We start from the raw sequence: 60,948 nt of genomic DNA, 5'->3' as shown, positions 1-60,948 counted from the left end.
GCGATTTGCCCTCTGGGCGGAGCGCGGCTATGCCTGCTCAGCCTATAATCCTGGGTCGGCCTCCAGCCGCACTGCACAAAGAGCCGGGCACTCCCATGGACCTGTAATGGACCATTTCGGAAAGTTGCGCGCGCCCCCTACGCGACCGCCGCAAAGCAGGCTGGGAATTGTGAGCGTGGCTTGCCGGGCAGGATTCGGCGCAGGAGTGGTTCGACATGGACGTCGCGCAAAAGCAGGTAAACAAAACTTTTTTTTGGGATGCTAGCAATGCTTTTGTAGCATGCTTGCGCCGCGCAAGTGATCTTTGCATTGCCGTACAACTTTTTTTGTGGTTTTGCAGCCGACGCTACGAGCGCGAAGCGAGTATTTTCGCACGTGAGCGCTCGTGAAGCGCGCACATGTGCCAGTGTATAGTTTTAGCTATGCTTCAGAAGGCACGAGCGCGATCCTACGGCTAGCAGGCGTGTTTTGCTGGTAAGCGCGCGCTAACAGTGCATTTATTTACTGGTCGCCCGTCGCGAACCTTCAAAGTTTCTGCGGCTGTCCCGGCGGCAGGCGTAGTACGTAGCGTACGCATTCATGTTTGTTGCAACAGTGCGACATAGTCTTGTGAGAATGTACGCGCTATATTTTAGCAAAATACGTCGTTATCGCGCACTGCCCATTCAATCTTTTGGTTATAGCGTGCTATTTAGTCTACGGACGAGTCTGAAACAAGTATATCGTCGAAAGAAACAGACAGCGCATTCGTTCAATGAGTACATCTTGGAAGAAAGTAGTAGTTGAGTTGGTGCTTAGCTTGTGCGAGCGCATTTTCTTGCCTATAGTGTTGTTCGAATAGCACGCAGCAAGTGCGAAGCAGAACCAACAAGCACTGTTACATTGTGTGTAGCTGAGCATATTTTTGCGATACAAATAGTAGTTGCCCCCGCAGGGGGCACCTGTTAAAGCAGGTGTTTGTGTGTTTTGTGCGACACCACGGACCCCGAGCACCCACGCTTAGCCGTGCGTGGCATCGTCGTGTCTGGGGAAAAGGGGATCCTGGTGGTTGAGCCGATGCCGAGTGTTTGGACCTTTAAGGCCCCTCGGCGGAGGCAACACACCACTTTGGCCCACGCTTCCCATAGACGGCACCTCCGGGCTGACCCACCCGGGGGAAATCGGCAGTCGCCTTTTCCTGTCCTCCTCTCCATCTTTCACTTTCCTGTCATCTATCCTACAACTCTCCTGTCCTCTACTCTCTTCTTGGTTTTTTCCTTACTTCCCGGCGGCGAGGGTTAACCTTGTGTGGCTGACTACCCTGAGTTGAGCCATATTAGGTTATAGTTAAGGTATACAGCTGGCGTGGGCAGGGCTTTTTTTTAGGCACCTGTCCCGTCCCCTTGTTGGACTCCATGGTGGGTGGCTGGTACCATAACCGAACAATAAAATAAATTTTATGGCTTCTTCCCTTTCCGCAACTGATCGCCCTCCCGCCAAGAGAGGGCGCACCGATGTGACGAACAAGTTTTTCACTAAAAATGTAAACAGCTTCCCCCGCTTTCATGTCATTCACTCCGAACAAGCAGAAAAAACTGCCCGTCAAGTCTCACCGTTCCTTGTGACAAAGACTCTCACAGACACAATAGGTCCAGGCTACAAAGTCAAAAAGCTACCAAATGGTGATCTCCTCTTAGAAGTGCTGTACAACCACCAGTGCGAAAAGCTAGCAGCTGTTACATCATTCGGTGATGTCCCTGTCACAATCTCACCACACCGCTCACTCAATACAGTTCGTGGGGTCATTTCAGATAATGACCTCAAGTTTCTGACCGAAGAAGAATTGCTCGAAGGACTCAAGGACCAAAATGTCATCAACGTTTACCGAATCAAGATCAGGCGAGACAACAAAGAGATCCAAACTAAGCACATCGTCTTGACATTTGCGCTGAGCACCCTTCCAGACTCCGTTGAAGTAGGATACACAAAGCTGCAACTCAGACTGTACATACCTAACCCACGTCGCTGTTATAACTGCCAGAGATATGGCCACAGCTCCCAGAGCTGCCGAGGCCGACTCACCTGCGCAAAATGTGCTTCAAATGAACATGCCACTGACAACTGCCAAACTGAACCAAACCTTTGCGTAAACTGTGAGGGCAACCACCCAGCATACTCAAGATCCTGCCCAACATGGAAGAAAGAAAAAGAAATTGTAACCTTAAAAGTCACTGAGAACATTACATTCGGAGAGGCGAGAAAGCGGCTTTCATTGGTCCAAAGCCCAACTTACTCCGTTGTGACGCAACAGGGCGCAGCGTCACAGCGTGCTTCGGCACCCGCCCAGGTCACGGGTAGTGACCCTGGTGTGGAGCCATCCGCGCCCACGGTGGCTGCAGCTGGCGCTGCTCCACCACCCCCAAAGCAGGCTTCGCGACCTTCCAGGTCTGCGGGGCCCAAGGCCTCTTCTCACACGGGGAGGCCTACTTCAAGCGTTCCGGTGTGTTGTCCGCGGTCATCCAGCGTGTCTGAAGACGCGATGGACACGACAACACAGGGTAGTCCTGTGCCGTCAAGACGGCGGGACTCCTTAGAGCGTGCAAAAAAGGACAAGCCCCGAATCACGGGGCCAAAAACAACGTAGTCTCTATTTTACTCATATAGCTTAAGATGGCTTTTGTAATAAACTGGAATTGCAGGGGACTGCTTAATAACTTAAGCGACATAAAAGACATTTTAGCAACATATTCACCTGTGGCCTTATGTCTGCAGGAAACAAACCTGAGTCCTCTACATGTGAATATTCTTAAAAAATACAAAGTCTTCCGCCGTGATCGAGAGCAGGCATGCAGGCTCTCGGGCGGTGTTGCCATCATAGTTAAAAACAATATTGCATCTCGTGAACATAGGCTCAAAACTCGGCTAGAAGCAGTAGCTGCCACACTTATCACGTATAAAACAATCACAATTTGCAGTATTTATATAGAGCCACACTTAAAAATAACACTCCATGATATCGAAGACCTTTTCAGCCAACTGCCAGATCCATGCGTAGTAGTTGGCGATTTTAACGCCCACTCTTCTTTCTGGGGCAGTGAAAAAACTGACACGAGGGGCCAAATTTTAGAAGACTTTATTCTGTGCAATAATATCTGCTTACTTAACACCGGAAAACCCACTTACTGCTCCCCGAGCTCCGGTAAACTGAGTTTTATTGATTTATCTTTCTGCTCATCATCGGTTCTTAGCGATTTTAAATGGGATGTCTTAGATAATCCGCATGGAAGTGATCACCTACCTACAACAATCAGTCTAACATCATCACCATCTATAATTCAAACCAAACCAAGATGTTGGAAGCTGCATTTAGCAGACTGGAAGCTTTTTAAAGAGAAAGCCGACTTGAGAAAACTATTTGCCGAAGATTTTAATGTCGACGAGTTAAATGAAAGATTTACCTCTTGTATTTTAGCCGCCGCACGCCAAGCCATCCCTCAATCATCTGGAGTTGTGAGACAGAACTGTAAAGTGTGGTGGACAAAAGACTGCAGGGAGGCAAAGAAAAAACAAAATAAGGCGTGGAGTATATTTCGCAGGTACCCCACACAAGAAAATCTCCTAATTTTCAAAAAGGCTAGAGCTAAAGCCCGCTATGTGCGTCGTACTGCTGAAAAAGCTTCATGGCAGCATTACATCTCTTCTATAAACAGTCATATAACATCCAAGGATATGTGGGCACAAGTAAATAAATTAAATGGCAAGTACTCCCCGTTTACAGTTCCTCTCCTTACAGACCCAAATACCCAGACAAGCATTCAAGAGCAAGCGGACATTTTAGGTGAACATTTTTTCATGGTATCTAGCTCATCACATTATTCAGAATCATTTTTAAAGTATAAAAGCCAAGCAGAAAGACAGAAATTACCTACTACTGGCAGCGTTCACGAATCATACAACAGTCCCCTTACACTACAAGAAATAAACACAGTTCTCTCTTCCGGCAAACGTACAGCACCAGGCCCAGATGAAATACACTATCAAATGCTAGCCCATCTTTCTGAATCCTCAGTTGAAGCACTCTTAAAATTTTTTAACAAGGTATGGATGTCAGGAGAAATACCGCAGGCCTGGAAGAAAGCCATTATTGTTCCGTTACTGAAACATGGAAAGCCACCAACATCCCCAAGCAGTTATAGGCCCATAGCACTAACGAGTTGTATCGCTAAATCGTTTGAAAGTGTTCTAAATATCAGGCTCATGTTTACACTTGAATCTCGCAAACTTCTCGACACACGCCAATGTGGATTTAGAAAAGGATGTTCGACAACTGATCATCTTGTGCGCTTGGAAAATACGGTACGAGAAGCATTTATACGCAGACAACACTGCCTTGCCGTATTTTTTGATTTAGAAAAAGCTTATGACACGACGTGGAGGTATGAAATCCTACGTGACCTGGGAGACCTTGGCATCCGCGGCAGAATGTTAAAATGCTTGAAAGAGTTTTTGTCCGACCGTTCTTTCCAAGTTCGTCTCGGTGCTACTCTGTCAAAACGTTTCACTCAGGAGAATGGTGTCCCTCAGGGGTGCATCTTGAGTACCACGCTGTTTATAGTAAAAATGAACTCCATAGTAAAAATAATCCCAACGACCATCATGCATTCAGTCTATGTCGATGACCTACAAATAGCATGTACATCCTCTAATGTATCAACGTGTGAGAGACAAATTCAATTAACAGTGAATAAACTAGCGACATGGGCAGATAGAAATGGTTTCAGGTTCTCTGCACAGAAATCAATAGCCGTTTTATTCTCACTTAGACGAGGTTTGCAAGTGGACCCTACAGTTTACCTCAATGACATTGCTCTCCCAGTAAAACACGAACATAATTTTCTAGGCATTACTTTCGACAGAAAGCTTACTTTCCTCCCCCACATAAACACCCTTAAAAAGAAAGCCTCCCAATCTTTAAATATACTCAAAGTGCTGTCACGTAAACGCTGGGGAGCCGACAGGACATGCCTTCTGCAGATTTATCGTTCAGTTGTACGTTCGAGCTTGGACTACGGTTGCATAGTCTACGGTTCCGCAAGACCCTCATACCTAAAACGACTAGACCCAGTCCACAACCTAGGTCTGCGTCTTTCGACCGGGGCATACAGGACGTCGCCTGTGCGAAGTCTGTATGTAGAAACCAACGAACCATCTCTTGAGGACAGAAGAACCATGCTAACTTGTTCATACATTCTTAAGATCCGTTCGCTACCAACACACCTCTGCTACCCCATAGTAACAAAGTGCCCGTCCAGAACCCTGTTCAACAACAAACCGCAAGCAGTCAGACCCCTCCTCCTCCGCTTCGAACAGATGTGCGAAGAAATAAAAATACTCGATACACTCCCCGACATTGCACAATGCCCTGATCCATTACCCCCTTGGTATAAATTTCCTTGTGTATGCGACCTTACTTTAACACAGTTTGACAAACAACAAACTCCACACGAACACATATTACAAGAATTCCTGACATTAGAGGAAAAATACAAAGACCACAATACATTTTATACCGACGGTTCTAAAACTACCTCATATGTTGGTAGTGGTGTCGTAGAAAACAATCGCCAGAAAACAGTTAGGTTGCCCAATTGTGCATCAGTGTTCACTGCAGAAAGTTATGCCATATCCATAGCTGTGGAAAAAATAATAAAATGCAATATTGAAAAGAGTATAATCTACACTGACTCCCTCAGCTTAATCACAGCATTACACTCTAAAAATGCAACAGAACCTGTAGTGGGAAAAATAATACATTGTATAACATCAGCCGAAACACGAGGTTACAAAATTAAATTCTGCTGGGTACCTAGCCATGTCGGAATCGTAGGTAACGAGACAGCTGACGAATGTGCAGCAGCTGCCCGAAAAGCAAAAATAGAAAAAGTAAATGTACCACGCAAAGATGTTTTGAAATTCATACAAAAAAAGCTCAGGGAAAAATGGCAAGCCTCATGGAAAAATGAAATAAACAACAAACTACACGTCGTGAAACCAGTTGTCGAAGAATGGAAGTCATGCAGTCACCAGAAACGCTTCATGGAGGTAATATTATGTCGCCTTCGAATAGGACACACGCATCTTACTCATAGTTACATTCTCAAAAAAGAAGATGAACCCATATGTGAAGACTGTGGACATGGACTGACGATAAACCACATTTTAATTTCATGTAAAAAACTCGAAAAGCTACGGAAAAAGCATTTCACTCTATTTTACACCAAACAGATACCATTCCATCCATCACTTCTCCTAGGAGAGAATGCAATTGTAGACATTTCATGTGTTTTTAGTTTCTTGGAAGAAACATCCTTCCTGAACAAACTATGATATCTTAACACTTCATTCCTTTTAAAAAAAACCATAATATACCTTGTGCTTGGCGCATGATAGCCTGAGTTGCTTATGCGCCATAAAACACAACACAACAACAACAACAAATAGTAGTTGCTGTCTGTGCCATATTCAACGAGTTTGACGGCTCGTACTATCTCGGTCGCGGTGTCCATTTGTTACTACCGTGGAGTGCAGATAGGCGCAGCCAAAATATGAACGTGCCTCGGTGGCTACAAGTAACGCGAACGCGGTCGAAAAAAACTGCGGCGGATATTTTGCTAACGTGAAAAACATGGACGCGCCAGTACCTTGTACTTGGGCGGCCTCGGAGTTTTAGTTAGCTGGTGGTTTACCGAGGCCGTCCTTGTGCAACATTCTTCACGACCGCGCGTAGTAAATGAAATGGGTTCAGCGTTGCTTTTCAAGCATGCTTGCCACAAGTAACCAAGACACAATGAATGAATACTTTATTTCAAGATCGCATTGGTGATGCCATGATCAGCTGTGTATGCTTCCATGCTCTGTTTATATGTGGAGTGCCAAAGAAAACATTTTGACACTTGCTTATACCCATGTTGCAGGTACCACTGCAAGCCATTCATAATGCACTTCCTCTCCAAGCAAGGCTACCGAAAGGGCCATGGACAAAACAGTTAAAAGACGTTCCAGATGGGTTCTCAGAGCAAGGAATCTTGGCACATCAGAATTCACGTGGTGCTCAGAAGCATACTGTAAGCGGATACAGGATGTTCAAAGCAGAGAAGGTGCACAATGTTCTTATTTGCAAGGCTGACAGATCCACTTTTCTTAAAGCAACAGTGGAGGCATCATTCTCTTTGGCAAAATTATATAACACTGCTGCTGTGCTCTCGTCAAATGGAACTGTGGACGAAGGAACCTGCAACTGCCGGGCTGGAGCTGCAGGTGTTTGTAAACATGTAGTAGCAATTCTATGGTTTGTATTAGACCTGAAGCGCTCTGGGGCAGCCTACGTGCAAGACACACAGTCGTGTACAGACAAACCCAGAGCATGGGGTACTGGGGCAAAGAAGGCCAACGTGCACACACGCGAGTTCTCAAAACTGCGTTTTGTGAAACATATGCCAATGAAAGCTGGCAGGTATGCAACTCAAGAAACCACAGTTTCTCTGACAGTAACAGAAGACCATATTAAGAGAATGTATCAGACACAGAAAAATATTCCAAACGCCATGCTATGCAAGACGCTGGAGGACAACCACTTTCAGCCCGTACAAGTGAAAAGAACACGTCAGGAGGAGGCTCTCAGCCAGATGCCAATCAGGTTGCCGGTGCAAGCCCTGTGGGTTGAGCATGTGCCAGCTGGGTACACGTTCGGCTCCTGTGAGCTTACTTTAGAAGACTCATGGGCCCTTGAGCAAGCGACTAGGATGCAGAGCGGCTCTACAACATGGAGCTTCGAGAGATCCAAGCGCCTGACTGCTTCACACTTTGGAGATGTGGTGTCACGGAAGAAGCCAGCTGATGAGAAGTTTTTTAAGAGGTTGTTCGGGTCTAGCCAGATGCAGACCAAATACATGGCTGATGGTTTAAGGAATGAAGATGCAGCCGTGCAGCGTTACATAGACAAGAAAAAGGTCCCAGTTAGGATTTACTGTTGTGGGTTGTGCGTCAACCCTGGTGTCCCTGTTCTTGGTGCAACGCCTGACCGTGTTGTAGAGCAGGGAGGAGATTTTGGTCTCCTTGAAGTTAAGACCCTCTCAGCTGCCAAGGAACGGGGTGAGGAATTAGAAAATGCTGTGAATACGGCACCCTACCTGAAGAATGGAGTTCTTAAACCAACGCACAAGTACTTTTACCAGGTCCAGGGGCAAATGGCTTTGACTGGACTCTCCTGGTGTGATTTTGTGGTTGATAATGGCACAGACTGCACTCTTCAGAGGATCACTTTTGACAGCTCGCTTTGGATTTCCAAAATGCTGCCACGTCTCCTGGAATGTCACAAGAACTACCAAGAGCACTGTGCTTGTGTGTGAATTTCAATGACTTATTTTATGTTACATTGGTCTGCAGGACAAAGATGCTCGGACTCGTAACATGCTTTGGCATGTGTTCATACTTATGTATATTTGTTTCTTAAATATCTTGTATTGCATTTTTTTCCATGAAGAAAGTGTTTTTCTGCGTAATATCGTTATGGCGATGTGCACGTTGTGCCACAACCCATTTAAATGTGTGTGCCACTAATCTGTGTGTAAAAAGTAAATGTCAAGCACCACACGTCTTGCTGCCTTGTCCTCCAAGTTCCTGTCTCTACATTTGTCGGCTACCTTCCTTGTGATTTTTCCCTTGTCCTTTGCCTGAATTTTTTTTTTTGAACCAACTTTTTTTCTCGTGTTGCTTGTCGATAAGAAAGTCGTGCTCTCTTGGCAGACAGAGGAAAGGTATTTTTTGGATTCCTTGTCCACTGTCGTTTCCTGCCACTTGATTTTCCCACCTCCATTTGCTAACCTAACCTAACTATGAAGGAGCATTTTCACATTTCAAATGTGTTTTGAATACCAGAGCATCACTCCTCATCGATAATTTTGTAATAAAAAGAAAGCGCTTAGGTTTAGCCAATAGGAGCAGTGCGACCTTTAAAGTTGAAAGTCAGGTTTGATGAAGGAGAAACACTGTGCAGCCTGATGAGGTTAAGGTTTGTGTTCATCTGTTTTGTCTTGGTATCAATGCTCATTAAGTCTGTTGGTCTGTCGGGTAAACTCCTAAGAAAAGAATGTAGCCACTGCGTAGCAACATCACGCACCTTCCTTACAGTCGTTGTAGCTTCTCCATCTGTTTTGCCAAGGTTTCATGCGACATCTGGAATTTAATTCATTTTCACTGCACGCAATTTTCTCTTGTAGCTTGACAGTTTGGTAATTGTTTTATCAACCTCACTTGTAAGGGTAAGGAGAAGCTGAACTCAGCATTGTCTGAAATGCCTTCAAGTAGTAGTGAGTTAAATTCTAAATGCTCTATTTTTTACTTCATCCAGTCATCACATTGTGAAAGCTGATTTGGTTCGACACACATCATTGCTATGTTTTGAGTCGAGCCTACGTTTTTCTGGTTTAACATCCTGTAGGCAACGAGGGACATGGGGATGGAGGGCTCCCAAACAGCTTTGACCATCGTGGATTTTTAATGTGCACATTATATTTTGCCTCCACCAAAATGGGACTTTCATGTCTGTGATTTCATCCCATGACATTGGGTCAAGCAGCCAAATTCCATAGTCGCAGAGCCATCGTGGTGGATGCTTAACTCTTTGCGGACGGAGATGACATTCCTTGGTGGTCTCGTGTCATGCCTAATAAAGACAAAACGGCAACTTCTAATGAACAGATCGGCCACTTTGATTCGGAAGATGTGGGGTCCTTCTGCTGAAGACAGATCAATTGATTTGGTACACAGGCGCTTTGATACATCTTGATCAAGGCAAGGTGCAGAAATGCTTGTATGTAAAAAGTTTTGTGCGTGATAATAGGCTTCACATGGTTTCATCTGGTCTGGAGCCCTTGACAACTGTGTGCCCATAGCGGAAGTATGGAATGTAAAAATCGTTTCTCACTTTGTGTGCTGCTGTGTCTAAAGAAAGGAGGACTGAGATTTGGACTGCTGAACCATGTTTACACTGACCCTGTGCTTCCTTTACCTTTTTTTTTTGTTACTTTCTATTGGCGGCATCCTTCTCCCCTTGTACTGAAAACCTAAATAGAAAGAAGGGAAAGCTGTCGAGGCTTTGGATTTAACGTCTAGAAATGCGAGTGTCAAAACCACTGCCAAACAATGTGCCCCTCTACTGTGGAGGTAGACGCATCTTGTCTGTCTGCGTTTTGGTGCGAGTCGTCCTATGCTTCATTTGTTTTGGTGTCCCCGACGCTTTTTTTCTTGTCATTTGTACGAGCTAGAATTCATGAGTGTGACTCTGTATAGGTTCTGCTACCTGATCCTATGAAGTTCATGTGCCTGCATGTTAAATCCTTCCTGCTACACTTTCTGGATGTCAGGACACACGCACTGATTGATGTGTTGCTGTCTAGCAGGTTCGCGTGTGGTTAATTTGGGCAAACTACCGACTTGATGATAGTCATTTATATTTGAAATATGATGTTTAATTCTGTTCACACCATGTTTTCTCATGGTTACTTTCATCTTCTATATAAAATCAAAGAAGAATTTGCAAATGCGGCGGTTAGTTGCTAGTTGGCATACACAGGTTCAGTATGTCTACTTGCTGTGTAGCTGTGATTGAGAGTTGTGTGCAAGTTCTTGCTTGTGTACTGCAATCATTGCTGTGCAAGCGAAATCTGTGAACATTTTGATTTTGTGTCTGGCGTAGTATTTGTACTTTTTAGGATGACTTGTTGCCGTAAGAAAGGTAATTCTTGTGCAAGGTTTTACTATGTACTTGCAAGCTGATGTATATGCTTCGATGCAAAATGAGTGTATTGAGATCATTAATTTAACAGTTTGTTTTTGCTTCATCATTATTGCTCATTTGGAACCAGCACTTCATTCGATGCAAAATGAGTGTATTGAGATCATTAATTTAACAGTTTGTTTTTGCTTCATCATTATTGCTCATTTGGAACCAGCACTTCAGAAACATATGAAAGTCCTTCTTTCTTCCTTGCAGAAATATGTTCTTTGGGAGGTGCACAGTTTATATGCTCATATTGGTTGCTTGGCTTTCTTCATTTCTGCACTTAAGGCGTCAAGACAGTTTTGCGTACTTCTTTTTTGTTATTGTATTTTGTAAGACTGCCACATTACATACTATATATTCTTGATTCAAAGCAACATTTTGTTTTTTAAACGTAATAGGTAGGAAAAAAACTCCCATGTGCGCATAAAAGTAGCCAAATTACAAGCGAGTGCTCGGTAGGTGCTGCATCTAAAATTTTACATTCAAAATGGAAGCAGTATCCTGGAAGATGCATGCACTCTTGTTCTCCAAACTGTCATTTAGCTGTGCATCCTCTTCTGTGATTAATGGACTCCACTACACTTTTGAACCAATTTCATTGACCCACCATCTAATTGTAGGGAATTCAAAGCACCAAAAAGAATGATCATGGCATAACCCAATAACCTCTCAAACCAAACCAGAGCTCAGCACCGTAGTGAGGCTAGTAGGAAAGCCTAACTACTAATTGTTAAGAACACAAATACCTCTTGCATAATGTCACGCATTGCAATGTTTTGTTCATTTTTTCACACCAACGGAGTTGCTTGAGATTTTGATAATTGAAGTTATTTATTTCGTTACACTTATGTTTGAACAAGACTGTATTAAAAAAATTTTTCTGCAACGTGCTTATACATAGAGATGCATTGCTTAGCATGCTTTTGTGTTATGCTCTTAAAATATATTGGCACAAGATGTTTAAGTGAGCTGTGCAATACAAGAGCCTTTCTTTGTAAGAAAGCCTTTTATTTATTTATTTATTTATTCATATACCCTCAGGGCCCGAAGGCATTAAAGAGGGGAGTGGGAAAGATACATTGGTACAGGGTACAGTGCAGCATAAAGCATCATAGGAGAAACAATAACACGGCGAAAAGTGATCAAAAAAAAAAAAAGTATTGGCGGAAAAAAAAAGAGAAAAGCAGGTGAGACAAAAAAAAATCATTTCCGACAGTCAACAATGTCACCGAAAACGAACAAAAACATTTGACTACCATTTATAAATATAGATTACATACGGCAGTCTTAAAAGAATTTGGGTCCGTAATATCAGCAATGTGCCTAGGAAGGTGGTTCCAACTGACAGAAGTGTTTGGAACGAAAGAACAAGAGGTATGTTTAGTACGACATGACGGAACACCTACTTTGTGAAGATGATCAATGCGACCTGAAACATATGTGGGGGTAGTTAGTAGCCGGCTCTTAAGGGCAGGATTGTGGTAATAGATTTTGTGAAATAGACATAAGCGGGAAATATTTCTGCGTAGTGAAAGCGGTGGCAATGATAATGTTGTTTTCATAACGGTAACACTGGAGTTACGGTTATAGTTGGAAAGTATAAAACGTGACGCGCGGTTTTGAACAGATTCGATTTCAGATTCTAGAGATGCAAGGCCAGGGGACGAACAAGGGTTTTATAAAGAAGCAGTTTTATTGAACTAAAAGAAAGGTTAAAGTTTCGGCGCAGGTACCCCAACATGCGGTTAGCATTGTTAGTAATAGATTCCACATGCAGATTCCAAGAAAGATTAGAAGTTATGTGCACACCAAGGTATCTATACGAAGACACAGTTTCAAGAGGAGTATTATTGAGGTTGTAATTAGCTACTTCATTGTTACGACGAGAAATACGCATATGTTTGCACTTGTTAATGTTAAGCTTCATGTGCCATAATTTACACCACTCTGAAACTTGGTTAATATCAGACTGAAGAACAGAAATGTCAGAGTCACTGTTAATTTCACGGTAAATTACACAATCGTCAGCAAAGAGACACACAGAAGAAGCAATGGTGTTAGGCAAATCATTAATATAAATTAGAAAAAGTAGGGGCCCTGGTACGGAGCCCTGGGGAATGCCTGCGCCCACTGGAGAGGAACGAGAGTTCCATTTATTTGCTGTCACGTATTGAGAACGGTTAGTGAGGAAAGACTCAAGCCACGAAACGATGCTAGGGTCGAGTTTGAGGTTACTTAATTTGAAAAGTAGTAATTGGTGAGAAACTTTATCGAAAGCTTTGGAGAAATCGAGGAATATACAGCCTGCTATGGAACCCCGGTCAAGAATGAAATGAAGGTCTTGTGACAAGCATAGAAGCTGAGTCTCGCATGAGAATGTTTTACGAAACCCGTGGTGGGAATGACTGAAGAACGAATTTGATTCAAGAAAATTGGCGAGATGAGAGCAGATGACATGTTCCATGATCTTACATGGGATGCTAGTAAGTGAAATGGGTCGGTAGTTATTAGGAGAATGTTTGTCCCCAGACTTGTGCAGGGGAACCACCTTGCCCACCTTCCAGTCACTAGGAACACAGCTACAGTCACAAGCACATGGGCAGCTACATACTTCACATTGGTCTCTGTAAGGAAACCGCAATGAAAGTTGCAAGCAAAATCTTTGCAAAGTGACAAGTGTGTTGTCCGTATTGTAGATACTCTTGCACTCGGTACGACTTGTAACATATGTGAAGTGAACCAATGAAGGCTTATGCTTTACAGTAAATCAATGTGCCGTCATAGACAGTGCCCAAGGTGCAGATTCAGCATACTTAATCTCTGCTTTGAGGGGTTAATGCACAAGTTTCGAGTAGCACTGAGCTCGCACTTCTTTGACGACAAGCTCAAATCTGTCGCATCTCGGGTATTGTAGCTGATATAAGTTCTTTCTGAAGGATTCCATGCAAGACATTACATGAGAGTTGGTAATAAAGCTTTCAAATTTCAGTGCCATGAAATACTCGCATACATGTACAAATTTTTTACATATACAGTACACATATATACAATACATATCACTTTTTTTTAAAATGAGTACATCACTAACACATGTAAAAATGACAAAGTGAAATTCACTTTACAGATTTCATTCCAAAAAGTTAGGAAAGACAATCTGTCGTAGAAAAGACAATGGCTGCAAACACCAACTTTCCATCTTGTCTGTGTAGATCAGCAATGAGACTGGTGATTTCGTTTCCAGTCATGACTTGGATATAGTACTGCCACAATCTATGCTCAAATCATTTGCACAACACCGACAGAGAAATAAGGCGTTGCAGCTCTATATAGCCTGTACATTGACTTCAGATTTACTTCAGCAGAGAAAGAAAGGCTCCTCTAGTCTGCTGTACATGAAATAGTGTAATTCAGTGCAAGTTCGATGCCTTGCACTGCAGCAGGGATTCTCAAACTGCATTTTGGGGAACTCTAGGGGTTCTTGGAACAGTTCCTAGAATCCCCAAGCACCTATGTTCATGCATGTCTTCATCCACTTTAGCCAGTTATTTTGGGACTAATGCTGTAGCTGCTTACAGCTATCTCACTATACAGTCAGTCATAACAGAATTTAAGTACTTGTTCATGTGCTGCGCAGCTTGCATACCCCTTTTACATATGTCGGCCAGCACCTTTTCAAGCCTCAGCCGCAGCGGTCGAATTTCGATGGAGGCAAAATTTTAGAGGCCAGTGTACAGTGCGATGTCAGTGCACGTTAAAGAACCTCAGGTGATCGAAATTTCCTGAGCCCTTCACTACGGCGTCTCTCATAGCCTGAGTCGCTTTCGGACGTTAATCCCCCATAAAACAAATATTTTCAAGACAGGCTCCGTGACCAAAGCTGGCCAGAACACAAATGAAACATGTTAGAAGCCGACTGCATTTTAGCGAAATGATTTGGTCTTCAAATGAGAAGGCTAAAGAGTTTGAGCACCCCTGCATTACAGTAGATCATGCATAACATACAAAACATTAAGAACACTACCATCGCTCATCGGTTTAGAATGGGCTCATGCATGAAATTATTGAGATAACAACAAATTTTCCATATCTTGTTCAGCTTCTCTGCCATAACATTAGGAAAGACAGCACGGAGTATTCTGAAGTTTTTAACTTCCCTGATGACACGCTCAACATGAATTCGCAAACTCGCTATCTGCCGTGTTGCTATCTCATCTGCCAGTGACAACTGCGAGCGGCCATTCAACATAGGTGGCATGTTTAATTCGACTCCAAGCTGACGGAGGTCATCTTCAATGAGGAATCCTCTATCCGCCATTACGCTGTCCCCTTCCTCGAGCAACTCATAGAGGCCACTGTGTCTCGTGATTTCTCGATCGGAAAGTCTCCCAGGTGCAAGATTTGACACGAAAGAAACGAAGCCGTTTGGAGTGATGCCAATGAGTCCTTTTGCAGTGTTGTGTCCTTTGTACGAGCTGAAAGTGTCGCTTTGCGTACTGTAATCAGACGGGTTCTCGATAAAAATTTCTGTGCAGTCCAGTACAATGCGTGTCGATGGGTACAATTCTTTAAAATTGTCTGGCATGAACATGTCCACTGTGTTACGGGATGGCCACATTGGTATCTGGATTAACATTTCAAACAAAAAATTTACCCAAAATGTGAACATTGCACTCACGGTTGACACAGACACTTTCAGGCGATATGCCAAATCCTGCTCCAGTAACCCAACCCGGAGCCTGCAAAGCACTGCAATGACCTGTTCTTTCATTTTCAGTGCTGGTGGCCTGCCAGCACCTGTTTTCAGTGTCTGGTACATGCCTTCAACATGTTCCAGAAACGCATCAAATTTTTCAAAGGAGTTAAACCCTGTATAAAACACTAGTCGCTTTTGATCTGAAACAAAACCGTGAACTTTTGAGACAAGGTTTTTTGTTTTTATGTGTTGTGTTGTGTTGGGTTTTATGGCGCATAAGCAACTAAGGCTATCATGCGCCAAGAGCGAGGTTAATGTATGTTCTGGTTGCAAAAGAGGAAATGGATATGTTTAATCTATAGTTTATTTAAAAAGCTTCCTTCTTCTAGGAAACTGAGAACAGATGCTAGGTTTACAAGTGCTCTTTCTCCTAAAAGCAAGGTGGGATGGAATGGGATGGTATGATTGTAAAATATAGTAAAATGTTTTCTCCGTAGTGCCTCAAGTTTTGAGCATGTAATTAGAATGTGGTTTACAGTGAGTATCTCGTCGCATTCTTCACAGGTCGGTTTGTTATGTTTCATTAGCAGAAAGTTATGTGTTAGATGTGTATGTCCAATACGAAGACGGCATACTATCACTTCCATAAAACGTTGTTGATGTGTGCTCGATTGCCATTCTCCTAGTACAGGCTTTATGACACGCAACTTATTATTTTCTTGGTTGTTCCATCTGGACTGCCATTTATTCATCTGTTTATGTTTTATTAATTTCAAGCAATCAATATGTGGTATGTTTACTTTCTGAATCAATTTGTTGTGGGCAAGTGCAGCACATTTGTCTGCTCTTTCATTGCCGTCAATGCCTACGTGACTAGGGACCCAACAGAACACTATGTTATGTCCTTGTGTCGTGATCATTTTTACATTATGTATTATGTCACCGATTAGAGGCATGGCAGCATTTCTGTGATTTAAAGCCATCAGTACACTCAACGAATCGGTGTAGATGACACTGTTCCCAATGCCTTCATTCACTATTTTTTCTACAGCTGTCAGGATAGCATAGGATTCAGCTGTAAAGATTGATGCGCACTGAGGAAGCCTAATTATTTGTTCCCACTTCTCTTCAACTACGGCACAGCCAACATAAGTAGAAGTTTTTGATCCATCTGTATAAAACTCTGTATAATTACTGTACTTTTCTTTTATTGTGCGAAATTCTTGTATTATATGCTCTTTAGGAGTTTGGCTTTTGTTGAAGTGTGTTAGAGTGAGATCGCAGACATTTGGAAGTTTGTACCATGGGGGTAGGGGGCTGTTTTTTGGTGCAGTGTCGGGCAAGGTGTCCAGAATTTCTAACTCACTGCAAATGTTTTCGAAACGCATTATCAGTGGCCTCGTCGCTTGTGGTTTATTTGTGAAAATTACTCGTGAGCGGCATGTTGAGACTATTGGATAGCAGAGGTGTTTTTTCTGTGACCTTATTCTAAGGACCTAAGCACATGTAAGTGAAGCCCTTCTATCTTTCAGCGGAGGCTCGTTCGTCTCTGCATATAGACTATCAACAGGGGATGTTCTGTAAGCGCCACAAGAAAGGCGTAAACCTAAGTTATGTACCGGGTCCAATTTCCTTAGGTATGATGGTCTAGCTGACCCGTAGACTATGGACCCGTAGTCCAAGCTAGACCGCACAACAGATCGATATATATGTAGAAGACACGCCCTATCAGACCCCCAGTGTTTCCGAGAGAGAACCTTCAGTATGTTTAGAGATTTTATGGCTTTCCTCTTTAGGATGTTTATGTGAGGCAGGAATGTTAGTTTTCTGTCGAACGTTACACCCAAAAACTTATGTTCGCTCTTTACTGGCAACTCAATCCCATTTAAGCGTAACTTGGGATTGATCTGTACACCTCGTTTCAGCGAGAACATTACTGCCACGGTTTTCTGTGGGGAAAATTTGAACCCATTTTTAAAAGCCCATGAGTCTAGTTTATTTAGTGTTAATTGTACTTGTCTTTCACAAATTGATATGTTTGAGGATGTGCAGGCTATTTGAAGGTCGTCGACATACAGCGAGAACATAATGGATTTTGGGATTACCTTGCTGATAGAATTCATTTTTACAATAAACAAAGTTGTACTTAAAATGCACCCCTGAGGTACCCCATTCTCTTGAATAAAGTTCCTCGAGAAGGTGGTACCGAGACGTACTTGAAATGAACGACCTGATAGAAAGTCCTTCAGAACATTTAGCATCCGGCCTCGGATGCCCAAATCTGCTATATCGCGTAGGATCCCGAACCTCCAAGTCGTATCGTATGCCTTTTCCATGTCAAAGAAAACGGCGAGGCAATTTTGTTTATGTATGAACGCTTCCCTGACAGTATTTTCAAGACGCACTAAGTGGTCGGTCGTTGCACACCCTTTTTTAAAACCACACTGATGAACATTAAGAAGTTTATGAGATTCTAAGATGAAAGTTAGTCGGATGTTTAAAACACTTTCAAAACATTTTGCTAAACAGCTGGTCAGAGCTATGGGTCTGTAACTGCCCGCTGAGGTCGGCGGCTTTCCTGGTTTCAGAAACGGAACAATAACGGCTTGTTTCCAAGCCTCCGGGAGTTTACCCAGAGTCCAAATTTTGTTAAAGAATTTCACAAGTGCCTCTACAGAGGATTCGGATAAATGAGCCAGCATTTCGTAATGAATTTCGTCAGGACCAGGCGCAGTCTGTTTTCCAGCAGCAAGGACGTTCTTTACTTCTTGGAGTGTAATGAAACTATTATATGATTCATTTCTGCCACCACTTGTTGGGAGTTTTTGTTTCTCCGCTATGTTTTTGTATTTTAGGAATGTTTCTGTGTAGTGTGATGAACTTGAAACGTGTGTGAAATGTTCGCCTAGTATATTGGCCTGTTCTTCTATGCTAGTCTGAACACCAGGGGCTGTGAGGATGGGAATTGTAAACGGGGAAAAGTTTCCACTGAGTTTACGAACTTGTTCCCACATTTTCTTAGACGTCATTGAGCTATTTATTGACGTTACATACCTCTGCCACGATTCTTTTTCAGCCTTTCGACGAATAAATCGTGCTTCTGCTCTTGCCTTTTTAAATGCTATAAGGTTTCCTTGGGTTGGGTACCTGCGGAAAGTTCCCCAGGCCTTATTTTGTTTCTTTTTTGCATCCCGGCATTCTTGCGTGTACCAGGCTTTGTTACTGCTATGTACAACTCCCGAAGACTGTGGAATAGCTAGTTTTGCTGCACGTATTATGCAATTAGTAAACCTTTCATTCAATTCATCTACAGTGAGCTCCTCTGAGAAAACTTCTTCCAGATTGGCTTTGGACTCGAAAAGTGGCCAGTCGGCTAAATGGAGCTTCCATCGTCGCGGTTTGCTTGGGGTGACTTTTGGTGATGATGACATGCGGATTAGTACTGGTAGGTGATCACTCCCATATGGATTCTCTAAAACTTCCCATTTAAAATCATTAAAGAGAGAAGGTGAACAAAATGACAGGTCTAAAACACTCATCTTTCCCGTGCTCGGAGAGCAGTAGGTCGGTTTACCCGCGTTTAGTAAGCAAATGTTGTTAGATAGAATAAAATCTTCAATAATTAGGCCTCGCGCATCAATTTTTTCGCTTCCCCAGAAAGGAGAATGTGCATTAAAATCACCAACTACCACATAAGGTTCCGGTAGTTGATTTATAAGGTTTTCTAAGTCATTGAGAGCTATTTTTCGATGTGGCTCAACATACACGCAGCACACCGTGATTCTTTTAAATGTAAGCAAGGTGGCTGCCACTGCTTCAAACTGAGTGTCAAGTTTGTATTCACTAGCTGCAATATCATTCCTTACAATGATAGCAACACCACCCGAGAGCCTGCTAACGTGCTCTCGGTCGCGGCGAAAAACTTTATATTTTTTTAGTATGTTTTTATGCTGCGCACCGAGATTCGTTTCCTGAACGCACAGTGCTGCGGGTAAGAATGAAGCAAGAATGTCTTTTATATCGCTGTAGTTTCTTAAAAGTCCTCTACAGTTCCAATGAACTAAGAACGCCATTTTATATGAGGAAGGTAGAGAGACTAAGTTTTTTCTGGCCCGGTGATTCGGGCCTTTTCTTTTCTAGTTCGCTCCAAGGAGCTCCGTCGCCTGTCAGATGTTGACGGCCCCGGACGGTCGTCGTTTGTTGTGTCCATTGCGTCCTCGGACGTGCTGGACGATTGTGCAGACTGCACAGACACATTTGTGGTAGATCTCGCCGTTACTGGAGAGACCTTGGGGCCAGCTGACCTAGAGGCCCGCGCAGCCTGCTTTGGGGGTGGTGGAGCAGCCCCAGCTACTTCCACCGGGGACGTAGAGGTCCCTGCCTTAGGTGCACCGTGTGTCACCTGGGCAGGTTCCAAAGACTGTTGTGACGCCGCCCCCTTTTGCGTCACAACAGAATAAGTTGGGGTGTGAGTGGACGTGAGTTTCTTACGTGCTTCCCTGTAAGTGAGGTTTTCTTTGACTTTTAGTGTGATGATATCTTTCTCTTGTTTCCATGTTGGACAGGTTCGTGAGTAAGCAGCGTGGCTGCCCTCACAGTTGATGCAAAGATGCGTTTCGGATTCACAGTTCTCAGTGGGATGCTCGTGGGAGGCACACTTCGCACATGTAAGTTGGCCTCGGCAAGTCTGTGAGCCGTGGCCATACCTTTGGCATTTGAAACAGCGACGCGGGTTAGGTATGTACGGTTTCAGTTTTATCTTCGTGTACCCTACCTCCACAGCCTCGGGCAGTGTGCTCGATTCGAAGGTAAGGACTAAGTGCCTGGTCGGTATCTCCTTGTTATCCCGTCTGATTTTAATTCTGAACACATTGATGACATTTTGTTCTCTTAGTCCTTCTAGGAGTTCTTCTTCACTTAGGTACTTTAGGTCGTCATCTGAAATGACTCCCCTCACCATGTTTAGAGAGCGGTGTTTGGTGACATTAACTGGGCATTCCCCAAAGCTGGTTACTGTAGGAAGTTTTTCATTTTGATGATGGTACATAATTTCCAAGAGTAGGTCGCCATTTGGAAGTTTTTTGACATTGTATCCTTGGCCTATTGCTTCAGTCAATGTCTTGGTCACGACAAAAGGAGATATTTGCCTAGCTGTTTTTTGAGGGTCTTCACTGTGCACCACGTGGAAGCGTGGGAATCTGTTTGCATTCTTTAGAAAGAAGTTTGCAGTTTCATCGGTCCGTCCCCTTTTTCGGGAACGATCATTGGAGAGCAAAGAAGAAGCCATGCAGTAAGTTTTTGTTCAGCCGGGGTGGCGGCCACCCACCATGGAGCCCAACGAGGGGACGGGACAGGAACTCGCAAAGCAGACCTGCCCGCGCCAGCCGTACACCCCGACTATAACCAAATATGGCATAACGCAGGGTGGTTAGCCACACAAGGTTAACCCTCGCCGCCTGGAAGTAGGAAGAAACGAAGAAGGTAGGAGAAGACAGGACAGTTGTAAGAGAGAGGATAGGAAAGTGAAAGATGGAGGGGAGGACAGGAAAAGGCGACTGCCGATTTCCCCCGGGTGGGTCAGCCCGGAGGTGCCGTCTGTGGGAAGCGTGGGCCAAAGTGGTGTGTTGCCTCCGCCGAGGGGCCTTAAAGGTCCAAACACTCGGCATCGGCTCAACCACCAGGATCCCCTTTTCCCCAGACACGGCGATGCCACGCACGGCTAAGCGTGGGTGCTCGGGGTCCGTGGTGTCGCACAGTACACGCAAACATCTGCTTTAACAGATGCCCCCTGCGGGGTTTTTTTTTTTTTTTTTTTGTTTTTAGCTTCTCTTTAAGCGCCTCAACTTTCACATGGTGCAACTGAGCCTCCAGATCCTCAACCGTTTTCTGGAGCACAGATTTCTCTTTTCGAAGCAAGTTATTTTCATGCTCCAGTTTTCCACATACTTCGAGAAGGTGGTTGACTTTCCTTAGTGCGGCAGCAGATGCTGTGTCTGGAGGCCCCATGGAGTATGAATGCTCGGCACCTAGAAAATAAAAACTGTTTATTGATTTGCGAACAGTTAGGCCGTGCTTTAATACAGATTTCAGGGCTTGAAATAGTCACTTCAGCCCACAATGTGTGTTCTGAACCCTTGCTCTCAGCTTACACTGATATACAGACAACAAAGAACTAGGATGACAAAGCCATAGAGCCCAACTCTCTTTCACTCCACTGATCCACCTGTGCAAGCAGCTTACCAACCAGCATGGAACCATAGGTTTCATGCACCCAGCACATCAGCCAAATCTACACTGTATATGCATTTGGATAGCCTGACTTTTGTGTCATTTTTACAAGCTGTGGTGAAGGGAATAATGTCGCGGTGAAAGAAATGAAATGGGTAAGTTTCACAATGCGTGCACTGGTGGAAGAGGTACCGCGTTTATCAGAAAACTCGCTGAAGTAATAACACATGCACGGTACAAATCACTGATGACATGTCACAGAATACATGAGGTTATGCAACTCATAACATGTAGACTTCCCATGGCTAGCTGCAAAAGCTTGCGAAAAACTGGCTTCGCGGGAAAAAAGTTTGGTCCATTTATTAATATACCGGTCGCCACAGCACCCGTGGACCTCACAATGAGTGGGCGCGATAGGGGTCCGTTAAATGCGAAAAATAAGTTTTCATAGTGGAATGGAGAAAGTGAGAATTTTGAACCATCACTAACCTGTTTCCGTGCGAGACGAAGCCGGTGCACCGAAGGTCAGCTGGGTGGGCTCCTGGGAAACTACGTCGCTCTCTGCGTACAAACGCTTTGATGAAAATGCGAACACACAAAATCGAAGCCTCAGAAAAAAGATGGCACAGTTAAAGCGTCTCTTACGTTGATCGCATTGGGGCACGTCAACTACGTAGCCGATCTCCAACTCGTTCAGGACGAGCACAGGGCTGGCAGAGGCAGTTTGGGAGCTCGTCTTCTTGCGTTTCGCGACTGGAAGAGATTTGGCAGTAATGATAATATGCGATAACCGCCTGAATATATATATTTACCGGTATTAAAGGAAGGAGATAGTTGACTGATGACTTTATGAGGGAAAATTGTCGGCAACCGGTCCATATAGCCACGGCGTCCACTTGCGTTGAAGTGAGCTCCGCAGATCCGGTGGTGCTTAGAAGGTTGCCACAAAGAGAAGCGACCAGCACTTCCCTGGCGGTTGATTCTTCTCACCCACTCCTTTTTTTCTTTTTCATTTGCAGGGAACGCGTGAAATGAAACGTTCTTGTCTTTCAGCGTGTTGTTGTCGCAGCCAGGCACACAACAAGTCTGACCACCGCCTCGGCACTTCGACGACATCGCGCGCAGTAGTGGCAGCGGCCACTAAGTAACCCACAGGCACGTAACACTTTATATAACGCACCTGCAACCGCCCACCACCAAAAAATACACGAAATCTTAAAGCAATCGAAGCACGTACACACACACACCGCAGCTATGCGAACGCAGGAGGCAGGAAAGACGGGCGGTCGGTCGGCGTTCGCTCACTTTTCCCATAATGCGTCGCGCGCCTGCTAGGTTTTTTCGCGGCGCTGCGATTTCCGAAATGGTGCATTGGCTCCGCTATCCGTGTCGCCGGGTGTTCGTGCATCTCAAAAGCGTCCTTCGGCTGACGCTGCATCGGGTTCCTGTTCTGCCAGCGGCGGCTCTCAAGGCAAGCGTTCCTGCTTAACGATTGACCATGCTGATCTGGCTACCTCAAACTCAGCGAGCTACAAAGTAACAATAAAATCTCTGGTAACCAAGAGCCTCACAGATATACCAAACAGGATTGTACAGGCGAATCTGGATGCATGTCTTGGAATGAAAGGCTTTCGTGGCTTTACGGCCAGAAAGAAATCCAACACCATTGCTGTGTGGCTTTCGACTTTGGCTGCTGTAGAACGTCTGCAAATGCTGTGGTGTATTACAGTTACCAGTGAGATATCGGTGCCAGTACAGGTGTACTTGGTTGAGGGGTCAGACTTACAACGTTGCGTTGTCTACAATGTTGACATTAATGAAGATCAGGCCGCCCTTCAGCGTGAATTAGTGTCCCACACACCGAGTGATTCGATGATGATGGATTTTAATGGCGCAAGGGCGACTCAGGCCAAAAAGCGCCAAACTCAAGTTTAACGGTGTACTCAAGTTTATGTAATGGGATAGTTGTGATGCTTCATGAAGGGATAAAAAACGGTGATGTATAGGGCCTAAAAATGTATTTCCTCTGTAGTATCGCTAAAAACAATGATGTATAGGGCCTAAGATTCATTTGCAATGTATAATGGATGTACGATGTATATGTAGATGCTTTAAAAGATCTCATCCATCCTCTCAAGGAGGAGCGGGCTGAGACCCACGTCGATAAGAAATTCCATTAAAAAGCCTACTTGTGATAAAAATTTAAGCACCTGTTTAAAAGGAAACATTGGGTTGTCGCCAATAAAAATGGATGGGTGTGCAGGTATTTGATGAGTGCACAAGGAGGAAAAATGATGTCTCCTTTCTTGTTCCAGTTGTGCACATATAATTAAAACATGAATGACAGTAAGCCGATCACCACATCTCGAGCAGTGTGGTGCAGGAGAGTTAGTTGAAAGATATGTATGTGTTGTGCATGTGTGACCAATTCTCAGCCTGCACAGAGCTACTTCTTTAAATCTGTCTTGTTTTTCTGTGGTGTATCTGCCTATCCTTGGCTTTATTGTGTGTAGTTTATTTTCTGTTGCTGCGTCCCATTCCTCTTGCCATTGTTGTCGAATCATGTTTTTGATGCGTGGCATGAGGTCCTGATATGATATGTTGTCAATGTCTGTAGTGTATCGAAGGGCAGCTGATGCAGCAAGCCTATCAGCTGCCTCGTTACCTGATATACAGCGGTGGCCTGGCACCCAACACAGTGTAACTAGTTTATGGGCAGACATAAGGGTGTTATAGAGAGAATTCAGTACTGGGTTCTTACTATGCCACTTCCAAAAGGATGAAATGTTAAAACACTGAGGAAGTCTGTATAGATGATCGATGCCTGTATTTTATTTTCTATAATATGTCTCGCAGCTAGCAGGATTCCATGGCATTCGCCTGTAAATATACTTGTGTGTCTGTTCAGTGTTTTTGAAAGTGAAAATTGCAGTCCATGTGCTGCACAGGACACTTGAGCAGACTTTGAAGCATCGCTGTAATATTCATCACAAGTGTACTTCGCCTGAAGTGACATGAAGTGCTGCTGTATGGCAATAGGGGATGCATGCTTCCCCACTTCAAGTAACGACAGGTCACAATTAACACCGTGCATTTCTCAAGGAGCAATTAGGTCTTTTATGGAAGTTGTATGAAGACTGGTAACCGGAACATCCAGATATTCAATATGCATGACAACTCTGATTGGATATGGTGGTGTTAGAGATGGTTTTTTTAGAGATGGTAGAGATGGTTAGAGATGGTAGAGAGAGGCAATGAGCTCATCAGCTGTTGACCGCCCAGCTCTAAAACCAGCTTGGTTTTGATGAAGAAGACCATTGTATTCAAGGAAATGGAGAAGGCGACGATTTACCATTTTCTCAAAAAGCTTGCATAGACAGCTGGTTAGTGCGATAGCAGCAAGTGCGGGTTCTTTTCCGGGTTTTAATATTGGGATGATGATTGCTTCTTTCCATGCTTTAGGAAAGCGTCCTGTGGCCCATACTTTATTATACAGGCAGAGTAGGGTTTCAAGAGTGTTCACATGCAGATGCGTAAGCATTCTATATGTGATCCTGTCAGGACCTGGTGCTGTGTTACCACATGTGTCTAGTGCAATCTTCAGCTCCTGCATGGTGAATGGGCTATTGTATCCTCCTGAGGATGGTCTTTTATCATGTATGTGCTTCCTCTCCTCTATTGCCTTGTGCCGCAAAAAGGAATCTGTATAGTGTGCTGAGCTGAATATGTATTCAAAGTGTTGCCCTAGTGTGTCTGCTTGATGTTCAAGAGAGTCACCACTGGTGCAGACAAGGGGCGTTGGGATTGTGCTATATCCTTTGAGTGCTCTTATCCTGTTGTGAACTTTGTGTGCATCAGAATAAGAGTTCACAGAAGAAAGGAATGATGACCAGCTTTCTCGCTTGGAGATGCGTCGAACACGCTTGCCATTTGCCTTTGCACGCTTAAAGGCTGTTAGATTTTCGGCTGTGGGGTATAGGCATAGTTTCGACCATGCCCTGTTTTGAGTTTCACGGGCAGTCTTACATTCGGCATTCCACCAGGGTCTTTGTTTATTTCATGGCTTACTTGAAGTCTGTGGAATGTATTTTTCTGCTGCCTCTATAATGTGCAGCGTGATCAAGCGTTGAGTTTCATCAACGCCTAAGTCAGTAACTGATGAACAAGCCAATGATGAGTGTTCCCTGAACATCTCCCAGTTGGCTACATATTCTTTAAACTTTCTAGGATTAGACACATTTTCATTTTTATTACCTGCATACTTTACAGAGACCGGAAAATGGTCACTTCCATATAGATTGTTAATTACAACCCACTCTGTAGCTGCTAAGAGCACTGGGGAGCCAATAGCTAAATCTATGGATGTGTATGTGTTATGTAATATGTTGTAGTATGTTGGCTCTTTTGTGTTAAGTAGGCATGATCCAGAGGACAATAAGAATTTTTCGATTAGCACACCTCGGGAGTTCGTTCTTGTACATCCCCATAATGGATGGTGTGCATTAAAGTCTCCGACCAGCAGCCATGGTTCCGGAAGTTGATCAATTAGCTTTTCAAAACTTTCGCTACATAACCTATAATCTGGAGGAATGTATAGAGAACACACTGTTGTTATTTTACCAAAAATTAAGGCTCGTATTGCCACTGCCTCTAGGTCTGTATTAAGTAAGATGCTTTGGCATGGGATTGATTTTTGAGTTACAAATGCAACACCGCCTTCCTGAATACGAGGTAGTGCTTGAGGAAACTTGTGTCTGCTGGTTTTAAGTGGGTTTCTTGCAGACAAAATATGTTTGGTTGGTGCTCGGCAAGGATTTCATATACATCATCCAGATTATTTAGTAGTCCCCGACAGTTCCAATAAACGATACTCTCAGTAGCCAGTTTTGTAAGTGCGGGATGTGGATGAGACAGTGGGTTTAAGACTCGCCGCCTTTATCAGGTTGCTTGACTGGCGTATGTTTTTTCAATTTGGAGCGGTCCGGCAGGCACCGCCTCTCATTGGCGGACTCCCTAGGCACCATTGACGCTGCGGAGTCCACGCTAACCTCCATCGCCTCTGGTGAAGGCATGGAGGCAGGAGGTTTTTCCAGAGGAACCAAGTTCCTCTCAGATGTCTTTGGTGTCCCGAACGTCTGGGAGAAAGTGACCTCCGGGATTGCAAAGATTGGGGCAGCCGGTGGCTGCTTAGTGAGGAGCCGTGGTGGGAGCACGTCAGCAGCATTGCACTGCGTGCCCACTGTTACTAGACGCGGCCTGGCCCCTCTAGGGGCTGCGTCAGCATAGGGAGCAGAAGAGAGAACTTTATCTTTCTTCCGCGCCTCACCTATGATATATTCTCGGTTACTTTCAGATTGATCACTTCCTTTTCGGCCTGAAAGGTCACACAGGACCGTGAGTATGCAGGGTGTGTGCCCTTACAGTTCACACATTTGAAGTCAGTTGCATTGCAATTATCAGTTGCATGGTCATGTGCGGTGCATTTTGCACAGGTAAGGCGTCCTCGGCATGTCTGGCTACCATGCCCGTACCGCTGACACTTGAAGCACCTGCGGGGGCTTGGTATGTACGGGCTAACTTTGCATCGGATGAATTCAGGAAGCGTGCTCCGGTTGAAAGTGAGGACAATATGCTTCGTTTTTATTTCTTCATTCTTTCGCCCGATTGTTATTCTTCGTACTGCTGTTACACCTTGGTTCTGTAGGCCCTGAAGGAGATCTGATTCTGTTTCATTTAAGAGGTCTCGCTCAGAAACCACTCCCTGGCAGCTGTCGAGACTGCGGTGGGGCGATACCTAAACGTCAAGGTGAGCAAATGTATTTGCTATGAGGAGTTTGTCAGACTGGCTTTTGTCTGACACCTCTATTAGAAAGTCACCAGATCCTAGTTTTTTCGCTTTATAGTTAGCCCCAATGATGGCCTTCAGCGAGCTGGCTATCAGAAAAACTGATAGCTCATTTACAGGTTTAGACTCTGATAATGAGCGCAGGACAAAAAACTGAGAAGTTCTCAGTTTGTGCCGTGATTTTTTGTGTCACTTCGGTGCGACTCCTTTTCGGAGGTCGATCAAGTTTTTTTGATAAATATTTTTCCATGTATTATGGGTGGTCTAAGGGTTCCTAATATTCTGTCGCCTCTGTATCACCCTTATATGCAGAGGAAGGTCGTGGTGCCCCTCACCTGGTAGACCGGTGGGGAGCCCGTCGGCAGAGGCTTGACCACGACCTCGACCGCCACTGTTCACGGTTTCTTCCCCCAACCTTTCAACCTATCGCCATGGTACGAATTACAGCTTCGGTATGGGAGCTCAGGGTCTGTGGTGGCGCCAAGCACCAACACCTCATTACACAAGGTGCCCCTGCGGGGCACACCGAGTGATTCAAGCATGTTACATAGGAAAGGGGCGCTCTTGCGTTGTCACCCTGCAAGGCCCACCAACGCTACCAGCCTGCTTGTACTATTATGGCTGCATTTTACGGTCTTGCTCATACAAGCCCAGTGCAGTCTACTGCTACAGTTGCCTCTGCCCTGGCCACATGCGTAGATCCTGCCCTTTCCCATCTCAACAAGAAGCAGCCCCTGGAGGCCCACCAGTCTACCGATGTTGCCTCTGCAAGGCTGACGACCATGATATAACTTTTCCAACCTGCCCAACAAAACAGAATGCAACACAAATGATTCGGCGTGCCAATTCTAAGAAATAGTCTCAGAATGTAAATATGGCACCTGTGCCCATTTACAATCGTTTTGACGCTCTCCAATGGGATGATGACGAGTGGCCAGAACTTGGAGAGCCGCATGAAATCGCTGAGCAGCAGACATATAGCGACAAACTGCGTAAGGACCGCCGATGCCAGCAGCCTAAAAAACAGCGTAGCATGCTGGAGCCTCCCAACGACGACATGACAGAAGTTACAGAATTTCAGCGAGAGGTGCTTGCACGTCTAAGTGTACTAAGGATCATACAGCAGCAGCAGCAGGGGGAAATATTAACTGCATTAGCGTGCAGAGTCAGCAAGCAGAACAACACTGAAACCTGTGAAAATGTTATCTCTGAGCAGTTTGATGACTTAAATGACCTGCAGTGCTTTGACAGCAGCCTAACCAAAGCCAGCAGAGAAGCCCTTGTAAGTTGGTCTTTATTTTTATTTTTTTGTAATCATGTATCTTTGCTCTGCCATGTGCAGTTATCTTTATAAAAAATTCACATAAACACTGAAGCTTATATACCTTTCAGATTTTTGTACCAGGCCTCCAAAGTGCCTGTTGTGAATTGTTTTTTATATGCATTAGCTCTTTTCAAAGCCATTGACCAGTTTAGCTTGGCCACAGTTTCTAGTAAAAAAGTACTGATACTTCATCCGGTCTTTCTTGTAGGATAACTGTGTTTTCATTTTCAGTTTGAGTTCTTGTTGATGATATACTTCATAGCACTTTATTAAGTTTAGGGCGGACGTACAGCCTCATTTGCCTTAAAGGTAGATATATATTGTGATGGTTCTTTTGTCTGTGTGAACTGTATCTGCAGTGCTACAGTACCAGAAGTTCTGATGTTGCTAAAATTCTCGACTGCTGTGGTGCTGTAGTTATGATGCTTAGTTGCCGATCCTAAGGTCACTGGGCAAAATCCAGCCTTGATGACAGAATCTTTTGCACAAAATTTCTTGTCCTTAACTATGAATGAGAACGGTTTCACCATGCATTAACTAGTAATTCACGTTGAGGCTATCTACTGTTGGGTACTTTTTTTTCAGGTAAAGTTACAACTGATTTTCATCCAAATGTTAAGGTGTTTTTTCTTTTTTGCGTGCCCTTTGCTCCTAACAAAATTGCTTTTTTTGTTCAAAACATTTTTTATTCAAACTTCATAGGTCCACTAGTTCTCCAGCATAGGAGGAATAAATGCGGAATCATGCACGCGGAGAATCCTGCAAACCATTATGACTGACAAGCTAGCGGCATCATTTTCCTGGCATGGAAAGAAGGGCAAGCAGTCCTTCAGCTGCCTCACTGTGTCCAAGTGCATTGCTGGTAAGTCAAGCCAAGAATCTCAATGTCAAACCAGAATTTTATAGATCTCCTTCACTCCGGATATGTCGTAAAGATGCGGTGGCACTGTCATCGTCAGTGACTTTCGCGTGGTAGGCAAAACAACATTTCAGTCGGTTTTGTCTACTGTGACTGCAGTGCGGTTTGCTGGTTCGCTGCTGCCGAAAAAAACAAAACAAAAAATAAACAGCACCATGCCGACTAGTTGCCTCGCCGTGGCATGCGCTGCAAGGTACAGAAAGGGAAGTTTAGTAAGCTTGCATAGGTTTCTTGCCAACGAAGGTCACCGTAAACAACGGGTTGCATTCACAGCGGCTAATTTTGAATGTGAGTCATGGGTTTCAGCACCACCGATGGACATATGGAATTGTGGAACTAGAGAACCACCGCAACTGCTGCAGCTTGTAATTGTAACATAACTAAAAGCGAGAATACCCGTGAAGCAAAAGCAAATCTTAATGCCAACAGCCACCCACGAACAGAGCAGATACAACAAAGATGCAGCGTGATTTCAATGAATAACACAAGGATAGTCAAATTTGTGCGGTGTCAAGGCGCAATGCCATTGCTACTGTTTGCTATGCTTACCTAAAAGCCGCTTGACGCTAGCTAGGGGCTTCGTGCGCAATGCCATTGCTACTGTTTGCTATGCTTACCTAAAATCTGCTTGACGCTAGCTAGGGGCTTCGTGCTTACCAACAGTGCTCATTTTCCACTCGCTGTGAAGGATAATCTGAGAATGGTTTCCAGCGGATAACTTCGTAACTGGTTTGCGCGCACTGTTTACGAGCGAGAACAATCACCGTCTACTTACTCGACAGAAAGTAGTAAGCATCTGAAGCTTTGCAGTTCTCGACATGTTCTGCGGTTAATTTGCTCAGCAAAAACAGCAAAAGTTAACAACGTTGCTCATTTCTCCTGCTGAGCAGCAGCGCTTTCCTTCTGCACCTTGAACCACTCTCTGTCTGTAGCAGGGTACCCGGGATTGATGCTGCATGCAGTGTACGAGTTTTTCCATGTATTGCTTTTTATTGCTTTTGTCCTCACTATTTATGCTCACGCCTTGTGTACATCAACTCCACAGAATGCTTGTCGAGTCAATTATTCGAAAGAAAGAGCAAGTTTTGATTTTGAGTGGGAGATGAGTGTTTGGCATTTTGCTCTCTTCCTCTGCGTTTTGCCCTTTCTCTCTAAAAGGAGACCCGGCTTGACTTTTGTTGTGTTCATGTAAACCTCCTGAGCACACGCATGGATACCGCTGCCAAAAAGACTCCTGCACATTAGAATAACAATAACACGCTCTTGACAAGCTTGGCCACACTGCCGCTTCCGTGCTTTTTGCCTGCAGCGTCACCTCAATCGATTTGTTTGTTTGTAAACGTGCTAGGTCTATATATTTGGCCGACTATGTGAGCCTGTGGAATGTTGCTATGAGCTAAGAAGTGTGCATTTTCTTTTTGAATAATAGGGTTGCATGCTAGGGTGCCTTTGTACATTTCCATGATCTGGTAATGTATTTTTGGCTATTGTGACATTTGGCACCTTTGACAGAGGTGTTTGTATACACAATTTCAATTGCTGTTACTGCCAGAGATCTTGTGATACTACTCGGGCGTGTTGGTGCAAACTTATCGACAAAAAAGCCTGTCTCCCAGTTACAGCCAGAATTTAGTATATGCAATGTCTTTTTGTTGTTTGTAAGCCATAATCGAAACTAAGACAAATGCTAACAAGGCTGCTATGTATCATATATTATGGAGGTTGTGTGAGAATTTTTTAATGACCAAGGATGTCTGCTTTACTGTGGAGCTGTCCCTAACAATGTAGTGCCGTGCTCTCATTTCAAATGACCCCTATATTCAGCACAGTGCCAGAAAGATTTTTTATTTAAAAGAAAGCCTTTAGTGGCAGACTTAAAAGAAACATGTAATCTGAGAGTTCAAAGGTGACCAATTACTACTGTTTTTTTTTTCTTGATGTGGCAAACGAGATGAATGATGGCCTAGGCATACCTGCCAACCAGAAGATTTCAAAATTCGTAAAACCTCCACGACTGGGGGGAAGGGGAGGGGGGGGCTGTTTTTTTTACTTTCCAAGAATTTATCTTTAGCGACACCCTTGCTCACTCACCCACAAGCAAAATCCGTGTGCCGTAGAGTAATGAGCGAAAACTCCATTGTGTCACGATTTATTTTTGCAACGCTTTTGCAGTTGCTGACTTCGCCTGCTTCAAAAACTTCTCTGTGTAGGCTTGCTCAAAGCAGGTGCCACTCTGGTGTCCTTTCACCATCAGCAGACTTTCTAGTTTTCTCGGAAACAGATGAGCGAAACTCCATTCGAGTTTTGTTGAAAGAGCTGAATATTCTCTCACATTCAGCGTTACTGTGGGGAATGGAGAGTATGCCCAGCATAACCATTGAGATTCTGCGGAATCTGGGTGATCCGTCGACATCTTGAATGCTTCCCAATTGCGACCACTGCATGTCGCACCTTGGCTCATTCAGTATGTCTGCTGGAATCTGGTAAGCTTGTATGTTGGTAAACTCCACTTCGAGTGCACCAATTGTTTCTTCTCTTGTTTCCCCACTCAGCTGGGGCAGAATAGCAGGAAACACCATAATGAAATGAAGTGCACTGCTGAATGAAGCAGTTTCTAGAGCCTGCACTTGGGCAACTTCAGCCATCTTCAGGCTGATGTCTTCCAGCGGGAATTTGTGGCGAATATAATCACATGCTGCAGTGAAGTAGAGACGTAAAGCCGAGAAGAACTGCTCTTTCTCATTTGAGGTCAGCGTCTCAACTACAGAGGAGTGTTGTGTGTTGTGTTGGGTTTAATGGCGCATAAGCAGCTCAGGCTATCATGCGCCAAGCACAAGGTTGTAAATGGCGTACACTATTTATTCTACAGTTTCCGTAAAACATTTGCTTCCTTTAAAAAGCTAAAAACACATGATAGATCGACAAGTCCGCTTTCACCTAAAATCAAAGCTGGATGGAAAGGAATGTGTTCATCATAAAATCGAGTAAAATACTTTTTCCTTAGCATTTCAAATCTTGTGCATGAAAGTAAAACGTGGTTTATGGTGAGTTGCTGTCCGCATTCTTCACACAAAGGTTTGTTTTCTTTTCTCAACAAAAAATTGTGCGTCATATGCGTGTGGCCAATGCGGAGACGGCATAAAATCACTTCTATAAAACGTTCTTGATTGCGACATGATTTCCATTCCCCTAAAGTGGGCTTCACCAACTGCAGTTTATTATTTACCTCCTTACTCCATGATGACTGCCATTCGTCCTTTAGCTTGTTGTGCACCAGCATCATACAGTCTCTGTATGGCATGTCTATGTTCTTTATTCGTTTTCCATGGGCCTGGGCAGCGCAAAAGTCTGCTCTCTCATTGCCTCCAATGCCGACATGACTCGGGACCCAACAAAACGTTATTTTATGTCCTCGAGCAGAAGCTGTTGATATGTTGTGTATGATTTCTCCGAGTAGTGGTACAACTGCATTTTTGTGGTGAAGGGCTGTGAGAACACTTAAGGAGTCTGTGTATATAATACTGTTTGTAATGTTCTCGTTTACTATTTTGCTTACAGCCACTGCCAGAGCATAACATTCAGCTGTAAAAATACTTGCACACTGAGGTAATCTCACAGTTTTTTCCCATTTTCCATGCACTATTGCACTTCCTACGTGTTTTGTTGTCTTGGATCCATCCGTGTAAAATTGTGTGCAATTGTCATACTTTCCTTTAACAGCTAGAAATTCTTGCAGGATGTGTTCAGGTGGTGTTTTATGTTTAGAAAACTGAGTTAGTGTGAAATCGCACACAACAGGAAGGCTGTACCATGGTGGCAGTGAATTTTGCCTTGATGCAATATTGGGGAGGGCGTTTAGTATTCCTAATTCTTTGCATTTATCCTCAAATCGAAGTAACAAGGGTTTGATTGACTGAGGCCTATTTTTGGACAATATTCTGGAGGCACATTTAGTGACAATGGGGTAGCATATATGTTTTGGTAGGGAGCGTATTTTCAGGATATATGAAAATGTGAGCATGGTCCTTCTAAGTTCTAGGGATGGTTCGTTGGTGTCTACATAAAGGCTTGCGATAGGTGATGTCCTATAAGCACCAGTAGAAAGACGCAAGCCTGAATTTTGTACAGGGTCCAAGCGCTTCAAATATGAAGGTCTTGCTGATCCGTATACAATGCAGCCATAATCTAGGCAAGAGCGAATGACTGTGCGGTAGATGTGTAAAAGGCACGTCCGGTCAGACCCCCAGTGTTTGCGTGAGAGGACTTTGAGTATATTCAGAGATTTGGAAGCTTTCTTTTTCAGGACGTTTATGTGAGGAAGAAAAGAGAGCTTCCTATCAAATGTTAAACCTAGAAATTTGTGTTCGTGTTTTACTGGTAGTGTGATTTCATTTAGGTAGATGGTGGGGTCAGTGTGCAGTCCTCGTCTAAGAGAAAAGAGAACAGCCACAGACTTTTGCGTGGAAAACTTGAAACCATTTTTATCTGCCCATGATGCCAGCTTATTTACAGTTAGCTGAATCTGCCTCTCACATGTAGTTACGTTTGATGATGTGCACGCAATTTGCAAATCGTCTACGTAAACTGAATACATAATGGATTTCGGTATTACTTTAGCTATAGAGTTCATTTTTACTATGAAAAGCGTGGTACTTAAAATGCACCCTTGGGGCACTCCAGTTTCTTGTGTGAAGTTTTTAGAAAGTACGGAACCGAGACGTACTTGGAAGGATCGATTATGTAGAAAGTCAGCTAGACATTTTAGCATCCTGCCGCGAATTCCAAGCTCTCCCAAATCTCGCAGGATCCCAAACCTCCATGTGGTGTCGTAGGCTTTTTCAAGGTCAAAAAAGACGGCAAGGCAGTGTTGCTTATGTAGAAACGCTTCTCGAACTGTATTTTCGAGGCGGACAAGGTGGTCAGTAGTGGAACATGTTTTCCTGAAGCCACACTGGTGAGTGTCAAGCAGTTTTTGGGATTCGAGGACAAACATCAATCTTATATTTAGAATACTTTCAAAGCACTTTGCAAGACAGCTCGTCAGGGCTATTGGCCTGTAACTACCTGGAGAATTTGGAGACTTTCCAGGCTTCAAAAGTGGCACTACAATGGCCTTCTTCCAGGACTCAGGAATTTTTCCGGATATCCAGATTTTGTTAAACAGTTTTAACAATGCTTCTACAGAGGTTTCTGATAAATGGGCTAACATTTCGTAGTGCACATCATCAGGTCCTGGTGCAGTGTGTTTGCCAGCTGACAGTACTCTATGTATTTCTTCTAGTGTAATTAAAGCATTAAAAGGTTCATTCATGCTACCAGTCATTGGGAGTTTTTGTTTTTCAACTGTTGATTTATACTTTAAAAAAGATTGTGTATAGTGCGTAGAGCTTGAAACTGCAGCAAAATATTCTCCCAATATGTCTGCTTGTTCTTCTATACTGGTTTGTGCACCAGAGGTTGTGAAAAATGGAACTGTGAAGGGGGAGTACTTTCCATCTAGTTTATGTACTTTTTCCCACATGTCCTTGGATGTAACTGAGCTGTTGATAGAAGATACATACCTCTGCCATGATTGCTTTTCAGCTGTGCGGCGGATATACCGAGCTTTAGATTTTGCCTTCTTGAAATTTATCAGGTTTTCATGTGTTGGGTAGCGGCGTAAAATTCCCCATGCTTTATTTTGTTCCTTTTTTGCTTTTCTACATTCTTGCGTATACCATGCTTTACGATTTTGTCGCACCACACCGGAAGTCCGTGGAATGGCTAGGTAAGCGGCGGCAATAATACGTGCTGTGAAAGTTTCATTTAATTTATCCACATCAGAACTGTCCGAAAAGATTTCTTCTAGGGCAGCTTCCTCACGGAAGAGCGCCCAGTCGGCCAAATTTAGCTTCCAGCGCCGTGGTTTTGTTAGGGTGATTGATGGTGATGATGCTAGGCTGATAATGACTGGAAGATGATCGCTTCCATAGGGGTTGTCAAGGACGTCCCATTTAAAATCGGTAAAAACACTTGGTGAACAAAAAGACAAATCTAGGCAGCTGAATTTGCCAGTGCTTGGAGAGCAGTATGTGTGTTTCCCCGTATTTAACAAACAGACATTGTTGCACAGAATAAAACTTTCTAAAACCTGACCTCTGATGTCAGTTTGTCTGCTTCCCCAAAAATAGGAGTGAGCATTAAAATCCCCAACTAAAAGATATGGCTCTGGTAGTTGTATTAAAAGAGTTTCTACGTCATGAAGTGTAAAGGTTAGATGAGGGTCAATGTAAATGGAGCATATTGTTATGGCTTTAAAATGGAGCACTGTGACTGCAACTGCTTCGTATGTGGTTTTAAGGTCGATTTTTCTGGTTGGAAAACCACCTTGGACCACAATAGCAGTGCCGCCTGAGAGTCTGCTTGGGTTCTGTCGATCGCAACGAAAGACTTGATGCTTTTTAAGGATGTTTTTATTCTGTGGTCCAAGGTTTGTCTCCTGGAGACACAATGCGACTGGGGAAAAAGAACCTAATATATCTGTTATGTCAGTGTAATTGTTTAAAAGTCCACGACAGTTCCAGTGAACTAAAAATGCCATAATAAAATATTAGTTGAGGATGGTTTAAAAACCTAGGCAGTTGGGTCCTTTGGACCTGTTATTGGGACTTTGTCCCTTCGTTTTCGCTCGAGAGAGCTTTGCCGCCGCTGACGCGGCGGCGAGGAGGGAGATGTGTCCATCACATCCTCAGATGTGTTGGACGTTCGTGCAGAAGGCACGGGTGCACTTGTTTTAGGCCTTGGCCTGCTGACCTGGGGGTCAGCGCAGCCTGTTTTGGGGGTAGTGGAGCAGCACCAGCTACTTCCACCAGGGGCGCGGATGGCACCACCCCAGACTCATTTTTCGTTGCCTGGGTAGGTGCTGAAGACACCTGTGGTGCCGCGCCCTGCTGCGCCACAGAGGAATAGGAAGGGTGTTGGATTGAATATCGTTTGCGTGCTTCGGTGAACGTGATGTTTTCTGTTACCTTTAGAGTGATTATGTCCTTTTCAGTCTTCCACACCGGACAGTTACGCGAATAAGCAGGATGGTTGCCCTGACAGTTTGCACAGAGATGGGGTTGAGCTTGACAGTCATCGGTTTGGTGCTCATGTGCAGCACACTTTGCACAAGTGAGTCGGCCTCGGCAGCTCTGAGCACCGTGACCGTACTTCTGGCAGTTAAAGCAACGTCGTGGGTTCGGAATGTATGGTCTCAGGTTGAGTTTTGTGTACCCCACCTCCACAGACTCGGGGAGTACGCTCAGTGCAAAGGTAAGGACAAAGTGTTTAGTCTCGATTTCTTTGTTGTCACGTCTTATTTTTATTCGGTATACATTTGTCACGTGTTGCTCTTTCAGCCCTTCCAGCAACTCCTCTGTCATGTACTTTAAATCTTGGTCAGAAAGAACACCGCGAACAGTATTCAAAGAACGATGTGGGCTAATCACAACAGGAATGTCACCAAAAGCGCTGACTCCTGAGAGTTTCTCATACTGATGATGATATAAAAGTTCCAACAGCAGGTCTCCATTTGCAAGCTTCTTGATTTTGTAACCCTTGCCTATAGCTTCAGTCAGTGTCTTTGCAACAATGAACGGTGAGGCTTGTCTTGCTGTCTTTTCTGAGTGCTCACTATGAACTACATGAAAGTGTGGGAAGGTGCTCTTCGTTTTCAAAAAGAACTGGGCAGTTTGGTCGGTGCGCCCTCGTTTCGAAGGAGGGCGATCAGTTGAAGAAGAAGAGGAAGCCATAAAAAAAAGTATATTGTTCGGCTGCGGTGCCAGCCACCCACCATGGAGCCCAACGAGGGGACGGGACAGGAGTTGGCAATCAAGTCCTGCCCACGCCAGCTGTACACCGTAACTATAACCCAATATGGCGTAACTCAGGGTGGTTAGCCACACAAGGTTAACCCTCGCCGCCTGGAAGTAGGAAGAAACGAAGAAAGGTAAGAGAAGACAGGAAAGTTGTAAGAGAGGGGATAGGAAAGTGAAAGATGGAGGGGAGGACAGGAAAAGGCGACTGCCGATTTCCCCCGGGTGGGTCAGCCCGGAGGTGCCGTCTGTGGGAAGCGTGGGCCAAAGTGGTGTGTTGCCTCCGCCGAGGGGCCTTAAAGGTCCAAAACACTCGGCATCGGCTCAACCACCAGGATCCCCTTTTCCCCAGACACGGCGATGCCACGCACGGCTAAGCGTGGGTGCTCGGGGTCCGTGGTGTCGCACAGCACACGCAAACATCTGCTTTAACAGATGCCCCCTGCGGGGACAACTACAGAGGAGTTGTCATGCCAATGACGATGTCTTTATCATTTTTTTGATTCTCTACAGCTCCATAGGCAACTTCAGGCAATGAATGGCATCCCTTGAGAACACCTGGCCGCCCAAATCGAGTCAAGAGATCCTCGAGAAGAGGGTTCAAGAGGTCCCTGAGCAAATGAATCTAAGGAGCCTGTGACTGAAGTAGGCAGTTTGTCTTCTCAAAAAGAGGTATAACATTTTGGAGAAAAATACCGCATGCCCTGCTTAGCTCCGATGACAAAAAAAGAAATAGGTGCTCTTCAAGGGTCACGTGGCTAGCTTGTGCAGATAACTCGCATTGAAGTTTGTTTCTTTGCTTGTTGTGCAGAATGAACTCCTTTTCTTTTTAGTGAAGGTCCATCACAGTCTTTGCTTTTTTTTTCCCAACACCTGCAGCAGCCTTGGGAAGGTGTGCAGCAGTATTTGAGGTTGGCGCACGGTTTTTGGCGATTTCTAGAGAAGTCTTGGGAATCTGGCAAGACTCCAAAACCAGCTCTGCTTATTGCACTGTTTTGTTTCATTCAAGAAAAAGCTAAGTAGTGGTTTCGACTGATCCACCAGCCTCTTCAAACACTTCCCCAGACAGCCAATGTGTCGGCGAATGCTTCAGCATCTTCCCGACGTCGACGTCGTGCAATCTTTGAAAGTCTTTCAGTCGATCTTTCAGCTTTGAGCTTTTCTCTAAGTAAAAAAACATGTCAATCAAGGCCTCATCAACCTTTACAGGAAGGAAGACATGCAGCTCCTTGGGCGGCCAAGTTGATGAGGTAGCATGGGCGACCAGCCCCGATCAAAGCTCGTTGGGCCTCCCTCGATACAGTCGAAACACCTTGTTTTTGTGGCAATCATGACATGGGCATTGTCCGAAGACAATGCCAACAGGTTTTCAAGAGGCAAACTTCGGGACTTCATTTCATCCAGAATCAGATTTCCAATTTTCTGACCCGTCGCTTCCCCTTGGATTGTACCGAGGCAAAGGAGGCAGCTTTCAACTCTACTGGTCTCTTTAAAGAAGTATGTCGCAACAATAGGGTAAAGCTGTGTATTCCTATTGTCACTTTCGTCCACAGCAATCGAAAATACCTGCTTTTTTAGGGCATCCAGCAAAGGAGTCTCTGCATTCGCGGCCATTTCACGAACAATTGCCGTCGTCTTCGTCCATCCACAGGCATAGCGTTTGGCTTCCTCGCACTTGGGGAACATTTTCTGGAAAAGTGTGTCCAGCATGATCACTGACACTGAGCGGCATGTTTTGTTCAACTAAAAACGCCATGAAATGGCATTTTGCACGAATCACACTGAGGTCGCTGTTACTGCGAACAAAACTTGTGAGGCTTGATTGGCTGTCCGCAGGTCGCACGTATCCTTGGTGCTTTTTCGAAGCGATGTGGATCTTTATGTTGGACTTACCACCATGTGAAATGTTAACATCACAGGCACACGTGGTGCAAAATCCGAACTTCTCTCCTTTCTTAGACGGCACGAAGCACGGAAATTCTGCTGCGTATGACTTCAAATATACTTGGAAGTATTCTCACGGCTTTGAGCCCGCCATTGCACTGCGAAACCGCTACTATTAAAACTTCAGAGTCACACTGAGTCGGATGCGGCCGCAGATCACGCAAAAACAGGCCAACACCAAAGTTGTCCAAACACGTGAACAAAGGAACAGCCACTAGCCTGGCGTAGGCGTTATAGAGTTTTGGATATGGATTCGTGTTCTCCCGAGTAGACGATAGAAGTCACTACAACGTTTGCAGCTGCTGATGATGATATCACAAATATGCGTTGCCCTCTTATGGCCGCCAAAGGTACCATAATAGCGTTAACATGGCCTCCGAGATTACCCTTCCGCGCGCGTGGTGTTATCTCGGAGGCCATGATGTTAATAGATGTCCGCATTTTTTTTTCCGAAAATAAAACATTTTCCGTAACATTTCCCGCAAGATTCGTAAAATCGTAAGACTGGTCAAAGTTCGTACATTTTACGGAAAATTCGCAAGAGTTGGCAGGTATGCCTAGGTCATTATTTGTTGAAAAAAAATACAGAATCAGTGGAACACGACATGAACAGAATGGACATTTTCCTTTACATACCTGTTTGTTGCATTACTTTCTTTTTCAACTCATTAAGAAATTAGGCCAGCATACCTTGCAAAAATGTTTAAGAACATGCTGATATTACTTGTATTTCATTCCTAGTTACTGCATAAATGAAAAAGCCTTAAAGCAAATGAGGCATCTTGATATGGCGATGCATACCTGTAATATTTTAAAGAAAGCCATTTTGTAATACGCCATTTGTTAGCTGTAACCAGCAATCACAAAAAATGTGAATTCCACTGTGAAATTTGTAGGTCAGAGGCTGCTGGCATTGGGGCCACAACATAAGCTCAATATGTCTTGGTACTAAGCCTGCATGACAACCATAAGGGTCTGTGAGAAGATAGCGTGTTGTGTTGTGTTGTGTTGGGTTTTATGGCGCATAAGCAACTAAGGCTATCATGCGCCAAGAGCGAGGTTAATGTATGTTCTGGTTGCAAAAGAGGAAATGGATATGTTAAATCTATAGTTTATTTAAAAAGCTTCCTTCTTCTAGGAAACTGAGAACAGATGCTAGGTTTACAAGTGCTCTTTCTCCTAAAAGCAAGGTGGGATGGAATGGGGTGGTATGATTGTAAAATATAGTAAAATGTTTTCTCCGTAGTGCCTCAAGTTTTGAGCATGTAATTAGAATGTGGTTTACAGTGAGTATCTCGTCGCATTCTTCACAGGTCGGTTTGTTATGTTTCATTAGCAGAAAGTTATGTGTTAGATGTGTATGTCCAATACGAAGACGGCATACTATCACTTCCATAAAACGTTGTTGATGTGTGCTCGATTTCCATTCTCCTAGTACAGGCTTTATGAGACGCAACTTATTTTCTTGGTTGTTCCATCTGGACTGCCATTTATTCATCTGTTTATATTTTATTAATTTCAAGCAATCACTATGTGGTATGTTTACTTTCTGAATCAATTTGTTGTGGGCAAGTGCAGCACATTTGTCTGCTCTTTCATTGCCGTCAATGCCTACGTGACTAGGGACCCAACAGAACACTATGTTATGTCCTTGTGTCGTGATCATTTTTACATTATGTATTATGTCACCGATTAGAGGCATGGCAGCATTTCTGTGATTTAAAGCCATCAGTACACTCAACGAATCGGTGTAGATGACACCGTTCCCAATGCCTTCATTCACTATTTTTTCTACAGCTGTCAGGATAGCATAGGATTCAGCTGTAAAGATTGATGCGCACTGAGGAAGCCTAATTATTTGTTCCCAGTTCTCTTCAACTACGGCACAGCCAACATAGGTAGAAGTTTTTTATCCATCTGTATAAAACTCTGTGTAATTACTGTACTTTTCTTTTATTGTGCGAAATTCTTGTATTATATGCTCTTTAGGAGTTTGGCTTTTGTTGAAGTGTGTTAGAGTGAGATCACAGACATTTGGAAGTTTGTACCATGGGGGTAGGGGGCTATTTTTTGGTGCAGTGTCGGGCAAGGTGTCCAGTATTTCTAGCTCACTGCAAATGTCTTCGAAACGCATTATCAGTGGCCTCGTTGCTTGTGGTTTATTTGTGAAAATTACTCGTGAGCGGCATGTTGAGACTATTGGATAGCAGAGGTGTTTTTTCTGTGACCTTATTCTAAGGACATAAGCACATGTGAGTGAAGCCCTTCTATCTTTCAGCGGAGGCTCGTTCGTCTCTGCATACAGACTATCAACAGGGGATGTTCTGTAAGCGCCACAAGAAAGGCGTAAACCTAAGTTATGTACCGGGTCCAATTTCCTTAGATATGATGGTCTAGCTGACCCGTAGACTATGGACCCGTAGTCCAAGCTAGACCGTACAACAGATCGATATATATGTAGAAGACACGCCCTATCAGACCCCCAGTGTTTCCGAGAGAGAACCTTCAGTATGTTTAGAGATTTTATGGCTTTCCTCTTTAGGATGTTTATGTGAGGCAGGAATGTTAGTTTTCTGTCGAACGTTACACCCAAAAATTTATGTTCGCTCTTTACTGGCAACTCAATCCCATTTAGGTGTAGCTTGGGATTGATCTGTACACCTCGTTTCAGCGAGAACATTACTGCCACGGTTTCCTGTGGGGAAAATTTGAACCCATTTTTAAAAGCCCATGAGTCTAGTTTATTTAGTGTTAATTGTACTTGTCTTCACAAATTGATATGTTTGAGGATGTGCAGGCTATTTGAAGGTCGTCGACATACAGCGAGAACATAATGGATTTTGGGATTACCTTGCTAATAGAATTCATTTTTACAATAAACAAAGTTGTACTTAAAATGCACCCCTGAGGTACCCCATTCTCTTGAATAAAGTTCCTCGAGAAGGTGGTACCGAGACGTACTTGAAATGAACGACCTGATAGAAAGTCCTTCAGAACATTTAGCATCCAGCCTCGGATGCCCAAATCTGCTATATCGCGTAGGATCCCGAACCTCCAAGTCGTGTCGTATGCCTTTTCCATGTCAAAGAAAACGGCCAGGCAATTTTGTTTATGTATGAACGCTTCCCTGACAGTATTTTCAAGACGCACTAAGTGGTCGGTCGTTGCGCACCCTTTCTTAAAACCACACTGATGAACATTAAGAAGTTTATGAGATTCTAAGATGAAAGTTAGTCGGATTTTAAAACACTTTCAAAACATTTTGCTAAACAGCTGGTCAGAGCTATGGGTCTGTAACTGCCCGCTGAGGTCGGCGGCTTTCCTGGTTTCAGAAACGGAACAATAACGGCTTGTTTCCAAGCCTCTGGGAGTTTACCCAGAGTCCAAATTTTGTTAAAGAATTTCACAAGTGCCTCTACGGAGGATTCGGATAAATGAGCCAGCATTTCGTAATGAATTTCGTCAGGACCAGGCGCAGTCTGTTTTCCAGCAGCAAGGATGTTCTTTACTTCTTGGAGTGTAATAAAACTATTATATGATTCATTTCTGCCACCACTTGTTGGGAGTTTTTGTTTCTCAGCTATGTTTTTGTATTTTAAGAATGTTTCTGTGTAGTGTGACGAACTTGAAACGTGTGTGAAATGTTCGCCTAGTATATTGGCCTGTTCTTCTATGCTAGTCTGAACACCAGGGGCTGTGAGGATGGGAATTGTAAACGGGGAAAAGTTTCCACTGAGTTTACGAACTTGTTCCCACATTTTTTTAGACGTCATTGAGCTATTTATTGACGTGACATACTTCTGCCAGGATTCTTTTTCAGAGTTGCGACGGATGTATCGAGCTTTAGCTTTGGCCTTTTTAAAAGCTGTAAGATTTTCGTGTGTAGGGTACCTTCGGAAAACACCCCATGCTTTATTTTGTCGCTTTTTGGCCTCCTTACATTCCCGAGACCACCACGTCTTGTGTTTTTGTCGCACCACACCTAAGGACTGTGGAATGGCGAGGTGAGCGGCAGTGATAATGCAAGTCGTGAACAACTCATTTATTCTGTCGACACTAAGGGCATCTGTAAAAACTGCTCCTAGATTCGCCTCTACTTTAAAAAGCTCCCAATCTGCTAAGTGAAGTTTCCACCGTTTCGGTTTGGTCGGCATGAGTGATGGTGAGGATGATAAGCTGATTATTGCTGGCAGGTGGTCGCTACTATACGGGTTGTTCAGAACATCCCATTTAAAATCATTAAAAAGGGAAGGTGAACTAAAAGCCAAATCTAAAAAACTCATTTTTCCTGTCCTTGGTGAACAGTACGTGGGCTTACAGGAGTTCAATAAGCAAATGTCTGAACTAAGAATAAAATCCTCGATAAGCTGTCCACGTGTATCACTTTTTTCACTTCCCCACAAAGGAGAGTGTGCATTAAAATCTCCTACTACTAGGTAGGGCTCTGGTAGCTGGCAAAAAAGGTTTTCTAGATCATGGAGTGTTATTTTAAGATTTGGTTCAATATAGACAGAACACACCGTAAGAGTTTTAAAGGCAATTATTCTGGCTGCTACAGCTTCTAAGGGAGAGTTTAATTTCAGTTCTTGAGCTGGAACTCCACATTGCAATATGATGGCCGCACCACCCGAAAGCCTGCTTGCTTGCTCTCGATCTCGGCGGAAGACTTGATATTTTTTCAGTATATTTGAGTGCATGCAACCTAAATTTGTCTCCTGTACGCACAGTGCAACTGGCGAGACTGTATCTAGAATGTCTTTTATGTCATTAATATTCTTTAGAAGTCCTCTACAGTTCCACTGTACCAGGAATGCCATCTTATTTTGTCGAAAGCTTGGAAATTAAGTTAGATTTTTTCCAGGGCCCGTGATTCGGGCCTTGTCTGTTTTGGTTCGTTCTAAGGAGCTCCGCCGTCTCTGTGACGAAGACGGCAAAGAGCTGTCCTGACCTATGTCCATTACCTCGTCTGAGGTGCTGGACGAACGTGCCAGAGGCACGTGTTCCTTCTTTTTAGACCTTGCCTCGTAGGCGGAGGTCTTGTGGCCCGCCGACCCTGAGGGACACGTAGCCTGTTTTGGGGGTGGTGGAGGAGCGGGAGCTGCTTCCACCGGGGCAGGGGATGGCACTACCTCAGCCTCGTTTGAGGTCTGGGTAGGTGCCGAAGGCCGTTGTGGTGCCCCGCCCTGTCGCACCACATCGGCGAGATTTGGTTTCGCTGTGAATTGAAATGTGTTCTTGCTTTTGTTGTACTGGGTACGTGCCTCTTTGTATGCGATGTTCTTTGTTGTTTTTAGTGTTATGATCTGCTTTTCTTCTTTCCATTTTTGGCAGGATCGAGAGTATGCGGGGTGATCCCCCTCACAGTTTGCACAGCGTGGGTCTGCGGTGCAGTTATCAGAGTTGTGGTCGTTCGCAGCACATTTCGCACAAGTTCTGCGGCCACGGCAACTTTGCGAACCATGGCCGTATTTCTGGCAGTTGAAGCATCTCCTCGGATTTGGGATGTACGGTCGGACGTTTATTTTGATGTAGCCGACTTCAATTGACTCTGGGAGGGTGCAGCTATTGAAAGTCAGAACCAGATGTTTTGTAGGGATCTCCTTGTTATCCTTTCGGATTTTTATTCTGTGAACCGCGATGACGTTTTGGTCTGCTAGTCCTTCTGCCATTTCATCTTCAGTGAGAGCAATGATGTCTATCTCAGATATTACTCCTTTTACAATGTTCAAGGATCGGTGGGGGGTGATGACGACGGGGATGTCCCCAAGCGACACAATGTTTTTCAGATTGGAGGACTGACACTTGGTTTGTACTTCTAGCAAGAGGTCACCATTTGCAAGTTTTGATACTTTGTATCCAGGGCCGAGGTCTTTAGTGAGACACTTTGACACTATGAAAGGGGAGATTTTTCGAGCGGGTTTTTCTAGCTCCTCGCTATGTATGACATGGAATTTTGGAAAAGTCTCTTTTGTTTTCACAAAGAAATGGCTTGTAGCATCGGTCCGCCCTCGCTTGTTTGGAGGGCGATCATTTGTTTGGGAGAAAGAATCCATGAAAGGGTTTGTGTTTTCGGTAGTTGTGCCTGCCACCCACCATGGAGCCCAACGAGGGGACGGGACAGGAACTTGCAAGAAGTCCTGCCCACGCCAGCAGTACACCGCTACTATAACCAAATATGGGCAACTCAGGGTAGCTACTCCACACAAGGTTAACCCTCGCCGCCAAGAAAAAAGGATAAACAAGAAATGAGGAGGAGACAGGACAGTGCTGAGAAAAGAGATAGGAAAGTGAAAGATGAAGTGGAGGACAGGAAAAGGCGACTGCCGATTTCCCCCGGGTGGGTCAGCCCGGAGGTGCCGTCTGTGGGAAGCGTGGGCCAAAGTGGTGTGTTGCCTCCGCCGAGGGGCCTTAAGGGTCCAAACACTCGGCATCAGCTCAACCACCAGGATCCCCTTTTCCCCAGACACGGCGATGCCACGCACGGCTAAGCGTGGGTGCTGGGGTCCGTGGTGTCGCACAGTACACACAAACACCTGCTTTAACAGGTGCCCCCTGCGGGGTGAGAAGATAGTAACACATGAAAATGACGCATGTTCTTTGATGTGTCACCAGTTGTAACGTGGAAACCTATGTTGGAACTAGTGCCAGCCTTCACGCCTTACTACAATATTTTGCTGAAAAAGACAAACCTGTAGGCACATTTTCTCTTTTTTTTTCAGATGCTGCTAAAGCAGTGTTTAGCTGCAGTGACTTCACAGCAGAAACTGCCATCAAAGACTTGTTGTGCCACGCTCCTGCAAGGCACAGGGACAGCTCGGGAAAGGTGGGTTCAGTGAGCTTTTGGGTATTCATCAGTTGCTTATGTGCACATAAATACTTGGAACTTAGCTGTGTGCTATTATAAAATGACATACGAAATGGATTCTTATGGTTTAAACTATCTTCAAGGAATTGGACAAGTACACACTAACAGACAAGGAAAAAAGTGCCATCATTGCATTGCACTAACATACAGGATGGAAGCCCGCAAGGGTGGCACAGTGGTTGGGGTGCTACCCAAGGATGTGGGATTCCAACCTCAGCAGTCGCCTCAATCTAAAAGCGACCGCTGAAGTCAGAATTCGATCCCGCATCCTTGGGCACAGTAGCCGAGTGCCGTAACCACTGCGCCACTCTGGCGGGCTTGCATCCTGTATGTAAGTGCTGTGCGATGTCAATGCACGTTAGCGGACCCCAGGTGATGGAAATCACTCTGGAGCTCTCCACTACGGCGTTATATACCCACAAACCAAATGATCTTCCTTAATTTCATCTCCTACCTTGAAACATGAGCATTTTTTTCACTTCTTGCTTGTCTTTATGAGCACTGAAGAACTCACAACTCACATAACAAACTACTTAGTTAAAGTTTATTACTGTAAAAATTCGGTTATACCGAAAGAAAACAAAAAAAAACAATCTAGCAGTCGAGTGTGATCCTTCTATAGCCTTAATTTAAACACTGAAACTTAAAGGTACCCTGTAAGCTTTTATTGCACCCTCAAAACAGCGACTCAATTAGCTTGACCCACCATTAAAATACTAAAATGCATTTTGTTTATTTAGCTTGCTCACACCAGTACTTCACCAGTACTGGTGAAGTACTCATTCAGTACCGAACAAGTTGGTCCCAAGTGAGTGTTCTTCACGCGCAGGCCAGCACCCAACCAGTTGGCCCCACGTGAGAGTTCTTCAGCCCAGGCCATTGTTCTGTGCGTTGTAGGGCTCGTGGCGCGCCGCGCGTTCGAAGGCCGCGCCACTTCCCAATGCTCCCTGCGCGGTGCCCGTTTCCCTCTCCCCGCTCGCTCGGGGATAACCGGTCCCGCGCAAGGGGGCTATAAAAGAAGGCACGTGCCGCCGTCTCGCCCTCTCTTGGTCCCTGGCTCCTCGTTCCTGCTTCGCTCCTGGTGCTCTCCACGGAAACGACCCGCAGCCACCTGGACAATGACCTAGCACCGACTTCGACGATCCCTGTGAGATTAAAGATGTTTGTCATACGGCCCACTGTGTGTTTGTCGTGCGCATCCCTCGGGCAGAGAAATCACCCACAGCGTACAAGCATTCTGTATGTGAGCTCACATCATAAGCACTCTGGACATCTGAGAGACTCTCCAAATGTATGTGCTTGGTGTCTGAAATTGGCTTCAGCAATGCTGGGAAGCTTCCACTGCATTTTAATTTCATGTTTCTAATTTTTTTATTGTATATGAAAAAAGCACATCAAATTTCTGACTACCGCGTCAACCCGAACCCCAAATTGGACGAAGACCTTTCGCCATGGGAAGTACGGGCAGCCATGCACAAGCTCAGAACATCAGCACCTGGGGCAAACAAAATCACTAACAAAATGCTCAGGAACCTGAATGAGAACTCCATACAGGCCATTACAGACCTTTTAAACGAGTGCTGGCAAAGTGGAATGCTCCCAGAGCAATGGACACATGCGAAAATCACTTTCATCCCTAAACCAGAAAAACCTCTGGATCTCAAAAATTTCCGACCCATCTCCTTAACATCCTGCTTAAGAAAACTTCTTGAACATGTGGTTCTGGCCCATTTCCAGGTACACATGCAAGAGCAAGGCCTATTCCCTCCCCCCCTCTATGATTGGATTCCACAGCCATCTCTCCACTCAAGACGTTACAGATCTCAGAAGAGATTCTACACCCCAGGAACGCTAAACGCACCAGGGCCATCTTGGCCTTGGATCTCACCAAGGCGTTTGACCATTCGGCCATTATGGACGCTCTCTCCGATAATTCAGTGGGAGGAAGGACACACTCCTATGTAGCGGCCTTCCTTCGCAACCGAACGGCAGAACTAACATTCGAATCACAATCTTCACCAAACTCACAACTAGGTAGCAGAGGTACACCTCAGGTTTCAATCCTCTCTCCATTTCTTTTCAATATTACGCTCATTCCTATGGCAAAAGCCCTGACAGTTATCCCGCACCTCTCCCATTCATTCTACGCAGATGAGATTACTCTTTGGACATCAACGGGTAATGTCGGTCAAATGGAGGAAACCCTCCAGGCTGGGGCAGACATCGTCGCAGCGCATGCCGCGGAGGTGGGCCTCACCTGCTCAGCGAGTAAATCAGAACGTTGCTCTTGTACCCTTCAATGTGCCGCACAGACATGGATCCACCGCCTAATATTAGAGTCAACATTGATGACCAACAAGTCCCCGAGGTTGATAAGGTGCGTATACTGGGCATCATTATTCAGAACGGCAAGAATACTGCCGCTATTACTAGGTTCAGAAACACAGTTCACCAGACCATGAGACTGATTAGACGAATTGCGAGCCGTCACCGGGGGATGCGGGAGCATGACCTCCGCCGTCTTATACAAGCGTTCGTGGTGAGTCGGGTGGTGTACTCTCTTCCATATTTGTTTCTTTTCACGGTGGAAAAAGAAAGAGTAAGTTCACTAATCAGGCAAGCCTATAAAACGGCCCTAAATCTACCCAGACACACGTCGAATGCCCGTCTGCTCCTTATCGGGGTTCACAATACCCTAGATGAGGTCAGCGAAGCCACTCGCACAGCACAAGTTGTACGCCAATCATCCACCACAACAGGGAGGCATATTCTCTCGTCCTTAGGTCTCAACCCTATAAGCTCCCTCAGACCCATGCACTCAACCCCGAGAGAAATTCAATCTCTTTTACCAATCCATCCACTCCCGAAAAACGTCCACCCGGTCCATCATCTAGCTCGGCGAGAGGCTAGAGCCGCGGCGCTGCACAAACAATACCATGCTGATACCAGTGCAGTCTATGTGGACGCTGCAGAATATGCTACTCATCAAGCCAATGCCTTGAGCGTGGTTTCCAACACACTTCATCCTATAGTTTCTGGTTCGGTTAAAGCTGCATCCTCGTTAGAGGCAGAAGCTGCAATTGCATTGGCAATCTCCTCAACCACTGCCACACTAATCTTTACTCCCGTATTCTAAAACACTCCTTACTTTAGACTGTTTCCTTACCTTACGTAGGGAGCCCTCCATGCTCCTTAAACACAAGGAACGCCCAAAGGGCCTGACCAAATTCTGAAAGCTTCCTGAAGCCTTCCTAGCGAAAGGAGCTCCTCACCTGTTTAACTGGCGGATATGACTCTCCTGGTTTCGAGATCATATATAATAAATGTGAATATGCCAATAATGAACAAAATAAAGGAGCTGCATTAAGTTTGAAGTTTATTTGATATATCTAGGCATGCAATGCATTTTATTGTGCACATTTTGGCTGAAAATTCTTGAAATGGCTGAATTCAGTAAAGAAGCAGAGTCTGGCAACACTAATTTCGGTGTCGAGCCGGGTTCAACGTGGTCGGAGACTTCCTGTTCGCGTGTTGAGCTGCTTTCTCTTCGATCCTTGTACGTGCTGCGTTTGCCACCATAGCGCCAGCCGACATGCCGGTAAAGACGCCATTCCTTGACGAAGAAAAGGATCTAACTGAGCTACTAGGGAAATACAAGAACTTTGTTGAGAACAAAAAGACTGATGCGATGTCCCTGCACGCCAAAACGAAGGCATGGGAGCGCTTGTGCCTTAAATACAATAGCATGCCTAACGTGCGTCCCCAGGAATTCAAGCAACTAAAGAAGCTGTGGGATAACTTGAAACAAAAATACAAAAAAGAAAAGGCGAGACAAGCGAAAGAGATGATGGCCACAGGTAAGTTTCAGCATTTTATAAACTGCCATGTGCCGTATTCCAAGTATTTTGTTTTTCTTGCCGACTTTGACGTTAATCACAGGTGGTGGACCACCACCGGAGCCTCTCGACAACAGGCTCGCCCAGATAGAGGCAATCGTGCCGCATATAGCGGTACAGGTTCCGAACCGCTATGACAGCGACATGCAGCCGTCAGCCAGCCAAGCCGTTGCCAACATCATAAACAGCATGGTGATAGGGGACGGCCGGTCCGATGCAAGAGATGACCGTAAGCAGGACATTCCATACAACCCAATTCAGACTACTATCTGAGCCGCTGCAGCTGTGGGCTGCATATTGTAACATTCCCCATATTAGCCATTAAACAGTGCACACTAGTGTGCAAGCGGCAAATGTCGTTTCAGCAGTGCTGCAGTACACGTTTGTGGCTTCCAAGAATGTGTGTATTGAGCGAGTCTTTTAACTTCCTTCCGTGCATCACACTTAAGCAAAATGAAAAGCATTCCATTATATGTTCTGCATAAGCAAATGTAACGGCAATCAAGGTGCCATGCTTGGAATGTTGGCTCTAGTACTATTTCATTGGTTTGTATATTAGCGCTAAACAGTGATGTACCATCAATATTTTTTATTAGGATACCCAGTAAAGTTCTTGTATTTGTTTTTAAACTGTTAGAGAGAGAGATGCCCAGTGTATCATATATGATACACAAGATTTTAATTAAAGAAACACGGTTGGCTTCCGCAATGAACCTTCAGAAATCGATTCAAAAGTTCCCGCCATCTTACGCCTACAATTTCCCGTTTTGCGTAGTGCAAATGCAGCATGCCAGGTGGCGCAAATTCGTCTTGCAAGATGGCAGCGCCCGGCACTAGCGGCATGGCGATTGGAGTGCGAACGTTTTACGGCCGTGCGTCTAAAAGTAAAGGTGGGAATGACATATTAGTGTTCATGTCTTTGGCAGGAAGACTTCGTGATCATTTAGAGGTGCTTAGCGCTCTCGGATGCAGCATAATACATGTTTTACATGCTCATGCTTTCTGTGTATCATATATGCTACAGTGGGCATTACTTCGTGTTCCCTGGCGAAAGGAGGAGGGTCGCTCTCGAGCACACATCTCCTCCTCTAGTCCGGACATGGTTACGAAAAGCTCTTTGGGTAGTCTGTTATGCATAGTGCATGCGAGACAGAGACGTGGGAAGTTGTTCGTTTTTTGTTTTCGTTGGGATTAGTTGGTTCAGTTGTTTTCTGGCATGCTTGTTACAGCGTGTACGCGTTTGCGGCTCCGTCAATGCGTATCAGGTGTTGTGGCAACCAATGGCGCTGCCACCACATCCGCGTAATTAACTGTACGTTTTGCAGCTCAAAAAATCCGGAATCTGTTGGATGAGATGCCCAATGGGGACGACAGTGATTTTGGAGACCTGAGTGATGGTGCGACAGAAGCCATGGCCGATCGGACTGCGCACGACAACAGCGATTACAGTTCAGGAGATGAGGCTGAAGAGCCAGGCACAATGCCAAGTGTAGTGGAGACCCCATTGACTTATTTTCGTGAATTTATAAGCTCCCCGATGATGGCGTCTGTCGTTGAACAAACGAACTTGTACAGCACTCAGGAAACTGGAAGTTCGCTCAATGTCACCGAGCAAGAAATTGAAAAATACATTGGTATGTACTTGATGATGGAACCTGTACAGATGCCGAGCGTCAGGTGTTACTGGGAGAACGGAACAAGATTTCCTGTTGTTGCGAACGTAATGCCTCGGAACCGATTTGAGAAGCTCATGAGGCTTCATTTTGAGGACAATTGCACTGTCTCCGAGGACGCGAAGCAAGACAAGGAGGCCTGGAAGATACAAAAGTGGCTGAATGCACTTCAGGGGAATCTGCGCTCAGTTCATCCTGAAGAATTCGATAGTGTGGATGAGATTATGATATCATTCACGGGACGTTGCCCCATCAAGCAATATATGCCAGTGAAACCTCACCCATGGAGCATCAAGCTTTGGGGCCGTGCAGGCGCCTCTGGTTTCCTCTATCAGTTTGATGTGTATCACGGTCAACAGAAAAAGCAGTACAAGCTTGGATTGGGTGGCGACGTTGTCATCAAGATGTGTGAATTTCTGCCCCAACACAAAGGCTACAAAGTAGCTGCAGACAACTTTTTCAGTTCCTTGGACCTTGCGGAAGAGCTCTCAAAAAGTGGGCTGGGATTTATTGGAACGCTTAGAAATAACAGACTCCAAGATTGTCACCTGAAGACAGAAAGTGATTTGAAGAAAGAAGGGCGTGGTGCATTTGATTATGCAGTTGACACAGTAAAAAACCTTCTGGTTGTCAGATGGTATGATAACAGGTCAGTAACACTTGTCTCTAACTATGCCACCACTGAACCTGTTCATACAGTACGTAGATGGAGCAAAAAAGAAAAACGTTTGTTCAAGTAGAACAGCCAGCCAAAATAGTAACATACAACTCCTTCATGGGGGGGTGTAGATCTTTTCAACTACCTGGCTGAAATGTACAAATTTCCCCTCAAATCCCATAGGTGGTATTTGTACCTATTCTACCACACCATCATGATTGCATTGGTTAATGCCTGGCTTTTGTACAGACGACACTGCTTCCAATTGAATGATAAACACGTCAACCTTCGCCGCTTCCAAGCCAGCGTAGCAGAGTCACTCATGGCAGTTGGAAAACGACCAGTTGCCAGGCCATCACTTTCAGCACACCCAGCCACGAAAAAGCGCAAATCTGCTGTGAAGCCACCAGAGCAAGAACAGCGTCTTGACAGTGTTGGCCATATGCCAATGTGGAGCAACAGCCGGCTTCGGTGCAAGTGCTGTCCTTGGCAGAAGCACAATTTTTCATTTGCTGTGTAAAGTGCAAAGTGCACCTTTGCTTCAACAAGGATCGCAACTGCTTCGCCGCCTACCATCAGTGACTGTTTAGTAGCTGGGCGTCGCCTATAGCACTAATGCCCAATGTATCATATATGATACATATTGTCGTCTTGTGAAATAAAGGCAGAGAAGAAATAAAAATGACTGGGGTCATCCTTTAGAAGTGTTTTGAGCAGATATTGAACGAAAAATAATTTTTACTACTACTCAGTAGCTGTTTGGTCATTACAGAGTGTATGACAAGGATACACCATCGGTCTGACACGAGCGCTTAATTCCGTCTCTATTTCATGTGACAACCTGAGTTTCCCACACTTGTAGGTTGCCTGCTTACAATGCTATCACCACAGTGATGAATGACTCTCCTTATCGAGATGGAAGTATAGTGCTTTCAATCAGCATGGTAAACCAACTCGACCAAACGCTGTCATTATTGATGATTTTATTACAATGCTTTATATATCCAAACTTCCTGCAGAGTTCCCAGTGAACAGTTAGGCAGATGAGATGCTGTCTGACACCACACTACACAGCGAGCCAGCAGCTGCCGTGGACACTGCTGGGTTGGCAGCCGAAGATAGACTGGCCGCTTCATGCAGCCATGAATCAGCAACTGAACGACCGGTGCGTCGTCGACAAGGTAGTCGAGTCACTGCTGTGGAGGAAGCACTATCCAGTGAGCTAGAAGCCCGTCTTCAGGCTGCAGAGGATGAAAAGGCACAGAGGCACCAATCAAGAGCACTTGTCAAGAATGAAGATGATAGAAGATGAACACGCATTCAAACGCGAGCAGTATGTAGATGAGAGAAGCAAGCGGAATGTAATTCACAAGATGAAAATGCTCGTCTTGAGGGCAAAAGAAGCAGCCTTTGCCCTGCAGTGGGTATAGTCAGGCTGATGATGATGATGATTCATGGAAGACTGCCATTTTTTAGTTTCCGATGTACAAGTTACATACAGTCTTTGTAGGGTATGTTTATACTCTATTTGCTTGTCAAGGGCTTTAGCAGCACGTGTCTACTCTCTCATTACCTTTAATGCCCACTTAACTCGGGACCCAGCAGAATTTTATGTTAGTGTGCCATCAGCAGGTAGGGAAAATATTCAGGCTTTGCAATCAGCTGGAGATGCATCATAGACTACTTGTATGACCGCAACAAAAATGAAGTGTGCGTACTGGCTTTCACATTGTTTCAGTCATTTCTATATTTCATATTCAGTGCATTTCCAATTGCAGGTGTCTTTGCACACCTGCAAAGCATAAAAAACATATTTTCATTATTTAGGGTACACATGTAGCCGTACGAAAAGGCAATAAGTAAATGATTGGTGTTTACCATCTAGTGCAGAAAAGGTAATCAAAAATAATGAATTTACAAGGCCATGCTAATTGGGACAGACAATAAAAGAGCCAATGTCGTTAGAACACTCTTTGCTTATTTGAAAAGCCATAATAAACACACCTTTCCTGGGTGCATGGGAGCTTTAGTTGTATGCAAGCAAAGCAGTAAATAAAACCTAACACGCGCAGCTTTGCAGAATTGTGCCTTGGCTGGGGTTTGAAATTCACCGGCTGCAGGTTCTATCCGAGCAGTTGCTCAAAGGTGGCTTCACAGGCTCCCCAGCAAGATCTATGAATGCGGGTAGTGATGCTTCTGCATTAAAATATATGTACTACTTCTGAGCAGGTAATGGGACCTGTGGAGACCTTATATGTGGTTCAGCAGGTTGTGTAGATGTTATCTGCAAGCAACCAACTTAGCATGCACTATTGAGCTTGAGTTATGAACTGATGTACTCCATAAATACCTGAAACCCAATCTCAATATTATTCGGTTTGGTTTGGTTTGTGGGGTTTAATGTCCCAAAGCGACTCAGGCTATGAGAGACGCCTTAGTAGAGGACTCCGGAAAGTTCGACCACCTGGGGTTCTTTAACGTGCACTGGCATCGTACAGCACACGGGCACCTTGCTTTTCGCCTCCATCGAAAAGCGGCAGCTTGTGAGACATTTCTGGTGTCGGTAAATAAGTATTGTAACCCAGCTGCATACAAAACAATAATTTAAGTTTGGTTTTTGAAACCAAACCAATAATTTAAGGGTCTTAAAATCGCGAAAAACGGCAAAAAATGACAATTTTCAAAAATTGTGATTTCCAAGTCTACTATGTCCAAACTATGGCTCTGCAAAATATTATTGCTCAATTCCTTCTCAAAGTATTAAAAAAAAGACAATTTAGAACCTTCGGCAGGCCCGATCTGAAGGCCAAGCTCGAAAATTTGGCCCATTTTAATACGCTGTAGCTCAGCACGACGCGAACCGATCGGCGCCATATTGGTCTTGTTTGAAAGCTGGTTTCCCGCTCTTCTTTCCGGCGTCTCTCGCCACGAGGTAGACACGTGTACGGCGGCACAGACGGCTCTGTTGTCAAGGGCACCGCTCTCGAGACGGCCGCTGATTGGGTAAAGCGCGCGCTCCATGGAGACGCAGCTCTCTGATTGGCTGCAACGCTCTCCTCCATCATCTCACGGTGCCGGGCCGGCCGCACCGGCCGGGCGTCCGCCTCTGCAGTTTCGTATGCGAGCGCGTCACGATCGTCGAACCGCGTTGTGTTTCGCAGCAGTTTTGTTTCTCCTGCCTTTCTGCGCGTCGTTTGTGCGAATAATTTCACAGTTTGCTTGCCCCTTCAGCTTCGAAGTTCTTGTTTTTGTGTGTGTTCGCCTGCCTGGCATCTTCGTCCGCGCGTCTCAAATGGCGCGAGACAGGCACTTGAAAGCAAGCACGCGAAAAGCGGTCGGCAAGAAAAGGCGTGCATGGAATAAGAGGTCCATTCGTTTCAGCTGTACCACCTGAACTGGTTCACGTGGTGCTGCCAACTTCCATTCGTTTCAGCGGTGCAGCCTAGCGCCCTCTGCACCCTACCGTTCGTTTCAAAAAGTTCAGCAAAGGTGCAGGGCTGGTTCACGAAATTTCTGAACCACCGCAGTCGGAGGTGCCGGTTGTGTCAAGGTATATGTACAATGGTAGCGAAGGCTGGGCCCAAAAACGGTCCAGCGCGACAGCAGCACAGCCACTTTGGGGGGGGCCAAAACACTTAGATAATGAAATTCAAAAGCACAAATAAAAACGCTATAAAACAACATAAAGAAATACACATTTTAATGCCACGTTTTATAAAATAGGTAAACTATTTTAGCAAAATATTACTCCCCATTTTTAATTTTTTGCAACGTTCTTGTTACGCCCCCTGTTGATGAGTGTGCGGTGCATTTGCAGCTTGACTTTGCAGGCCTTGTTTCGGCACCCAGCCACAGTGGCCGCGGGAGCTCACGAAGCGGTTTCTTATCGCCAGTCTCGAAATGCCCCTTTTGCGAAGTTTTCGTCGTCCTTGCGCGTCGCGTCTCTGTCACCGTTTTGTAAAATTTGCACCTCGCCGCACCGCTGCGGCAGTTTTCTCGGTTTTTGTCGTTTCCTTCGACGTGCGGCCAGTGCGAAGTCTTTTTCCGTCTTTGCACGCTTCGCGCTGTTCTTTTGAAGCGCTTAGCGCTTTATTTCAAGATGAGCTTGCGGCGTGTGAAGAAACGATGCGCCGTGGCACATTGCGACAGCATGGACAGTGGCGTCGGTGTCAAGCTACACCGCTTCCCGCTGGACTTTCACAGGTGAGCTGTTGTCAGTGTCGTCTGCTACAAGGCGTCTGCTCTAGGTATGCTCCGAATGCTTTCGTTGGGCTGTTTCTTCTGTTTCTGTTTGTTTGGGCTTCTGTTTCTGTAACCAGTTCGTGCGCACGTGGCTTCATTTTTTCGGTGATAGTTATGTAATACACTACAGGGCACGCACTTTAAGTGCTGAGCTGTGCGAAGGAGGCCCCCCAGGCCCACCATTTGTCTGATTTATGGTGAGTTTCATGCAGCCGGCTATCACCAGCGTTAACTTGATACCGGGCTCTCAGGAGCAACCACGCGCATGCCACTGACCGGAAGGCCAATTTAAAACCAATTGTGCTGCCTGACAAGTCTGAGCACAACACTGTATAGTTTTCCAACACCGCGAAGCCAATTTGACCCTCGCAACTGGTAGTATCAAAATTCAGCCACGTGTATATGCGCGGCCTTGAGGGTGCTTTAACTGAATTCACTCAGGAGTTACTGCCTGTCTTCTTATTGCTATCCTGCATATGCATGACCGTTAGGGTAACTTTAAACGCACTTTATTCTCGTCAATCTTAACCATAGAAAAGTATAGCTACCCGCATGCCATGAGGACGAGCGTACGTAACCGCACTCTTAGGCGCTGAGAGCTTGGGGCGAGCATTTACTACCATAGTTCAGATATAATGGAAATATAATGTACTGCAGTTAGCATTGACAGGAATAATGACGCATTGGCGTTTGGAGTATGCAGTATTCCCTACGGCGCAATTGTGAATAACGTGCACGTTGCATCACGTCCAGGTGCCGAGCGTGAGCGTGGGTGCTACCACAACGTCAGCCTGGAGAAGACGACACCATGGCAGCTGCGAGACTTGCGGGGTTTTTTTTCAAGCACTTCGAACCGTCTGCGTATCTGTCGTCAAAAAAGCTGCGACCCGTGTTGATGCGCCTACTTATGTCATGTTTGCCTCAATTGAAGCAGCACTGTCTTCTATGCTTTTCAATTTCCTACCTGGCAACGTTCGTGGAACTGCAGGGCTTTTTTCTATCCGCACTGTGACCATTAAGATGAATAGCCAGCTTAAAGAAACTACTGCTTGAGCTGCCTGTGACGTGTATTTTTTGTTGGTGTGCTTTATCACTGTATTTGTTTGGTTGCTGTAATAAAGCATGAATATGAAAACCATACTTGCCGTACACTGTATTGCAAACTGTGCACTTGAGCCTGTGCTTTGTGCATCATACCTTGTACTCAAAAGTAGTAGCACCAGTATTTCCACAAAGGTTTCCCCTACGAATCATGCATGATTGCATTCTTAGCCAGCCAAGATAAGCCAGCGTCTGAAAGTGTTGCTGCCTTTCTATGCTGCCTTCTTTGCCAGTAACTTTCATTGGGTTCCGAATTGCACATTACCAAGGCCATAACTAGCAGGAACACGAGCACATTTGACTGGAAAAGGTTGGTGCGCACTGAAAGGCAACCTTCATGAGATACCGGCTTGAAAAGGCGGGTTCTTTAAAAAGACCACTTTAAAATTCGCGCTAAAAACATACGTATGCGTGACGTCATTCAACGTCACTCATACGTAGTTGCCCCCCAATATGGCGGTGCCCATGAGCCGCCATTTTTTGGACCAATGGGAGCCTATGGAACCTTCGCTACCATTGTACATATACCTTGGTTGTGTGCAACGGTGGTGCAGAGCGGGACGCAGCAGACGATGGCAGCAGGCGAAATTGATGGAGCACTGAACGTGCTAATAAATGGCCAGCTCACGACGCTGAGGCCTGTGGTCGACAAAAATGGGGCCCGCACTCGTCAGGGTGAAGGTTTTGCCTACGCCACGCCAGGTACGTGCACTAACAACGGGCGTGCGTATGTGAGGTCCGTTCGATTCGTTTGCACTACCTGAACTAGTTCACTTCGTGCAACACTTCGCCATTCGTTACACGAGTGCAGCCTAGCGCCCTCTGCACGACGCCATTCGTTTCAAAAAAGTGCAGACGTCGTGCAGGCCTAGTTCACGAAAAGTTCAGGAAATCTGTTCACCTCCTGAGCGGTCAGTGCCAAAGTCGTGCAGGCCGTGCAAGCAGCCGATATGGAAGCAGACGACGGCTTGTGGGTTACGCTAGACGAAGTGGAAACTCGCGTCATTCCCATCTGCGATGAGAACGGTGCCCGAGTTCGCCAAGGAAACGGCTACGCGTACTCGACACCAGGTATGTTCACTAAAGAAGCCAACACGTGTATGACATGATGCACGTTGTTGTAGAAATCGCTTAACATGTAACTTGGCGCGCGTGTACTTGAGTTGTGTCCAGTAAAAGAACACTTGCGTTTCGTGCCAGCTGCCGCGAGATGCACATGCAGTGAGGCACCTTAGGCCGAGGCATGATGTTTCTTGCGATATATACGTTATACAGTGTCATGCCTACTCTGCTCATGTGCGAGACGGCATACCATTTTTGCAGCTTCAAACTGCAGTTAAGGAGGTAGTGGGTGCTAGAATATTTGTAGGTTGTAAACAGAATATTGACTACCATCTGATTTCCTAGCCGGGTACGACTCTGCGTGCCATCTCGATCAAGCATACTCGAACCAAACAAAGGAAACCTAATGAGAACTGCACGACTTGTATACTTTTACTACCGAGTGACTGCAAACAATGCGTGGTGTTTACAGATTACTTATGTTCACCTTTGTGCAGATGGCAGCGTTGTAACCATTGTCTTCGCGGACGACGCCAGCCAAAATGCGCAGCAACAAGGCTCCGCACCAGAGCCTGGCAACCTCCTTGGACCGGAGCTGTGGTCTAATAGAAAGACCAAGTTCCTGATTTCAAAGTATAAGGAGTTGAAGGACCTTCTCGGAAGGAAGGGTGGCTTTCGGTAAGCTATACTTCATTACATTGTCAGCAAAGAGTGCATAAAACCAAGAAGGTGGAATATAGACATGGTGTCAGTTTCAAAAGTGTCTTATACAAAATTTACTAATGGCAGGAATTATTCTGCACCAAATAGCATTTTATCATGCATCATTTATTTTCCTATAAGGACATATTTCCATGGAACCAGATACTTGTGCAGTAGTATTAGTTCCAAATCAAGAAACGTTAGGAAAAGTTTACAGAGTGTATAGTTAGAACAAAGTTCTTGGAAGTGCTGAACTCGTCATGCACATCATCTTCTCCTGTCGTTTCTATGTTTCCTTTAGCACCAAGAAATCGCTCTGGCAGGCGATAACGGATGCCATCATTGCCGAATTTGGAGAGCCGATGACGGCTCTTCAAATTGAAAATAAATGGAAGAGCCTTGAGAGGGCGTACAAAAGGGCAAAAAACAAAAACTCTGCCTCGGGCCACTCTCGTGTATCATGCGAGCATGAAGAGTAAGTGCACCAAACCTATTTGTGCAGCATTAGTCTACAAGTTGATTTTCTTTTCTAGGGAGCTCAGTGCTGTACTTGAAAAGGAGCACCACATCGCTCCAACATTCCTCTTGGCACCTGGCAGAGTCATGCAACAGGAAAATGAAAGGTCTGTCTCTTAATTATGTGCTTCGGTAATTCATATAATTTAACCTTTCATTTCTTACAGCCCATCTGCTGACACAGACAGCAGCGGGCAGCAGCATGATGCTGAGCTGCCATCTGGGTCAAGCCCGGCAGCTGAAGCAGCATTTGGCCACGACGAGCCAGGGCCATCGAGGGCAACACTCGACCACGACCAGCCAGGGCCATCAAGGACGCCTGAGCCCAGCAGCACACGAAAACGCAGAAAAGGCACCACATTAGAGGCTTTGTTCAGCACATTCCAAGAGTGCAAGAGAGAGCGTGCTGAACGCTTTGACCGCAAAATGGCTTTGCTTGAGCGGCTTGTAGTGGCTGTAGAGGCGCAGAATGCAAATAAGTAAATCTCAAACTTGTTATATCTTGATAGATGAGACAGCAGACACCATAGAGAGCGGTTGACATGACTCTCTGGCCTAGATCACTCACGACTTCTGAAGGTATGCCAAAGCGTGCATACATATCCTCGAGCACCGAGATCACA

The 60,948-nt window shown here is 45.0% G+C and overlaps 4 protein-coding genes across 4 annotated transcripts; 2 read left to right on the top strand and 2 right to left on the bottom strand.

The window, feature by feature from the left end:
• The first annotated feature begins 201 nt into the window (after window positions 1–201).
• Window positions 202–12,033, top strand: LOC146178623 (uncharacterized). Its single transcript, XM_084578422.1, has 2 exons — window positions 202–236; window positions 6,954–12,033. The coding sequence occupies exons 1-2, from the start codon at window positions 216–218 to the stop codon at window positions 8,385–8,387; spliced, it is 1,455 nt and encodes a 484-aa protein (XP_084434548.1). The 5' UTR covers window positions 202–215; the 3' UTR covers window positions 8,388–12,033.
• A 463-nt stretch (window positions 12,034–12,496) lies between these two features.
• On the bottom strand, window positions 12,497–15,754 carry LOC146178622 (uncharacterized). Its single transcript, XM_084578423.1, has one exon. The coding sequence runs from the start codon at window positions 15,636–15,638 to the stop codon at window positions 14,850–14,852; it is 789 nt and encodes a 262-aa protein (XP_084434549.1). The 5' UTR covers window positions 15,639–15,754; the 3' UTR covers window positions 12,497–14,849.
• Window positions 15,701–23,057, bottom strand: LOC146178621 (THAP domain-containing protein 11-like). Its single transcript, XM_084580008.1, has 5 exons — window positions 22,556–23,057; window positions 22,389–22,496; window positions 22,233–22,304; window positions 21,270–21,541; window positions 15,701–15,715 (listed from the first exon to the last, which is right to left on the bottom strand). The coding sequence occupies exons 1-5, from the start codon at window positions 22,857–22,859 to the stop codon at window positions 15,701–15,703; spliced, it is 771 nt and encodes a 256-aa protein (XP_084436134.1). The 5' UTR covers window positions 22,860–23,057.
• A 35,560-nt stretch (window positions 23,058–58,617) lies between these two features.
• On the top strand, window positions 58,618–60,445 carry LOC146178620 (uncharacterized). Its single transcript, XM_084580007.1, has 4 exons — window positions 58,618–58,747; window positions 59,605–59,785; window positions 60,111–60,284; window positions 60,343–60,445. Exons 1-4 carry the CDS (start codon window positions 58,618–58,620, stop codon window positions 60,443–60,445), a joined length of 588 nt encoding a protein of 195 aa, XP_084436133.1.
• Window positions 60,446–60,948: the final 503 nt, after the last annotated feature.

Source organism: Amblyomma maculatum, chromosome 9 (genome assembly GCF_055883805.1).
Source record: "Amblyomma maculatum isolate TAMU_Amacu chromosome 9, ASM5588380v1, whole genome shotgun sequence".
Taxonomy (NCBI): Eukaryota; Metazoa; Arthropoda; class Arachnida; order Ixodida; family Ixodidae; genus Amblyomma; species Amblyomma maculatum.
Note: the sequence above shows the minus strand (reverse complement) of the source record. Positions and strands in the feature narration are given on the sequence as shown.

Excerpts from the sequence above, each read along its gene's own strand:
- LOC146178623 (XM_084578422.1), top strand. The coding sequence starts at position 216 with ATGGACGTCGCGCAAAAGCAG. Across the intron at positions 237-6,953 it reads TGGACGTCGCGCAAAAGCAG|GTACCACTGCAAGCCATTCA; the intron begins GTAAACAAAACT and ends CCCATGTTGCAG.
- LOC146178622 (XM_084578423.1), bottom strand. The coding sequence starts at position 15,638 with ATGTACCAGACACTGAAAACAGGTGCTGGCAGGCCACCAGCACTGAAA.
- LOC146178621 (XM_084580008.1), bottom strand. The coding sequence starts at position 22,859 with ATGTCGTCGAAGTGCCGAGGCGGTGGTCAGACTTGTTGTGTGCCTGGC. Across the intron at positions 22,305-22,388 it reads CGTGCCCCAATGCGATCAAC|AGAGCGACGTAGTTTCCCAG; the intron begins GTAAGAGACGCT and ends GTTTGTACGCAG. Across the intron at positions 21,542-22,232 it reads TTCGTCTCGCACGGAAACAG|GTGCCGAGCATTCATACTCC; the intron begins GTTAGTGATGGT and ends TTTATTTTCTAG.
- LOC146178620 (XM_084580007.1), top strand. The coding sequence starts at position 58,618 with ATGGCAGCAGGCGAAATTGATGGAGCACTGAACGTGCTAATAAATGGC. Across the intron at positions 58,748-59,604 it reads TTTTGCCTACGCCACGCCAG|ATGGCAGCGTTGTAACCATT; the intron begins GTACGTGCACTA and ends ACCTTTGTGCAG. Across the intron at positions 59,786-60,110 it reads GGAAGGAAGGGTGGCTTTCG|CACCAAGAAATCGCTCTGGC; the intron begins GTAAGCTATACT and ends TGTTTCCTTTAG.